The following is a 72,089-nucleotide window of genomic DNA, read 5'->3' as shown; positions in this document are numbered from 1 at the left end:
TCTAATAGAAAAAAAAAACAAAATTTTACAATCACATTCACAAATATATTTATAAAAATCTCAAGACTATAGATTCAACTTGTATTCTTATTGTCCTTGGTGTAGGTTTCTCTTTGTGTAAGTACAATGAATTAATAATAATGGCTTACACATCTCACCAGGTGCAATAGTCCTACAAGTGTTTCACAATGAGATCGTATAGGATGCATCTAGGTCTAGGTCACAGTTTCAGCTATACAATTACATTTTAATGAATGCTCGCATGGGAAATTCATTATTTATACGTCTTTATTCTGCAGCTTCCCTGGTGACTTTTCATGTCCAACATCGAATGCACAAAAATCAACAAAAATACATCATGTTTGACTGAATCCTACAAACAATGTTTAGTTTTTTTTAACTTCTAGGCCATATTACAGTAATATAGTCTGGTGTAATGTACTAGTTCTAATGTCGGTATGCACTAGAAAACAGCATGCATATTATTTGCAGTTGGATGGTATACTTCTGTACAGAATCGTATTTAAAGAAATCCTATCACCAGGTTAAAAAAATGACCGTAAAAGTAAAGAAAATCAAGGATTTTAGATGGTTACTTGCAGTATATTTTCTTTTTATAAATAGTTTTGTTTTCACTTGCAATGTGCTTTTGAATTTGCTAGAAAATTTGACTAATCCAGGAGGGGTCGATTCCCTAGCAAAGCCCCCTCCCTCCTTGCACGTCATGACCCTATTCTTCTTTTAGGAGTGTCTGATTACTTTCTATGCTGGCCCAGCTCCTCCACACTTCCCTACATAGACTTTTATGCACCTGCTAGGGCAGTAGCAAAGGGTAATACAGAAAAGTGTCCCTTGAGTGACAGCTCTGAGTCTGCGGGGGCTGCTAACATCACAACCAAGATACATTTTAAAATAAATAACTGTGCTAAAAATTGTCTTACACAGCACCAATACTAGTTCCCAAAGCAGCAATCTCTACTGTGCAATATTGTCACAAAATACTAATAAACAGAAACAGAATTGGCCTAGTAAATATTATTACACATAATAAAAAAACAACAACACCCCATGATGACGTCATTTGTGATGAAATGCGTAGGGAAAATGACGCGCTGACCTCGCAGTTTTGGTCCTGGAAGTGCGGGTGATGTGTTTTAAATGCCTGCCCGCAGGTGAAATTTTATATAGCAGCTTGCTGTGGGGGCACCCAAGCCGAGACACAGCTCCCTGTGTCCATTCAGACACGAAGTCGTGACCCGGCCCTGTCCCTTCTCTATCCTGATTGGCTGACTGACTTTCATTGACAGCAGCGGGAGCCAATGCTGTACTGCTGTCTCAGCCAATGAGGAGGGGAGTCCCAGGCAGATGAGAAACTCCTGCAACATCGCTGAATAGAGATAGGCTCAGGAAAGTATTAAGGGGGCCGAGGGGGGCTGCTGCACAAAGGTTTTTTTTATCCTAAGGTATAGAATGCCTTTACAATCCCTTTAAATCAGCCTTTCCTAACTTTTGTTTTAACAAAGAGGAACCCTTGAAATAACTTTGAGAGTCTCAGGGAACCCTTGTAAAAAACTACTATATCTACAACTTATGATACATTAGTGTGATGGTCAATGGTAAGAATGTTCCTTACACTTGTGGTCATTGGGAAGAATTACCCCCTACAGATAGCTAATAAGATCAGCGGTATCAGTGGGAACTTATCTGAGAGGCAGAAATTGCTCATTGCACAAGGAACCCCTAACAACCTCTGGAGGAACCCTGGATGAGAAACTGGTTTAAACACTCCCAATGATGCATCTACTCACCAAGAAACAATCTTGTAACTTCAATTCCAAGATAGAGAAAAAGAATCACCACTTCCAGTACGAGGTTAGAGGTGGGGTATGGTAAAATAAGTCCTGGGAAAAAAAGAAAATTGTAAACTCCACCAAACCATAATATATTTGATAGCTTATCTTGGCCACTGAAATATTTTACAGTCTGGAGTCCTCTATTATTTTAAATTTCAGAAATGGTGAGAATAAAGATTAAAAACAACAAATTGCCTTTATGTATCAAAGCTAATAAAATGGAACCCCACCTACACCGCAGGTCAACTTTATACTGTACATTATAAAGAGTTTGGACTCCCTACCTGATTTTCTTCTGTAGATACTGAGAGAGCACAGTAGTGCCCTAATGCAAGTATCAAAGAAGCTGCTCCTACAGGCTTTTGAGCTTTTTCAAGCTCTCATTTTTTCTGCCTGGAAACATGGCTCCATGTTAGCCAATGTGTCCATGCACACTCTGGCTTTTTCAGTTTACAGGCAGAAAAACCCCCAACAAACTCGCATTTTTGAGAGGAGATTTCGAGCACAAAAGACGCCTAAGTGCCAAACAACGTGTGAAAAAGCGCAAAAGAGCATGAAAAAGCTCAAACACACACACACAAAATTGAATATATGAGCTGAGGGAAGGGTTTGTGAAAAAAAGAAAAAAAAAAAAAAAAAACCTTATGCTCAAAAAAGCGCATTAAAACGTGCAAAATAAAAGCTCACATGCCTGTAAAAATGGGATTTTCGACTTACCGAAAAAAATCTATTTCTATAATGTTCATTGATGGACACAGCTCCTGATCTTCTTAACCATTAGGGTTATACTGCGCCCTACAGGAGTAGGACACTAGGCAGAGAAAAAGTCTGGCTACGCCTATGGGCAGTCCCAGGGGGTATACTCCCTCTCTCTGCTATAGGTACTCAGTTTTGTTACAAGCAGTGTCAGAAGAATTACAACTCCCGGGGGGGGGGGGGGGGGGGATTGTGCTGTGTCCGTTAATGAACATTAGAGAAATGGATTTTACAGTAAGTCAAAAATCCCGATTTCTCTTTTGTACATTGACAGACACAGCTCCTGATCTTCTTTGGGACATCCCAAAGCAGTGTTAAACATGAGGGGTGGGAACAGCGAAAAAGAAACTCCCAAGGCTAACTATAGCCAAACAGGTAAACAGGAGCTCAACCAAAACAACTGGAGCCCACCTGAAAAAAATAATAGACCCTTAAAGGTCCTCTAAACAGAAGCCTGAAAAACGTGGCGGCCAAAGGAAGCATCCACAGATGCCAACACATCCACTTTATAGAACTTTGTGAAAGTGTGCACCGATGACCAGATGGCCGTCTTGCAAACCTCTGTCACTGATGCCTGATGACGGGAGGCCCAGGAGGCACTGAGCGCCCGAGTAGAGTGGGCCTTGACCGGGAAAGGAGGAACCTGATCCCTGATGGAATAGGCCTGGATCACCATCTGTCTGATCCATCTGGAAAGGGTTGCTGAGGAAGCGGACAACCCTTTCCGAGGCCAATGCGTGATTTTCATTTGAATGAAGACATTGTGTTACCTTCCCTGTGTCTGAGGCCAAATTATTCAAAGGAAATTGACAGGCAATTATGGTGTACCTGGCAGCTACGAAGTCTTTTAGGAAGTCAGACTTACTATTTGTGCGTTTGTGCGTGAGTCTGACTTCCTGACGCACAAAAAGTGGGGCTAACACTTTTGTGAAGACCCGAGGAGCAGAGACGAGACCAAAGGGTAATGCCACAAACTGATAATGCTCCTCTCCCATGGCAAAGCGGAGGAAGCGCCGGTGACCGGCACATATTGAAATGTATGGGTAAGCAACCTTGATGTCGATAGATGCAAGAAAATCCCCCTGATGCAGGGATGCCACCACCGTGTGAATGGACTCCATCCGAAATTTCTGCACCTGCACAAAGCAGTTCAGCGCCTTGAGGTCCAGCATTGGACTAACCTTGTCTTCCTTCCTGGAAACTGAAAACAGGTTTGAGTAAAAACCCTGAAAACTTTCCGAAATTGGAACTAGAACAATCACCCAAACAGACCCTGTAAGCGGTCCGGGGACAGGTGCAAGTTGGAAGGAAAGAACGAACCTTGCCGGGGGAAAAGAGCGAAAATCGATCTTGTAACCAGACCGAATGACTTCATGGACCCACTTGTCTTGTACCAGGGAAGTCCACGGGTCGAGAAACCAGCGAAGACGTCCCCCCACCCCATATACGGGTGAGGGCGCACCTTCATGCTGAAGAAGCCTTGTCTGCGAGTCTGCAGAAGCCCTCTTTTGGTTGCCAGAAAGGTTTTGAACCATTGTCAGTCGACCCTGGGGGACAAAAAAACTTCTTATGAGCTGAGAAGGAGGGTCCACGTCTACGACGAGGGTCCTTGCTCTTATTACCTTGCGGAAGAAAGGTAAAATAGTTTTTTTTTGTTTCACCACAGTCTAGTAATATGTTAAAAAGTATTCTTCACTCTATGTATCACTAAATTTGACATGAAATACCCATGAATTAGAAGTCTAAACCCATCTAATAGTGATATATCACTTTAAAATGAATTCATAGTCTGGAATCTGTTGCCCATAGAAGTGGTGGTCAACTTTATTGATATAGGGGGCCTCAAGTGTGGACCTTAACTGGGCCATAAGGACATGCATACTCTGTGAAATTCTTAAAGTGTGTTGTAGATACTCATTAGAATATGGTCTTGCAGTAATGTGGCAGATTCATGTACATGCCTGTAAGGTGTCCGACTACATCCATACCTCTAGATATGCGTCACAAATACCTTATGGAATCACCCCCATCAATAAATGTAATGCTACAAAAAGCTTTCAGAGGCCACAGTCATGCTATAGCACAGGGGTTTCCAAACTACCACCCACAGGCTATACCTGGCCTGCTGCAAGATTATATGTCTTCTGATGTAAGGGGGGACTCTGATGTAAGGGAGCCTTTGATTGGGACTTCGATGTAAGGGGGGACTCCAATGTAAGGGAGACTGATGTGGACTCTGACATAAGGGGGGCTTTGATGGGGACTCTGATGTATAGGGGGGCTCCAATGTAAGGGAAACATATGGGGACTCTGATGCAAGGGGCGCCTAATGTAAGGGAGACTGATGGGGACCCTGATGTAGGGGGGCTTTTGATGGAGACCCTGATGTATGGAGGGGGCTCCAATGTAAGGTAAACTGATGGGGACTCTGATGTAAGGGGGCCTTTGATGGGGAATCTGATGTAAGGGGGCCTTTGATGGGGAATCTGATGTAAGGGGGACTCCAATGTAAGGGTGAATTATGGGGACCCTGATGTAAGGGGGCCTTTAATGGGGACCTTGATGTAAGAGGCTTTTGATGGGGACTCTGATGTATGGGGGGGGGGGCTCCAATGTAAGGGAGACTGATGGGGACCCTGATGTAAGGGGGCCTTTGATGGGGACTCCAATGTAAGGGAGACTGATGTGGACTCTGATGTAAGGGGTGTAAGGGGGGCTCTGATGGGCTCAAGTTTATTTGGAAATTCTTTTCTTTGTTTTCCTGAAGTTTTTTTCCTATTGTTCCAAATATTATCCTGCAGAATACAAAAAATGCCAAGTGCCACTTCTTCATTCATTTACATTTGATTCATTTATTTATAAAACAGATTTTTTTTTGTCCCTTGAATGCTCATCTAATATACAATGTGGCCCCATGATGATAGATTTGGAGCCCCCGGGTCTATAGAATACCACAAAGCAAACATTACTCTCAATGGGCACCAATGCAATAATCTGACTGACGGCTACTTACCTTTATATATAAAGATGAGGGCTTCAATCAAGAAGTAGGAGGCGCAGTACCATCCATTGAGGAAGAGGAGGACTTCCAGAGGAGTGGAGGAGCGCTAATCTTGTAAAGGAAATCTCATTACCATGCTGATTGATTACAGTAAGCTGCTCCTAAAAATATATCACCTGCTGCCTGCTGGAAATGTTACATTGTGTAGAATTCTGTAAGGAAGCCATAGTGAGCCGGGTCTGACACTCATCACAATATATCAAATCTGTTCTATTGATCCTCATATTTATATGTTCTATAAGCAGAAGACGATTACTGGACTGACTGTCTGTCCATGATTGGCATCACAATACTTATCTAAAGCTGGCCGTACAATAGAGGAAACCTGTCCAAAAATGTTCATTTGAAGAACATTCATTGGACGGGAAACTGCAAGGCGACTGTAAGAAAATGATAAGACAAGGAGCACTCACACAATACGATGATGATCATGCCATTCCTTCTGTATAGAACATCTTGTAGATCTGTACAATCACAGCACACATTACAATCTGCTGAGGTCTAATGAAAAACCTTCCCGCTCATTACAATACATGGGTGGAAATTGGCCGGTTCAGCAGAAACTGGCTGAATTTCGATCCATGTATGGGCAGGCTAATTGTACCCAAGTCGATCCATCAATTGACTTGGGTACAACTAGCCTATCAGTATTTATAGCCACTAGCAGTAATCATTGTGTTCTGCCGGCCAGGAAGGCTATCCACCCTCCTTCCCGTGAACTGGATGGACTTGTGTCTTTTTTTCAACCAAACTATGGCCTCTTTCACACGGAGTGGACCTTAATTCGATCCGCTCCGGCACTTTTTTTTTTTTTTTTTTACGGACACAGATGACACTTGTGTCATGCAGTCCATATATCATCCCATCCGTTTGCGGATGATATACGGACATAATGTATGTCTATGGATGACACCGCTGACATCGGATTTTGCATCCTTTCCGTTTTTTAAACGGAAGAAAAATAGGGTTCTGTTCCGTTCCAAAAAACAGAACAGAACTGAAAGGACACAAATCGGATGTCAGCGGATGGTCATCCACTGACATCCACAATCCCATAGACATGCATTATGTCCGTATATCACCCGCAAATGGATGGGATGATATACGGACATACGGAACGCCCGTGTGAAAGAGGCCGGAGTATAAATCATCTATGGGCTGCCTTATACCGCCTTGCGCTAGGTTTATAATTAAATTGCACATTACATGACCAGCCACATACTGACAATCTCACAACATCCACCCGGCTGCCCACCAAAAGGCTAAATAGCAGCCAGATGACACCGTTCCATGCAGGAGGTGCGATGCTTTGCATTAAAGCCGCAGCAAATAACACAACATGAGTTGACGGGTACCACCTGTCAAACTTGGCCATTAAAGTGAATGGGGGCCGGGCCACAAGTTTTTAGCTTGCAGTTGCAGTGCATCAGCCCCATTATAATCTGCCTTCAAAAAGGGAAAAAACAGGCACTCAAGAGACAACAGGGCTGCCTCCTAAACAGCTGACAGCAGCGATTTGAAAAGTGATCCACCGCAGATCAATTAACAGAGCTTTGGCTTGTGTGAATCGAGCTTACACACACTATGTCCATCGGACGGATTCCGTTTTTCTCAGCGGGGGATCGAGCCGCCGATCCCCCGCTGAGCAGGAGGATGACAGCTGTGTCTCTGCGCTGTGTGCGGAGACACAGCTGTCAGTTCCCCATGCATCTCTATGGGGAAATCGGATGGGACCGGACTGTCGGTCCGTTCTCATCCGATCCGCTGGACGGATGGAAAATAGGGTTTCCATCCGTCCAGATTTGACGGATTGAATGTCAGCGGACATGTCTCCGCTGACATCCGATGCCCCATAGGGATGCATGGGGTGACCGTTCAGATCCACCAAAAAAAATGGACAGGCGGATCTGAGCGGTCCGCCTGTGTGAAAGGGGCCTTAAGCTGGTCATGTGTTACAGCTTAAATCAGGGATCCTCAAACTACGGCCCTCCAACTGTTGCGGAACTACACATCCCATGAGGCATTGGAAAACTCTGACATTCACAGACCTAACTATGCATGATGGGAATGGTAGTTCCTGAACAACTTGGAGGGTCATAGTTTGAAGACCTCTGGTCTAAATGTACAATGTCTGTCTAATTGGGAAGTACCCATAGAACCTTATTAAAGAGGTTGTAAACCCATCATTTTTATTTATTTTTTTTCAACCTGTAAGACAAACACATAATGAGTTAGTATGCATGTAATGTCCTTATATTAAAAGTCAGCAGCTACAGTACTTGTGGCTGCTGACTTTTAATTTTTGGAAGGGGAGCCTGGAGCTCCTCTTTAATTACAGCCATGTGGATGAAACCGCGTACGACGCATAATCAGGGAGAATTGTGTGTTTGGGAAGTTCCTGTGCTGTGTAAAGTCACCCCATACACATGAATGGCTATACGCGGTATATAGCGGTACTCATATATACAGATTTGTAGTATACAAGCGTATTCCTTACCCCCTCACACATGAATGGCTGTACACGGTATACAGCGGTACTGATGTATATAGATGTGTAGTATAAGGGTGTATTCCTCACCCCATACACGATTGGCTGTACGTGGTATACAGCGGAACTGCTGTATATAGATGTGTAGTATACGGGTGTATTCCTCACCCCATATACATGACTGGCTGTACGTGCTATACAGCGGTACTGATGTATACAGATGTATAGTATACGGGCGTATTCCTCACCCCATACACATGACTGGCTGTACACGGTATACAGCAGTACTGATGTATACAGATGTATAGTATACGGGCGTATTCCTCACCCCATACACATGATTGGCTGTATGCGGTATACAGCGATACTCATGTATACAGATGTGTAGTATACGAATGTATTCCTCACCCCATACACATGATTGGCTGTACGCGGTATACAGCGGTACTCATGTATACAGATGTGTAGTATACGGGGGCATTCCTCACCCCATACACATGAATGGCTCTACGCGGTATACAGCAGCACTCATGTATACAGATGCGTAGTATACAGGCGTATTCCCCAAACACAGAAATTCTTTGCGCTCTGCGTACCGGTGCTCCTTTTCCTATGTTTTCTGCTACAACTCCTATATCATTGTATGTTCACCTTCTGTAATATCATCTCCCTACACAGCAAATCACACACCATCACACACAGGGCTAGCCTGGCAGTCTGCTGGGACTTGTAGTTCTCCAGCCACAGCCTGTAGGATGCGGTGACACCTCTCCCACACACGTCCCCCTCCGGTGTCACCAGCCTCTCCTCCATACCGGTAAGCAGAAAGGATACAACCCCTCGTCTTCTCCCTGCAGAGGAGACACAAATAACACTGGTTACATGCTGGAGATCGCCGGTACACAATGACAGCCCGCTACCTCCGGAATGATGCCTGCCACGGGAGTCTCACTTCACCGGCAGAAATATCTAATAATAAACACCGCTGTGTGTGTGCTCACCTTTAAACGCCATCTTGTTGCTCTAAGGACGCGGATTACGTCACTTCCTGGATACCGCTGACAGATCTGTAGCGATGGGCGGGAGAGGGGCGTGGTCAGTGTCAGGCTGTTGGTACCTGAGTGTGCCCTGTGTGATGCAGCTGGTTCTTGTGGTGCCCGCACACAGCTCAGTCTGATTGTTAGCTCTGTGTGTCTGGGCAGACTCAGGCTGATGTGGCAAAGTTCACCCAAAGCCTTTCATTTACAGGACTTGTATTGTTGTCACCACCATGTACACAATTTTCTCCTTAAATCCAGTTACAGATCTGTGAGAGTCTTGAGTGAAAACATTGATAAATAGACCCCTAAAAGTCCCACTCAGATCTGTCTGATGCATTGCATTAATGCATGTATAACTCCTGTCAGTTTTTTTTTTTTTGCCATCTATGTCCCATTGGGGAGATTTCCCTTCACTTCCTTTCCCATAGCTAGACAGGAAGTGGGAGGAAATCTCTCCTAAGTGAGGGAATCCCTGGTAGTCATCAGGGTCTCCAAACTATGGCCGTCCAGCTGTTCAGGAACTACAATTCCCATCATACTTAGTTATGTCTGTGAATGTCAGAGTGTTACAATGCCTGATGGGACAGGTAGTTCTGCAACAGCTGGGGGGCGTAGTTTGGAGATCACTGAGCTAATGTCTCTATTGCAGGGCTGGCCCAAGACATTGTGCTGCCTGGGTCCAAGAATAAAATTCTGCCCCCCCCCCCCCCAAAAAAAAAAAAAATCACACCCACCAAAAGGCCCCCACATCCATTATTTTATATAAATGTAAAAATTATATATACTGTTATCTTCTTCCATAACTTACCACCGGACGGATCCACCAAACACCCACTCTCTGTCCTCAGTCCTCTTGTCACTTCTGGGTCTACTGCACCCACCGCCCTAGAAGATCCAGCCTGCCCTGCGTGAGATGGAGTGCGCTGATATCTGACATCATTGTGCACACCACAATCACATGAGGAACTTTCCCCGGGGGAGACACTTCGCCTCCTCATACTCCCCAGTTAGTACTACAGGTGGCAGTATGAGATGGGGAAATGCCACCCATAATGCGCTGCAAACTGATGACACCCAAAACTGCTGGGAAAAAAAATCCTGGGAGCCAGTTTGCCGCCCCTCTCCAAGTGCTGCCTGGGTCCAATGGACTCAGCGGGACCCATGAAAGGGTCAGCTCTGCTCCATTTAAAGATTTACCCTCTACCCCTTTTCTGGTGACAACTCTTTCACTTTCAATGTTAATGGTAAACAGGACAAATAGAGAGGGTAAATCTATCTAACGGGGGCACAGACATAAATAAAAACTGACAGGTGTTCATATCCATCACCACTCTATCCAAAACCATATATGTAGAAGCAAACACCACTCATGGTTATGGGTCTTCCTCCACAAACACACGTCCGGGTACTGGCCCTGTCCGTCACAGGCTCCAAATAGCAAAGAAATTCTGTTTGGCCGCACATCCAGTATAAAATCACCATTATTTTGACACGTTCATAAAAGCAACACCAAACACAAATGGGTGAACAGCATCACCAGCTAACGCGTTTCATGCTCACTTAGTGCTAGTACAATTATTAATTGTTCCACACAGGTCTTCCTAATCACATGATTCTATGTATGCAGTGTGCCCCCATCAATGCAGAGTCATAAGTGACCAGTGTGCCCCCATCAATGCAGAGTGACCAGTGTGCCCCCCATCATTGCAGAGTGACCAGTGTGCCCTCATCAATGCAGAGTGACCAGTGTGCCCCCATCAATGCAGAGTGACCAGTGTGCCCCCATCAATGCAGAGTGACCAGTGTGCCCCCATCAATGCAGAGTGACCAGTGTGCCCCCATCACTGCAGTGATCAGTGCCCCATCAATGCAGAGTGACCAGTGCCCCAATCAATGCAGAGTGACCAGAGTGCCCCCATCAATGCAGTGACCAGTGCCTACATTGTGACCAGTGCCCCATCAATGCAGAGTGACAAGTGACCAGTGTGCCCCCATCAATGCAGAGTGACAAGTGACCAGTGTGCCCCCATCAATGCAGAGTGACAAGTGACCAGTGTGCCCCCTTTCAATGCAGAGTGACCAGTGTGCCCCCAGCAATGCAGAGTGACCAGTGTGCCCCCAGCAATGCAGTGACCAGTGTCCCCATCAATGCAAAGTGACCAGTGCGCCCCCACCAATGCAGAGTGAACAGTGACCGGCGTGCCCCCACCAATGCAGAGTGACCAGTGTGCCCCCATCAATGCAGAGTGACCAGTGTGCCCCCAACAATGCAGAGTGACCAGTGTGCCCCCATCAATGCAGAGTGACCAGTGTGCCCCCATCAATGCAGAGTGGCCAGTGTGTCCCCATCAATGCAGAGTGGCCAGTGTGTCCCCATCACTGCAGAGTGGCCAGTGTGTCCCCATCACTGCAGAGTGACCAGTGTGTCCCCATCAATGCAGTGACCAGTGTGCCCCCATCACTGCAGAGTGACCAGTGACCAGTGTTCCCCCAGCAATGCAGAGTGACCAGTGTGCCCCCATCAATGCAGAGTGACCAGTGTGCCCCCATCAATGCAGAGTGACCAGTGTGCCCCCATCAATGCAGAGTGGCCAGTGTGTCCCCATCAATGCAGAGTGGCCAGTGTGTCCCCATCACTGCAGAGTGACCAGTGTGTCCCCATCACTGCAGAGTGACCGGTGTGCCCCCATCAATGCAGTGACCGGTGTGCCCCCATCAATGCAGTGACCAGTGCCCCCATCAATGCAGAGTGACCAGTGCCCCCATCAATGCAGAGTGACCAGTGTGCCCCCATCACTGCAGAGTGACCAGTGTTCCCCCAGCAATGCAGAGTGACCAGTGTGCCCCCATCAGAAGAACCCTGCTCTGTTTAATCATGCGGCACTCGCCCTCAACCCCCCTTCCCTTCCGAAGACCGCCCAAGAAACCTATGGCAGGGCCGGCCCTGGGCGCCCCCGCCCCAGCTCACAGTGCACCCGCCCAGGATTCGGCCCTGGCGGCTGCCTACTTTGCCTGCAGTCCTAAATCTTGTAAATTTATGAGAGTCTCCACAGTGGAAGCACATGCAATCTAATGGATTTTCTTTGCTATGGAGGCCAGTTATAGGTAGGGGCAGAGGCCATTTTCTTTGTTGTTCATGTTTACTGGTGAGCGGACACACTAGATGCCTTTGCTGTTGTGCTATTGGCTGGGCGTCTATTATGCCCCCAAGTACCTTTAGGAGGGTTGGGCCACCTCCAGGCTCACCTGCCCCCTATCTATCCATTAGCTTGCAAGCAAACTGGTTAGCAAATTGAACTGGGAAATTTTTATCTGTATTTGTCTGATGTTTGTAGTCCCCTACGGCCATGCAGGCTTCCTCTACACTGTAGAGCACAGCTCAGTCATGTTAAAGGGGATGTAAAAAAAAAAAAAAAAAATCTGCAAGGCAATGCCATAATGTGCTAGTATGCTAGCACATTATGAAATACTCACCTTGGAACTAAGCCCTCCAGCGCTGTAAAGTCCCTGCTGAGAGGGCTGACATGTTCCCCGTCTGTCTTCCGGGTTCCTGAGCCCAAACTATGTGATTGGCCAGAGCCGGGGATGACGTCACTCCCGCACATGAGCCACCGTTTCCGTCATGGGCTCTGAAGGTTTGGCACTGTGAACCGGACCTTCAGACACATGCACTGATGATGTCATCGACTGCATGCACTCTGAATATCTCCTAAACTGTGCAAGTTTAGGAGATATTCACAGTACCTGCAGGTAAGCCTTATTATAGGCTTACTTGTAGGTACAAGTGGTAGAACAGGGTTTCCTACCACTTTAAGGACCTGGGACCTACAGATAAACCCAGCTGAATCAGTAGGAAGAGCGAAAAGGCAACCCACTTCACCGATCTTCACAGCCTAGGGACAACGCTGACCCAACGCCCATTCAAATCAGGAAAATAACAAATGTTACAATGCTTCCCGAACTAAGGGAAACACAATGTGAACTGAGGATTGAGGGGGGTGGGAGGGGTTTCTAATTGTCTGCATTGTGGTTCCTGTAGAGGAAGGACCAATCATCTCTCAGGTTGCTGTCTCGTAGAAAATTTTGGGGAAATATCAATTCCTCCCATGCTTTACGTTCATAAACTCCACACAGGACAAAATCATCAACTTTAAAATATATTTATTAAAATGATCAAAATGTGATCTAAAAAAAACACAAACAATTTTCAGCACCTAAAAAAATACTTTCATTATCTACAAAGTACAATTTATTTTCATTGTAAACACAATTTACATCAATATTGAAATCTTTAAAACACTGGAAGAAACATAAAGAACCCATTCACACTACTGCATTGTGGCAACACACATTAAAAGCGTTGGTGTAATGCAGTGCCATTCATTCAGAATGGGCTGCCAATGCAACTTGCCAATGGATGTGTGCTGTGAGAAGTCGTATTTACACTTTTTTGGTTCATTATGCAGCACATTCAAATGAACAGGCTGCCTTAATGCAATGCAGGTTAATATGTGGCATAACGTGTGTTAACACGAGTGAACCGCAATAGTGTGAAAGGGTCCTTAAAGGGTAACTCCACTTTTCTGGGAAAAATATAGCAAATAAAAATAAATAATATAGCTTAAAAAATTGCAACACAAGCCATAGTCTAATTTAAATATAAAATTATTTTATTTTCAATCTGCAGCTTCTGTAAAATTCAATGCAGCATGGCAACCCAGGAGCCTTCTGTACATGGTTGATGTACAGAACGTCCCCAGAAAAGTAATTTCCTTCTTGTGTGATTGGCATTTTCACAGAACTCTGCACTACAATACAAGTCTGATTTGAAGCAGCCTCTGCAACAAAAAAAACATTTTTTGCTGAGATGCGTATAAAAGGTTAATTACTTATAAAGGGATGCAGACACTGCACATTTCTTCATTATAACACTGAACATGCATCACCTGATTAATAATGAAAAAGTCACTCCCATTCAGGCTCGGTTCACATATATGCGATGCGGGAAGGCTGCGAATCCGCAGCCTTTTCCCGCATCGCACACGCACCCTCGGCAGTTCACACTGCCATATGCGATACGCTGGGGGTGTCAATGTAATCTTAACGACACCCCCAGTTTGATCGCATATCGCAGTGCGATCGTGCAGTTCGCACAGGATCGGATCGCACAAGTGTGAACCGCTGTGCGATCCGATCCTGATGCGGCTAGAAAAAAGGGTCTTGTGCGTGTTTGGAGCGGCTGCGGTGCGAATTTAGCCATACAAACTGTATGGCTAAACTCGCACCGCACAGCCGATCGCATGTAATGTCGGAGCAGTGCGCTCTGACATTACATGCGAACCCCGCACACGCACAAGTGTGAACCGGGGCTCAGATTCATTCTGCACATTGACAAAGCAGAAACAGGTGGGAATCTGCAACAACGTTTGGTAAAATCCTTACAATATACATTGATCACCTAGAGGGGACTTTTTTTTCTCAACAAAAGTGGAGTTACTCTTTAAGTTGTGATCAGTTCATAAGAATGTATACATTAAGGCATGGTTATTAAAGCCATTTTTTAAACTTCCATCAGAAAACTGGCACTCCCCCCAAGAAATGTGCTGACGTGGTTTAGCAGCTCATCTACTGGCTGTTTCAGCTTTGTGTAACTTGCAACTGATGGGCTTTTCAAAGCAATGCAGCCATGACCCCAGAAGAAAAAGCATAAAAGTTCTTATGTTGAAAGTAGGGAATCCTATTTGAAATGAATTCCTAGCAGTGAGCACTGCCCAGGAAAATTATTGGTCATGGTAAAAACCAGATTACATTGAAGGGTCAGAAGTAGAATATGCTTTCCTTAAAACAGGAAATTCCATATAAAGGATCGCCCCACATCATATTAGAAGAAACTGTTGGAGAGTATTGCCTGTACACACGATCCGAAAATCAGACAATAGACTGTCTGACTTTTTTCACCTGCTAGTCGCAAATAGAAATTGAAGAGGTTACTAAAGTTACGAAAATTCTTGTACCACAAAATAAAATTTTTAAAGGGTTTCAATGTGTTGTAATGTTTTTTTATATTTTTGTGCTTTCACCATTGGATAATATCAGATGAACTGTCATGATTGGTTATCGAAAGCTGTGTACTAACGTGCAGATTATCGCACGATTGCTTCGAAAGCGGTATTTTCCGTATGATTTTCAGATCATGTGTATGGGCCAGGAAGTTGATCTCCAGTTTAATACACAAATCAAATTATATATAAACTGTTTACCCATAAAAGGATTTGTCTGTCTATTCAGTTCTGAGATTTTTGCAAAGCTCAGCCACACACCACAGCCATACGTGCCAAGGAAGGGGACAGGATAAAAAAAAAAAAATGTATTTAAAGACGTATAAGAATAAGCGCCCATTAAGACCTGTGAAGTCGCGGTGCACAGTGCACCGCGACCTCGGCGCGACATGCACGGACTTCATATAATTGAAGTCAATGCAAGTCGCCTCCAGGTCGCCCCAAAGTAGTACAGGACCCTTTTTCTAAGTCAGAGCGACTTGTGTCACTCCTATTAGAACGGGTCCTGTACTACTCAATGGCGAGCGACCGACCGCGACTTGTCAGGCGACCAAATCGCCTGACAAGTCGCGCTAATGTGAATGGACCCTAATAGTGCTGCATTAATCTGTGTGTTTGATATCTGCCTGGAGATCACAATTTAAAAGAGAATTATGGCCAAAGATTTTTTTGCCTGTTTCTCTTGTGGGTCATAGGAGTGCAGTTACTTTTGTTCTCCTGTGACCCAGTCAGCTGACAGCATTCTACTGCCCGCTATCGGCTGACGTAGCAGAACAGCACAAGTCTCTGGAAGGATGCTGACAATAGGTGTCAGGATCCTCCCAGCTTCCTGATTGACAGATGCCTCTCAGCATTTGGCTGATAGCTGGAGACAGCTATGCCCACCCCTGACAATAAGGGGTGAAGAGGCAGAGCGGAGAACAGTGACTGACAGTCACTGCTCTCTGCTCTGATCAGACTGAGAACTGAGCGATCAGTGGTCACGTGATCGCTCAATTCTCAAACTTAGAGCTTTGAGTAGACAGCTGCAAACTTAAAGTGGACAGCTGCAAACTTAGAGTGGACAGCTGCAGCATCACACCAATGCTGCAAGCACGTGTGTGAGTATAGACATATTTATTTTTTTACAAACCCATATATCTTCTTGAAATAACTGACTTTTTCTTTGTCTCCTAGGGCCCATAGTGACAGAACTGGGAATGCCCTGTTGTAAACAACAGCAGCCCAGGAATAGAAAGAAATCTATTTTAGCTGGAGAAGAGATACTCCAATGTGGAGGGGCAAGAAAAAAGCCAGTTACAATAGTAAGAAAATCATTATACTTGTTCCTATGTGGCATAAGAAGCCAGCATGTGACTCTGCTCAGCATACTTTACCTATATATGGGGTTTTAGAAATAATACAACAGACACCCTTTACGCAGCAAAATAAAACTGTGAGAAATTGGAAGTTTTCTCTAGATTTAGTGAAAAAAGTGGGAATTAGTGTGCTTCAAAGTCAACCTGCCATCTGCATGTAACAAAGGCAGCTGTCACACAAGGGGAACATCTACGAAGACATAGTCTAAATACAATAAGCTCACAATATTACTCTAAAGCTTTGAGTACAAAGTGTAAAAAAGTCTCATGCCTTGGCAAATAATTATTGCTTAAGCTCCTTCACTGGACTTGCAGATAAAGACTAGTTACTGCATAGAAATGTTCTAAAAATTGGAATTATTTCTCCAGAGCCACTAGCCTATCAGATTCAAACTTGTATGTTATGTTTAAATCTTGCTGACAAACTTTGGTTTTAAAAGCACACTGATACTTCAGGCTTTTTGTTTTATGGACAGATGAAGAGTCATCCTAGTAGGGTGAACAAAAGCAGGACATATGTCTTACTATGGAAGAGAATCATCCATATTAGTACATAGGTATGTCTAATGCCGATGCTCATGATAACTGTATGTGGATAGGGTACAAAAGATAAGTGCACAATCAGCCATGAATAGGCACACGATACAGGGTCTGGTACCAGATAATAGGAGAAGGGTGGGAAATAAAAAAAAACTTGGAAAAAATAAAAAAAAAACATACATACTCATCTATATGGCTGCAGCATCAGTCCGATGCTGCAGCTGTCCCCACCGGCTCTAAGATTGAGAACTGAGCAATCACATGACAGCTGATCACTCAGTTCTCAGTCTTCACTAAGCAGAGAGCGGTGACTGTCAGTCACTGCTCTGTGCTCTGCCCCTCCAGTGCTCACTGGAGCTCTGGGCTGTGCAGGGGGCAGGAGCAGCTGGCTTAGGCTCCCTACAGATCCTTTCAGAGCCTGGACCGGCTCTGTGACATTGGCAAACAGTGGGCCTTAGCCTGCTGTCGGCTATATTGGGTCATAGGAGTGCAGAAAATCCCTAAACTCCTATCATCAAGAAGAGCTTTTTTGGCCATACTTCTCTTTAAACTATGTGTGTGTATAAAAATTCATAATTAGGTTCGGTCTGTCACTGGGAATTCAAGACAAACACATTTTCCACAAAATAAGGATTGTGCTGTCTTCTACGTCTGTGATGAATGAAGTACCCGTCAAGACTTCAGCTGTCAACACACAAGGCAGAAGATGGTTCTTCTCTTGGGGACTGGGTTCAACCTTGCACTCTTGCAAACTCATTGCGAAGCCAGAGAGAGTCATGATAGAAGCGAGAATCTCCCAGATTCAGAGCTGTTCTCTTGTAGAAGTAGAAATAAAACACAGCCACTGTCAGAAAAAGAGAAGAACAACAGAGTCAAGAAACCAAAGTCAAGATAAAGCTGGTAGCTTAAATAGGGCAAATGACATACTAGGGCCACATTTACCATAACCATTTTCTTTATTTGTAATTTGGGTAGCCTCCTCTAAAAACTTTTGGGTAAATCACCCAGCATTCTAAATGGTGGTTTATTATTTTAGTCCATGGACTACCAGAGGTTGATGGCATGCCCCGAGTGTTCCCTCCATTTTCCATTACTGTGCTGTTGAATCTGCTACAAATGGTGACAGTGGGTAGCAGGTAAGTTGAGCCTTTGCTGTTATGCATGTTCTCCAAGCCTGCTAGAACTCAACTAATTAATGATGGCAGGGGAGATTCTTCTTTTTGTCTTTCCGATGTCAATAGCCAAAGTGAAATTCTAATGTAAACATAGCTCATTTCTAACACCAGGGGGAACCTGGCATGGATGATCAGTGTCCAAATCACTGTGCTCCATGAGGCTGTTTCTGGATTGGATGAATGGAGGAATGGCGGGGGAGCCCTGTCAAGGTGAGTATCAGTGGGTTGGGGTGGCCCCTTTATACAGACACTGTAGAAGCGCCCTCTTAATATACTGGGATTCAAAAAGAACCTATTAGTACAGCTGAAGCTCCCATCCAGCATTGGAGGCTGCCATTACCAGACTTTAAGGAGCAGTACTAGTTCTGTGAAAGGCCATTGTTTCTGGGACTCCAGAACAGGGTGGGAGCCTCAGCTGTGGTAGATAACTGTTGTCCTGACAGGTCTCTTTTATATACCTGGTGCATGACAAAAAGAGTAGACTCTCTATTGTAAGGGTGCCATCATTCCTTCCTATTGTAACTAACAACAAATACAAAATATATCAACTCAAAATCCATGCCTAATCTTTTTTTTTTTTTATTGTTTTCTAAAAGGATTTAGGTTTGGGTGAGGGAGACTTCTGGAAAGTTAGAACTACAAGAGAATCAACACCAAATACACGAGTTACCCTGGTAGTCAGATGGGTAATGCTGCAGTTTGGTTATATAGCAGAAACGTATCCTTGCTTAATCTCCACCATTGACTTGAATGGATAAAGAGATTAAATAAGGACGTAAGAGACCTTTAGATTTTTTTTCTATTTTAAGTATACTTTTGGAAGATTAAACTGAAGGGATTAACCTCACAAAAATAACCTCTAGTAAAGAAAAAAAAAAAAAAGCTTGTAGAAAATATCTTGGTTCTAAATCTGCTGTAGAAGAATAAAACAAACAATGACGCTACTGAGACCCCAATGACAGGTGGGTGGGGGGGGGGGGCTGTTTAGGGGGAATTGAAAGGAACAAATGAATTGGCTGGATGGTTGCTGCTACCCTAGATCAGGTCCTGAATACCTAATACACACAAGAAAAGGCAAGCAAAGAGGGTGCCTCCATCTAAGTGTAAACTGTGCATAACCCTAAATTCCCACCTTTGTGTTTTTTAGTGCATTTTCCAGTTTACAGAAACGCACTATAGTTCATTTAACATGGTTTCCAATGGTACATGTTCACATCTATGCGTTTTTCAGCCAGTGCGTTTTTTTAAAAGGGTCAGGGACTTTTTTTCCCGCAGCAGATTGCTTTTTGCATGTAATAGACTTCAATGGACCAGCACCAAAAATAAAAATGTTGCGTTTTCAAGCATTTTTACATGCGTTTTGCATTTTTTGTTCTCTTTAAAAAACAGTGTATAGCTGGTTGCTAAGGAGCGGGCGGGAAGCCGGCTGCCGTGTCCTTAACAACTGATGAGTCATCAGCTGTCAGCGGGCTTTCCCACTGACAGCTGAATGTAAAAAACAAGAATTGCCCCTCAAAAAAAAACGGCGTTGGGCCCCCCCAATCCATACCAGGCCCTTTGGGTCTGATATGAATTTTGAGGGGAATCAAACGCCAAAAAAAAAAAAAAATCCATACCAGACCCTTATCTGAGCATGCAGCCGGCAGGTCAGGAAAGGGAGGGGACGAACAAGCTCTGCCCCCCCACCCCAAAGCACCTTGTCCCCATGTTAATGGGGACAGGGGCCTATTTCCCACATTTCTGGCCTGCTCCTAAGCAACCAGCTATGCACATTGTTTTAAAGAAGAAAAGGAAAAACGCGAAATGCATGAAAACTGCATGCAAAAACGCATCAAAGAGGCGGATTTATTAACACACAACATCCTGGAAAAAAATGCATCAAGTGCAGCTGCATAGATGTGTACCTAGACTTATGGTGCTCATACACTAGTAGAAAAATGGTTTGAAAATCTGTCATTTGGACAGTTCGTTCACTTTTCGCCCAGTAATTGGTTATGAAGTTTTTGAGGCAAAAAAAAAGCGAAGCACAAGTTTGGAAAATTTCTGCCAAAAGAACAATAAATAAGGTTAATGTGTTTCTCATCTGAAATGTCTGCGCTTGGGTATATATAACAAAACTAATGAACAAACGGATTCATTTATGTCCTCTGAATGAATTATCGATCAAAATTTGGTCATTTGCTCTCCCGGCCGAGTGTTCGAACGATTTTTTGCCTAGAGGCCAGTAGAAGGAGCTGAGGGTTCGAGCTCGTAGCCTTGTCTATTGTTTCCTGTGTGTCTTCCGGCCTCCGGTGACGTCACATCTGCCACGCGTTTAACGCTGGATCCTTTGGTCTGCCTCGTGGATTACAGGACACCCTACAACATCTTCTGACCTCCAGCACTCCCTGGACGCAGCGCAGTGCCTGCAGATGGATTGGAGTGACCCTTTCACACATCTGATGAGCAGGATTTACCTTTTTATCCTGCGAGTGTCCTTATTCCGGTGATTAAACCTGTTTTTTAATACTAAACTCAGGTGGCGCTTCCTGCTTTCTCTCCTTTGTTCCTACCCAACAGAGCTGGCTTATCTCTAAGGAGAGCTGCTGCCATTATTGCATTATTATGGTCCCATGGACTTATCCATATTGATAAAGGACTTAATAGCTACTGCCTGTTCCTACATATGTCCTTCAGTAGCAAATATTGTTTCTTTCAAAGAAAATGAATAAGCTATTGTGCTGACTGGAATCCACCTGTCATTTAACAGGACACATAAGAGGGCCAGGAGAGTGGTAGGGAATACCAGGTGAAGTGGATGCAGCTCCTTTCAGATTAACCACTTCCGGACCGCACACCGTGTATTTACGTTGCTACTTTGACCTTACGTGTATTTACGTTGCTACTTTGACCTTAAATATCGGGTTATAACCCCAGTATATTTTTACACAGCAGGCTGTCCGCTTTACTATAAAAGTAGTCCCAGCAGAGGGTCCCCTACGGGATCACTTTTATGGACAACAGGAGAGTTGCACACCCCCCTCCAATCACTTCCCGGTTGTTTTTCCTGCTTACCGGAGCCACCGGTAGCGGGGAAAACTATGCGATTCCCTGTGCAGATGGGTAGGAATTTGAGTGAGGGCAAAAAGGCGTCAAACGTCACTTCCGCCCAATGGCCCTAAAGTTCCAATTTTTTCTTTTAATTTGACTTTTTTGTATTAATTTTTTCTTTTGCTTTTAAGTGTAAATTTGAGATCTGAGGTTTTTTTGAACCCAGATCTCACATTAAAAAGAGGACCTGTAATGCTTATTTCTATTACAAGGGATGTTTACATAGTTTGTAATAGGAATAAATGTGATCAAAATGTTTTTTTTTTTTAAAAAGACAGTGCAAAAATAAAAAATAAAATAAATCAGTAAAAAAAAAAGAAAATAAAAGTGCCCCATCCCTCTGAGCTTGCGCACAAAAGTGAACGCATACGCAAGTCGCGCCCACATATGTAAACAGTGTTCAAACCACACGTGAGGTTTGGCCGCGATCATTAGAGCGAGAGCAATAATTCTAGCACTATACCTCCTCTGCAACTCTAAACTGGTAACTTGTAAAAAATTTTAGAGCGTCGCCTTTGGAGATTTTTAAGTACCAAAGTTTGTCGCCATTCCTCGAACGTGCACAATTTTAAAGCATGACATGTTGGGTATAAATGTAATTTTAATTCAAAAAAGTGTATCCATCGCTGGATCGTGGGACTGGTGAGTGTATGTGTTTATTAAAAGTCAACAGCTACACTAATAAACACAAAAATGAGTGGAACTCCGCTTTAGGTGGTTAAGTCTCGAGATCCTAATGCACAAACACAAGAGGGAGTCTCCATCTAGGTGAAACGATTTTATATTTTATAAAGTCTTTTATACTTTTTAATAAATAGCTACACCTAGATGGAGGCGCCCGCTTGTGCTTGTTATTTACAGGTCCTAGCACCACTGATGGAAGCGACTGGATATGTCAGTCTACGCCAGGCATGTCCAACCTGCGGCCCGGGGGCCGCATGCGGCCTGGAACCGCAGGCAATGCGGCCCACTGACCCCTGACAATTTTTTTTATTGCTGGGGAGGAAGGAAGTCGGGTAGCGGGCACGGCCACAGTGGCTTCCAACTAACGGTAGGCAGAGGCTGCCTCGGAGGGGAGGGGGGGGGGGGGGTGGTGCGAGCATGTGCAGTGTTTCTGACTCCTACCACCATGACCACTTCAAATCACTGATGTAGTCATGGTGGTTAGAGAGTTCCTTTAATATCTCTCAGAAGAAGTAAACCTCTGTATACTGATTCCATTTCATTTGATCATCCTCTAGTTGTGTTAAATTAGTGCGGGGGGCGTGGCGGCATTTTTTTACTTATATACCTTAACTATAGTATATATTTTATATGCGGCCCGAGAAAATTTCTCTACACTCAATGTGACCCAGAGAAGCCAAAAGGTTGGACACCCATGGTCTAAGCACAACTCTGCTTATGATCTCTGCATTGGTCTTGGTATCAGAGGACCTTAGACAGACAGAGCGTAGGGGAGAAGAGGCTGCAGAGGACTGGGTATGAAAAAGAACTTTTCAAAGTGCCCTAGATATAAACAAGCAGTCGCAGCTTCAGCTTTAGGACTTCCACACACCCATAATTTAGCAGGAAACATAATCCTCCAAAGGATAAAAAATAAAAGGAAGGTACCGTAGGCACTACCTAAATGAATAATAGTGCATTACATTACATTCAAATATTACAGAATGAAAAATGTTTTTTCTCTAGTTTTAGATGAAGTGGAGAGGGATTAGAACATTTGTCAGGTTTTTAATATTGTCTGTGTCCCCACTAGGGAGATTCACACTCTTTATTTATCCCGGTGAACACCATCACCAAAAGCAAAAATAAATAAATAAATTGAAGTGGTCATAACTACAGGAAAAAAAGAGGAACTCTTCCAATAGGGACATTAGTCTCTTTGCGATTGGTGACTACCAGGGATTTTCTCCTACTTCCTGTTTCTCCCAGATCTCCCTGATGGGACATAAAAAAAAGATTTTTTTCTGACAAGGGTTATAACCCTTCCCTACTCTATCCAAAATTACCAAAAAGGTTTTGCCTTCAGTTCTACTGTGCATTGTGTTAGGGTAGCCAATTCATTATAAATGGCCTGCCAATGCATCACAAGGGATCAAAAAATGCACAAGGCCCCATTTTAGCAGCGCAGCAGAGCATACCAGAGGGCATGGTACAGTATATGTATTACTATCAGTTGCCAAATGCACCAGTGTAAATGTTAATGTAATGCAGAATGAGAAGTATTGGGATGCGGAGTGTAAGGTAAGGAATGGAAAGAAGGGGAACAGTAAATACGGTAGGTGAAATGGAAAGAAACTGGGGTAGGTAAAAGGTTGGGGAATTTGGGGATGAGGGGTGTGCTAGTTTGATGCAGCAAATTAATGGGCTGTATGTGCAGTTCACAGAGAGTGTAAAGGCCCGTACACACGTACCGATTGTCGGCCGAAACTATTCGGCCGCCGAACGATCGGCCGATTTTCGGCTTGTTAGTATGATGCTTCCGACAGCCGACAGCGCACTTTCGGCCGAACAGAATCTGTCGTGCAAGCATTAAAATTTTTGTATGCCGACACTAGAACGGCCGATTGTTCGCCAGTCAGTACAGAATTCGGCCGACAGACAGCAGATTTGCAAGACTGGGCATGCTCAGAAAAGAAAAAACACAGGGAAAGTTAACCATCACATGACATCACTTCTGCAGTCGGCGGACAAAATTCGTGTGCAGTCTTTTGCACTTTTCAGCGGACAGGACAGCCCGGGGACAAAAGACGGTACGTGTGTACGGGGCTTTAGTGTTCTCTGTATTCGGTTGCGTTAGTGATTTTGACCCAGTAGTGCCAAGCATTTTTGGGAGGTCCCTTTGAATGAACTAGTAAGTACTCCATCAGTTTAAGGGATTCTCGGAAACCACATTGCTATGATTAGGGGAGTGGATGGTTTACTGTGAGAGAAAGCAAGCCCATATTGCAATCACAAACTGTAACTTTTTGCTTCTCATCAATATGCCTCTAGTCTGACCTTTTGGTAGAAATGGCTGGCTGTATTCTATCCCTGCTGGGGTGATGAGGGATCTGAAGTTTGGACCGGCTAAAACAGAAACCGGGGCATCCACAGGATGTTGGGCTAGGGAGTAATTCCCATTGGAAGACTGGAGGGGCCCAGTGCCTCCTAACTTGAATGGGTCTACCTGGTCTGGCCATGGGCTGGGAAGGCAGAGAGAAAGTGGTGTCAGTGTCCCCTGGGAGTTGGTCACACCAGGGGTGCTTAGTATCACATGGGCCTGGGAAGCCCACCGTGAGAATGAGCACATGGCCACGTCACCTAATGCTTTTTTCTGCACAGCGCCTTTTGGCCAAGTCAGGCCGCAAAGCCTAGTACCTGCACTGGCACTATTTATTTTTCTCAATTTATCACTTGCACTTTTGTCTGTGTTTCTTTTTCTTTTAAGGATGGAGGGTGTGGGTCCTCAGGACTACCTTGAAGTCGGGGGGGAAGATGTGTGACCATCAGGTTCCTTCCACCCCTGAATCGGGGGGGGTCTCTGACCATAAGGAGAGGGGTCCGCCAGGCCTTTTGGCTAGGTGGACCATGTTGAGCCTTGCACCCAAGGGGCTCAGAGTAGAGTCCTACCTTTTCGGGGGAATGGTCCTTAAGTGCACTTTCATGCGTGTGGTTTTTCACTTTTTTTGTTCACTTAGGAGTATAGTTTTTGTGCACCACCATGGGTTTAAAAAAAATAATATAAAACTGAACTTTTTCAGCAATATATAATGGTGGTGATATATAAAGCATGTGCCCAGCTGAACCCACTGATACTCACCTCTCAAATAACACCTCACCAGACCCTCTTCTGTCACTGGCATCTTTAAATACCTGGTGTCTCCAGGTATGAGGGAGCTTATGATCTCCTCCCATGATGCAGAGCTAGGGCCTAGCAGCTATTTGCGAAGTCCAAGGTTAAGCCCCATACACATGGGCCGAAAGTCTGGCAGCATCGGCTGGATCAATAGAAACCGACATTTGGCCTGTGTGTACTGCAGCCGGTCCTCCAGAGCCCTTCCGTTGAAGGGGCATGACCGAAAAAATGTCTGCCGACTGGCTTCCTTTCTCTGCTCTCAACCGAGTGTTGACCAGAGTGTTTTGGCGAGGGGCCTTCCCCCTGTCAGAACACAATAGCACAACAGGGGAGATTGCAGTACTAACATTGGATTGTTAGTACAGTGGCTCCAACCGGAGCTGATTGATTTTTTTTTTTCGTTCAGCCTGCTGGTTTAAACGAAGAAAAAACTAGCAGTGTGTACCAGGCTTTATTCTCATGATGAAGGGGTGACATGATGGCTCCCTCTAGGCTGTGACACCTACAGACACTGGGTATTCTGGTGGAGGCTGCAACAGTGGGAGAAGCAGATAGAGAGCACTGACAAGGTGAGTATCATTGGTCTGGAGCGGCCCCTTTACACAGATATGGTCACTCTGCCCTGAATGGTGTTTAACACTTCTATATAAACATTTAAATACATACAGACTCACCGACTCTCTGCAGAACAAACAATGCCTGGAGCCCATCAGACCAAATGAAGGCATTTTCTGTGTTCCACCGTAAGTTCTAAAAGGAAAAGGCACAGCAAATCAGATGTTACACATATCAGCTTCATCAAATTCCTTGGAAACAGAAAGCTTGTAATAAAGTGGATCGTACCATGAGCCATACGTGTAATGCCACGCTGAGCCCTAAATGCAGAGCGCACAGGATGACGGTGACCTGAAACCGCTGACACAGGAGGCCCAGGAGACCGGCTTGGAAAACAAAGGTGTTAAACAGCATGAGAAACAAGACGATGGCTGCGAATAGGATGCCCACATCCTGCAATCTGAAATGAGAAAGAACATGAAGATAACCATGATGGCTGCAGAACACAATTATGTTAATCATTAAAAAGACAACCATGACTTACATGAAGAGCACAAGCTGGATAACTGGGGCTGAGCGCAGCAACTCAGAGAATGAATTGACAAATAAGTCATATATCAGGAGCAGGGACTGCAGGGAAAGCACCAGGCTGTAGTTCCCAGGCTGCAGCATCCTCCAATACACTGACCTGCACAGAGAGACATTGAAATTTAACTATAGAGACAAGGGAGCAAAATGCAAACCAGAACTGGGTAACAGAAAGGAATTTGTAATGGTAATTGTGAAGGACCCCCTTACCTGCCTGGAATCAGCCACCAAGGTGGCCGATATTACTGATATTTCAGGAAAGTGCTTGTAAAGGAGTGATGCCTGCAGCTAGAGGCATCACCCCGTTACCGGCGTCCATAGCCGACAGTCGGCTGTCATTACAAGGAGCGGGAGGGGACTCGCCCCCCTCCCGCCGCCTTCCGCGGCTCGCCCGGGTCTCCCGTCCCACCAGGAGGCCCGGGCAAACAGCCTCCACGGCTGCCGAAGACTCGATCAAAGCCGCATTCGGTTCTGATTGGGTCTCCATGCAAAAACCCGGAAGTGATGTCATGACATCACTTCTGGGTACTGGTGCCAGATTTAAAATAAATGACAGCATTCAAAACAGCCAAACTTGGCATTTTGAATGCTTTTAGGTGCAGAGGAGGGGTTTGGGGTCTTTTAGACCCCCAGATCCCTCCACAAGAGTACCTGTCAACAAAAAAAAAAAAAATTAAATGTATGAACCTACATACAATGTACCACCTACATTACGCCTTTATGTCACCTGCTTTTATACATGTGTGTTGCCGCTATATGTAGAAAATTGTTCGATGTACTATTTTAAACTTTGCTCAAATAAATTATATGTTTTTATTTTACTTTCCTCTACGTTTCATACTGACTGATCAGTCCTGTCCACACAAATTCTCCAGGGACACCTGTTTTTTCTTGATTATCTGGGGAAGGGACATGAACTGATCCAGCTGTGTACCTACCTACCCATTTGCTTCCCTGCCACCAATTAGGTGAAAGAACTCAAGTGGGGGTTTTTCGCAAGAGGCAGCCCCATTGAAAGCGATGGGAGGGTGCCAGCTCTCGCAGCTATTTGCGACCACTCTCATGTAAACGCTCATGCAGCTATCACATGCAAGTGATTGGCCCTACCGCTGAGGTTCTTGCATCCAATTGATGTGTGGTGCGAATCATATGCGATGTCTAACATCGCATCAGTGTGAACGCAGCCTTAAAGGTGCGATTTAATGGCACCCTGTACAAAACCTAATTGCTGAGATTCATACATGGCGCATCCCTCCCACGAAGAAGAAACTAACCTGTGAGGGCTCATTCACAGGTATGGTGAGGACACAGCTTGTCGTACACATTTACATACCTCCCAATTTTTTGCGATGGGAACAAGGGACACCTATTAGGAGAAGTATGTAGGCATAGGACACACCCCCTGCCACACCCCCTTAAAAGAGAATTTTACAACAAAAAAATGATCAGTTAAGCCCGAAAGTGATTTTTTTTACTACTATTATTGCTTTATTCTGGATTTTGAAATGTAGAAATGCAGCAATTTAGAAATGGGATGAACGGTATAGCACTGGGAAAGACTTTTTGAAAGATAAAAACTGCATTTTATATACAACTATATAGATCAGAGCAAAATGAGGAGGAAATGAGGAGGAAAGAGGGACAGAGGGACTTTGTTCCAAATCAGGGACTGTCCCTCGGAATCAGGGACAGTTGAGAGCTATGCATTTATACATATGGGGGTCTGAAGGGTCTCATTCACACAATGCAACACAGGAGCATGCAGGAGAAATGAAAGCATCCCAGCTTGTGTGATCATCCTGCAGAACACAGAGCTGGGAGGAGTTAAGGATGTGATCTGTCACTCTATGACTGCTGGAGCACTAATAGTCCCAGCACACCACTAAACCCACAGCTCACACAGGACACTAGTCCCCATAGAGAAGCAGACACTGCCAGTACAGAGGGTAAGGTGGGATCAGCTGGGAGGAGGACAGTCCTGATCTCACATAATATACAGGGGTAGAGATGGATATACACACGATTGTAGTAAACAGCCCGCCGTCTCCAAGGCCCGATCAAGCTAAACTTCCACCGCCATCATCCTGCTGTGAGCGATGCCATGACAACAATGATCCCAAGCCATGTGATTCCGACGCACAGCGACGTTTCTCCCGAGAGCGGCCATATTGGATGTGGGCAGTGCGGGCAGCTGTGCAATAGCGCGTCGAAGGTTTTGTATTTACTCCCACTCTGCTATTTAGAGATTTGCCAGGACCTAATGACTGGAAGAGGTTAAATGAGCTTAGCACCAGCAGTTGCAGGAAGAAATCCTCCATTTGTGCATTGCTAATGACAGAGTACAGATCATGGACAGGGGGACAGTCAGTGGGTGGGGGGATGGGGAGCATCTACCTGTACAACCCTCCCTGGTCAAACGTTTTGAGAATGACACAAATATTCATTTTCTGAAAAGTCGGCTGCCTTCGTTATGATGGCAATTTGCATACACACCAGAATGTTATAAAGAGCAATCAGATGAACTGCAATGACTCACTTCACCTCCAGAAAATGTACCCCCCTTCCTGACCAGGCCATTTTTTGCGATACAGAACTGCGGTACGTTAACTGACAATTGTGCATTTACGGGACGCTGTACATAAATAAAATTGATGTCCTATTAATTGAGCTTTCTTTTGGTGGTATTGATCACCTCTGCATTTTTTATTTTTTGCGCTATAAACAAAAAAACAAACAATTTTGGGAGAAAAAAAAAACAAGTTTTTTTATTTACTTTCTGCTATAAAACACATCCAATAAAAAATGTAAAAAATCTAATTTCTTCATCTAGTTTATCTAATATGTATTCTGCTACATTTTTTTGGTAACAAAAATCCCAATAAACGTATATTCACATTGTAAAGCGCTGCGCAAACTGTTGGCGCTATATAAATCCTGTATAATAATAATAATATTGATTTATTTGCGCAAAAGTTATAACATCTACAAACCATTTGATATATATATATATATTTTTTTATTTGTATTTCCTACTAGTAATGGCAGCGATCAGTGACTTATAGCGGGACTGCGATATTGCAGAGGACAAATTGGAAACTGATACTTTTTTGGGGATCGGTGACACAAATACAGTGATCACTGTACTAATGACAGTGGCAGGCAGACCTGATCAGAAAGCCTGTGTGAAAGGGGTCTTTGGGAGATTCACCGTTTCTATTTTTCCTGCTCACAGTTTTACCCAAGATTAAAGAAAATCACAAATTTGGGTTGACCCCAGAACTGGAATAGAGGGGAAATCTTGCAATGGAGATACTAGCTCTAGGGACAACCAGGGATTCCCTTAGGGCCCTTTCACACAGGCGCTCCGTATGTCCGCAAATCATCCTATTTTTTTGCGGATGATTTATGGACATAATGTAAGTCAATGGCATTGCGGATGTCAGCGGAATACCATCCGCTGACATCCGATTTTCTTCCTTTCAGTTCTGTTCCGTTTTTTGGAACGGAACAGAACCCTATTTCTCCTCCGTTCTAAAAACGGAAAGGAAGCAAAATCAGATGTCAGCGGTGACATCCGCAATGCCCATAGACTTACATTATGTCTGTATATCATCCGCAAACGGATGGGATGATATGCGGACATACGGAGCGGATGACAAAAGTGTCATCCGCTCCATGAAAAAAAAAAAAAAAAAAGGACCGGAGCGGAGAATAAAAACTGATGAAAAAAGGTTTTGCATTTAGTTTTACTTTTTACTGTAAAGACTGGATTACACCAGATGTAGTTCAGTACGTTTTCAATCTGCATTGAAAAAAGCATGCACAGTGTTTTCCATTGGCCCTAGTTCACGTGAACCAGTGCAGTCCACAAAAGTAGAACCTGATGAATTTTTTTCTGTATGGAACATATCTGGAATGCAGCAAAATGCGTGTAAACACACCAGAATGCATATTGTCCTGAGATTTTTTAAGTGTAAAAAAAAAAAAAGGACGAAAAGAAATGCACTGGAATACATCGAAAACACACCAAAAACTTGTACATGCATATGCAAAAACACATCCGTAACACAGAAATTGTGGTGTTAACCAGCCCTTAGTGTTGCACCTTCTGTCACATATTTGAGTGTTGTCATTTTATTTTGCTATTTTGAGATAATTAGGAATAGGATTTTTTCAGAGCATTATAGCTGCCTTTTACAATTCAGTTGAGTGGAGTTAATAATGGCATGCACAGCACGCCCCACCAAAATGTATTGCAGCTGATGGATGTGGCATAGCACAGATATACCATTTACAGTATGTTTCACTGATATGCAATGTAATGTTTCTCACCCACTCCAGCAGGAACACTTTGGCTTCTCCCCAGGCTCTCTACCTACTACCCAGCCCAGCAGCCAGGACACTGGGTGCAGGACCCTGGACTTAGCATACAGGATTCTGAATAAAGGACTCAGGATTCTAAAACCTGGACCTCTCCCAGCCTCTGTCCCATGCCATTTCCTCTTCATGTGTGATTCTGGAAGGCAGCATCTGCACTTAAAGCCAAATTATACTTACCTTCTCTCCACCACTGCAGTGACCCAAAGCTCCCAGGTGGCTGCTGATGTTTCAGCCGGTTGGATTCCGGGTACCGATCTTTGGACATTTTCATTCACAGGGTGGGGATGACATCACTACTGCGCAGGCACTGAAGTTTATTCATCTTGGCACTGGCGAAATTGTACACTGAGCTATGCATACAGGCATGTATGGAACGTTAATGCAGAAGAGACATGGTATGTCTTTTCTGCATTAAAAATCATATCTGTCGGACAATTTTTTCTTCTAAATTTTCACTTTAAGAGAAGAGGAGGGCATATCCCCCCCAATAGAGAATGACAGGGGTGTCAGCTGTTAGAACTATAGGACTTGGAGTTGGAAAAAACTGTTGTGGGATTACTCTTAGGACTGAAAAAAACATTGTTCAGTCTCTGAATTTCCAGTGGCACCACTTTACCACCTTTCAATGTACCGGCACATGCCCCAGGTTGGGAGCTACTCCTCTAAGCTCAGAATCTCTTTGTTACTTATATCACACTTACACACTGGTTATAGGAAATAAGTGTTGCGGATCCATTTAAAAAATGTGGGTTAATGGGAAATCATTTCGGGGTCACTTGTAGTAAATTTGGGTTAAATTTGGGTTACTGAGAGATTTATTAGGGTCACTTGTGATAAATGTAGTTTATTGGAAGATTTCTCAGGATCACTTGTGGGGAATCTAAGATGGAAAAGGACCTGGGTGTACTGGTGGACAACAGGCTTGGCAGTGGCATGCAATGCCAACAGAATACTGGCATGTATAAAAAAGGGGATTCACTCCAGAAATAAAGAGATTATTCTCCCACTCTACAAGACTCTGGTCCGGCCACATCTGGAGTATGCTGTCCAGTTCTGGGCACCGGTCCTCAGGAAGGATGTGCTGGAACTGGAAAGAGTCCAGAGAAGGGCAACAAAAATAATTAGGGGAATGGAGGACATCAGCTATGAGGAAAGACTACAAGCACTGAACTTATTCTCTCTGGAGAAGAGACGCTTGAGGGGGGATATGATATCAATGTACAAATACTGTACTGGCGACCATAGCATAAGGAACAAACTATTCAGAGAAAGGGAATACAATAAGACACGTGGCCACTCACTAAAACTAGAGGAAAAACGGTTTAACCTTAAAATACGTAAGGGGTTCTTCACTGTCAGAGCCAGTAAGGATGTGGAATTCTCTTCCACAAGCAGTCGTATCAGCAGGGAGCATCAATAGTTTCAAAAAACTATTAGATGGGCACCTTAAAGACCACAACATACAGGGGTATACAATGTACGGTTAACAGCAAACACACACACACACATCATAGGTTGAACTGGATGGACTGATGTCATTTTTCAACCTCACAAACTATGTAAATGTATGTTATTGGGAGATTTAGCAGGTTTACTTGTAGTAAATGCGGGTTATTAGGAGAGTTCTCAGGGTTAGTTGTAGTAAATGTAGGTTACTGGGAGCTTTCTCAGGATCACTTGTAATAAATGTAGTTTATTGGAAGATTTCTCAGGATCACTTGTGGTAAATGTATGTTATTGGTAGATTTTCCAGGGTTACTTGTAGTAAATGCAGGTTATTGGGAGAGTTCTCAGGGTTAGTTGTAGTAAATGTATGTTACTGGGAGTATTCTCGGGGGTCACTTGTAGTAAATATGGGTTATTGGGAGTTTTCTCTGGATCACTTGTAATAAATGTGGTTTGGTGGGAGATTTTTTAGGGTCACTGGTAGTAAATGTATGTTATGTCAAAATGGAGAACAACACAGGAACTGGAGAGGCTGCACACCCCAATTGTACTGGAAAAAGAAAGTACCGAAGTACCAACCCCCAGGTTTTTTTTAGCAGCAATAATTACTAGGAGTAAAGTGTGAAAGACTATAGCATTTTCTTAAAAAATTACTTCTTTATTAACAAATAGCAAGATAAGAAGACATATAAAAAGCATCCCCACGAGGGGTAAAAAAAGTATATTATGAGCTTTGGTTACAAGGAATGACATATGTTACAAGGTAATAGTCGCACAAATGGTTATCACATGAAAAAAAGAAGAAAGAAGAAAAGGGAAAGAAAAGAAGAAGGGAAGAGGCGGGGAAAGGGGGGGGGGAATCGGGAGAAAGAAAAAACACATGGAAAAAGGAAAGGATAGAGGTGGGGGGGGGGGTTCTTTCATTTCTTTCCCTTTTCTTCTTTTTTTCCTTTTTTTAGCCTCCCCCTCCCCCTATTGCAGCCAAAATATGGATACATCTTGACCTTGTTTAAACAATGACATGATGTGATTTTCCAGGCAGGTGTCCATGCCCCACTCTGGGTCGGCACTATCTGTGACTCCTTGTAGCCCCGTGCATTAGCCTTGCCACCATTAGTGAGGGAACCTACATCTCCATGTCTCAAGAGGATTTCTCAGCCATTAATTTGATTTTTGGTCCCTGTTTGACATCGCCAATCTGACATCACAGATCCCCTGAGGAAGACCTTAATTTACAGGTCGAAACGGTGTCGGGGTTTCTTTCTACATGTGATGACCATTTGTGCGACTATTACCTTGTAACATATGTCATTCCTTGTAACCAAAGCTCATAATATACTTTTTTTTCCCCTTGTGGGGATGCTTTTAATATGTCTTCTTATCTTGCCATTTGTTAATAAAGAAGTAATTTTTTTAAGGAAAAGCTATAGTCTTTCACACTTTACTCCTAGTAATTATTGCTGCTAAAAAAACCCTGGGGGTTGGTACTTCTGTACTTGGTTTATTGGGAGATGTCTCAGGATCACTTGTAGTAAATGTGGGTTATTGGAAGATTTCTCAGTGTCACTTGTAGTAAATGTGGGTTAATGGGAGATTTTTCAGGGTCACTAGTAGTAAATGTGGTTTATTGGGAGATTTCTCAGTGTTACATGTAGTAGTAAATGTGGGTTGGAAAGAAAAAATACAGAGGGCGCACCAACCTGGCGCATTACCTTAAAAACTGTTTATTGTTAAAACATGTGTACATCATACTCACAAAAATAGATGGAACATAGGCACAAATTGAGATAGTAAGTCCACCAAGGAGGTCCACTGGACCTAGTACACTGGTACAGACCTTGTTGAGATGTGGAACCTCTAAGTGCCACTTACACGTTTCAGGGGCGTACCCCCTTCCTCGGAGTAAATGTGGGTTAATGGGAGATTTTTCAGGGTCACTTGCAGTAACTTTTGGTTTGTTGGAGATTACTCAGTCACCTGTATTAACTGTTGGTTAGTGGCAAATTTCTGAGGATCAGTTCTAGACCTACTGGTTTATAAAAGCAGGCTTGGATTGGCACACCATAGAACCAGAGGGTTCTCCAAAGTTTCTGTATTGTGAATAGAGCTCCTATTCTCAGCCAGTGGTCTATTCTTAACAGCCACACTCAAAGCTGAGAGATGCTGCGCCGTGAAAGCTTTTACTAGGGAAGCGACACTGCATGGATGAATGCAGGAAATGGCATCAATTCCTGGACCTCTGTGGCTCTAACATTAATCTGAACTACGCCTCTGTTGGTGACATAAACAGGGATTACCTCAAAATCTCAAACATTTTAAAAGGGAGAGTGTCTCAAGGACACTGCACAGGGGAGCAGCAGCATGAGGAATGGAGCTGGAACAGCATGTAAGTTTATTCAGGTAAGAGTCAGTAGGGATCCCTTCCAGATAAGTCTGTATGTCAGTGCGTTTACAAGACTAATAAGGACAGGCAGATCACTCATCTGCCCCAACTGAGGATGAGAGATCTGTCTTTCATAGTAAAATCTTGTTACAGTGTCAGGATGTATCATAAAAATCACAGATGTTGACTAGTTTAAAAAAAAAAAAAAAACAAATACTGTCATATATTTCCCCCCCGTGAATAAATCACAACAGCATGACATGGCAACAGTTTTATTAATTGGGAGTATGTCAGGAATGTAGCAGAAAATATTATTTTGGCTGATGTTAGAAGTGTCAACTGCACAGTTTGGTCTGAAGAGTATATTTGGTTATTAATAGAAATTACGGATATAGAAAATATGCATATTTAGAGAACAATCCCCAATTGGTCATAAGGTAATATATATGTTTCCATCTCAACAAAATTATACCAATACACCAGGTGAATTACACTTGCATAGTGTAAGTCCGCAATATTAGAGCTTGTACTGTTTAAAAGAAACAGCAAAACAAATCACTTGTGTGTTTCTTCAGATGAAACTCTATGGGTGAAACTCTATGGAGGAAACTCTATGGGTGGAAATATTTGGTACTCCATTTGGTTTGCTTTCATGCTGCTTCTAAGAAAGACCAAATACAAGTTTCAAGTCAGATGGAAATCAAAGAGTGAACTCACCTTTAAATCAACTTAGAGATTACGTACTTAGCAGGAACTCACCAATTTTCTATAACCTTGGAACCTGCTTGTATTTGCCCACATGCTTTCTTCCATTCACTCCCAGATACCACAATAATTGGTCAATGGTCTGGGAGAGGTCACCACAGCAAAAGGAAGTTATCTCTGAATAACTGGTGTCATATACAGAAATAAATCCAGATGGATGTTCCAACTCTTTCCACTCTAACATCAAGCAAAAAAACTTTGGCAAGAGTTGAACAACTACTAATTATAAAAAGATGAATGGGATACTGGATAAATCAGTAGGGAAAGCAGAAGCCACGTTAACTACTGCCTTTAACTTTAATATGCACAGTAAATCCACATTCTAAGCATTTTCCTTTAACCCCTCCCATATAGCCTTCAAAATGGCAGCAGCAGCTTTGGCTCCAGGGTCTGGTCGGTTGAGAGTGGAAGATCCGATGTAACTGGCCCTGCCTGCTCCAGCCGTCATGTGTTTTGTGTCTTCTGCAGCATCAGAAGCTCTCTGTAAAGAATGTCATTAGGTAACCATAGTACATTACCAGAGATTGCTTTTCAACATACTGTATATCTGCTTTTATAAATGTTACCTTCACTGCATTGCCAAGGATCTCCATTACATCGGATCCAGGGTCTTTTAGTGATTTGAGGACACTGTTCGCAGCACACAGAGAGTCTAGCTACAATACAAAAAATATTACGTAAAATGTTCAGAGGCAAAGGGCCAGAAATGAAAAAAAATGCTAAAAAGGTACTTACCATTGTCCTATCTCCAACCTCTGCTCCTCCATATCTAAGTGGGCACAAAGAAAAACTAATAAGTATACTGCAGCTTAGAATAGTAAACATACAAAGACGCATGCTCCCCTATGAAATACACAATGAAGCTGCCTTCCTTATAATGAAATCCTTATATAACATTAAACCCAAAAAAGGAAACGGTGCTAATAAAACCTCAATACCATACATTAAAATCAATCGGTTATTCTCCCTCCAAATATATACAGCCTTAATGGTCTAAATACCACTGCGTTTTATCATCCAACGTCTTCAGCAGCGAAACGCGTACAGCGCTGTTGCATCACTTCCGGTTCCGGCTTCTGATTGGAGCGCATTGCATTCCACAGCTCCGCATACATGCTCCTTTGAATTGTTTAAACTGTGAGTGCCCATCTATTTAGTTTAACAATAAAAGCAGTTTATACAGTATCACACTATTGGCCTCTCTTTGCATACATGGTCCCGATACGTTTGATCTGACACCGGAGTACATACCCCATCCCAGAGCGGACACCCCTGTATCCTGGGCCTTACCATAGGACCCCACTGGCCATCCCCCAGTATACCTGTATCCCAGGATCCCTGGAGGAGGACAGGACCCAGCAGAGGGATTAATCCATACTTCTATACCAGCTCTTTACCCCTGTGTGGGGTGGGTACGTCCGGTGAGTGGGCTACTTACCCTAGGGGGCACTTAGCACCTCACTCATCACCCACCACAGGGTTTATTTATCTATCGTTTTTCTTATGAAGATATCTATGGAATTATTTTTCACTTGAATGGACTATAAACGTCACCTAGTCACCTTATTGGACTATTAGCATTATTTACGTCACTCAGTCACCTTATTGGATTATTAATATTATTTATTCACTTTTATTGATTCACATTTTATACCATATCTGTGTCTATTACAGTATCACTTTATATATATATATATATGTTCTCTTTTTTACTAGTTCTTTATCTAGCACAGTCATTGGCACTTGTCACTTTATTATTCTTTGATTCCATATATATTTTTATTGTTTTAGATTACCTGTTTAACCTAATTTCCATTGTGTATGTATATATATATATATATATTGGAGATATATACGTCTATTATCTACTCACCTTATACACTTGGTCTCTTTAATTTACCATTGATTATATTAATCACTCACTGCATTTGCACTTTATATTATATTCCTGTACCTTGTGTTATATTTATATCTGTGCTCATATACATTACTCCTATTTTTCCTCACTCATTTAGTCTATCCTGTCTAGATATCATCATATTCTTTTAGTAGACAGCGCCATTCCCACACTTTTTACCTTGCTTTTATATAGCCTTGGCTATTTTCTGGGAGGCTGCAGCCTACTGACACACCCATTATATACCCTATAGCGCGGAGTCTTATACTTCCAATCTTTGTCCTTTACCTTTTCATGGCTTCAATCCCAGCATCCATTGCAGTTGCCCAGGCCTCTGCTCCATATTCGTTCTCCAATGGCCTAGTTGCAGCCATCAGGAATAGACTATACAGCTAAAGAAACAAAACTAAATATATGTAAATACACATCTACATGTATGATGAAATATATTTCACATCTCCATTATAGACAATTATTACTAATCAAATCAATAATTCATAAAACGACATTTATTTGCCATGTCATTATAAAACTTGTGGAAAATAAACAAAATATAGTGTCAGCTATTTATCACACTTTATCTTTCTGTTTCTAATTTGTCAGAGAAGTGGTGACCGGAAACTAACTTGTTTCATCCACAATGCAGCATATAGTTCCTGAACACACAATCTTCTGGGGCCGAGGGAGATTCCTTGCTCTGGTGTAAGCTCATGTGTACCGAAATCCAGTTTTGGGTGGTTTATTACATAAGCCTGCTCTTCTTACTAATATGGTCTGTCCATCTTCTGCCACTCTATATGTAAATAAGCTGCCAATCAAGGTTGGTGGGACAAAAGCAGGATAGGCCACACTTGACATCTATGGGAAAAGTTCAAATTTGCATGCAGCTTTAGCTGCCTATATCTCTGGATCTACAAGGGGTGTCTCAAGAATCAGACAGATTTAATGATGGACAGCATACACTGAATTCTTACACCTTAGGTCCACTCTCTAACGAATTTTACTCAAACAGGGCTTAATTGTAAAGTTATTTTATCTCTACAATTAAGCCCTGGCTGGGTGAAATACATTAGAGGGGTGTTAGTAATAGAAAGTCTGCATCATGGAAAGTTCCAGTGTAAAGCCTAGTACACACAATCAGAAAATCAGATGAAAAATACTGCTTTCAAATCGATCGTTTGATAATCTGATCGTTAGTACACAGCTTTTAAGAGCCGATCACGACAGTTCACCGGAAATTATCTGAAGGGACAAAAACACAAAAACCTTTTTTGTACAGGGGGGATAAAAATCAATGATTTAAGAAAAAGAAAAATCATATTTGTTTTCATTTTTACCAAATTTATTTTATTAAAATGCTTTAGAAGTAAAAATCTATCTAAAGACATTTTTCTATTTAAGATACATTAATAATTTAGTTTATTCAGCATGCAATAGAACTTAGAGGAGCTTAACTACCAGCAAGAGTCCTTATATTTAAAAAGCACCCGTCATTTCAGATACATCATGGCAGTGCCTGTTAGCCGGCATCCACTCACCTGCTGCCGCCACGTCCCTCACCTTGTTGTGTCACTGCCGCATCACCAGCCGTCCCATTAAAGCGAATGGGACTGTCAGTGAGTCAACAGCGGGTCAGAGGAGGAGCTGCTGCGGGACAGAGATGACAGTTGCTCTTTAAAAATTATAATTTAAATTGAGTTGATTTAAATCAAGCCTTTTTACTAGTGATTTAAATTATGATTTAAATTGAGATTTAAATCAAATCCACCCTGATCTCGTACAATACCAGATATTACGATTTTCTTTTAATCAGCACAATTTTCATCTGAAAATACAATACATTACATCACTTCCAAAGTTGTATTCTGTCATACAAGAATTTTCGTAAGTTGAGTAACCTCTTATTTTCGATAAAAAAAAAACTAGGACGATCATTCGTCTAAAATTTTTCTTCATGTGTACGAGGCTTTAAGTCATACGTTTTATAGATTCATAAGGCTAAAAACACAGCCCAGTAGGAAAAGCTAACATGTTTCAGCCCAAAATGGCCTTAGTCATAGCTACCATTAGAGGGGTGGAACTAAAGTGAAAAGTGTCAATCATTAAGCTTGTCAGATTCTTGTGACATCATTGGTGTGCAGCCCATTATTTGAAGAGCAGGCTCCTGAGCTTTGCAAAGCCACAGAGTGAAGGAACGAGTGAGCAGCTTAGATACAGTACGGCAAGATTTTGGGAGATAATTTGGCCAGTGAATTTCACGAAAGGTAACCTCTGCTTGTGCATTAGTCATCAGTTTGATTAGTGTATTCCTTACCTTGAAAAAGTAGTAGAGACAGCACAAAATGGTATTTGTAAATATTACTAATTCAGTTTGCTCTTACCGCGCCAGATGTGCCCCCCATCTTCTCCAACAATACATTTGACAAAGCAGCAAGAAGGCGTGATGGCTGAGAAGGAAGATTTCCGCTGTTTATCCACTCACTGATAGCTGCAAAAATTCCACATTTCAGCATTATGTGTGCCACTATATATCAAATCAATGCTTTACAGCAATACCCACCGTGCGCTGCCCGTGCATGTGTGTTTCCACAATCACCATCCCCAGAAGCACGGTCTAAATCATTCAGCTCATCTTTTAGTGCCAGTAGGGAACTGCACACATGCGTCAACACTCGCTGGTAGACCTGCACATTAATGGCTAACATACAAGTAAAATCAGTATTTTAGCAGCATTGTAAGGCACAATAATGAATATAATAGTAATAAACAGCAAAAAGAAATGGCAATGTAGAAAAAAATTTCAACACTTCAAACTTCAAGACTTTTGTAATGATCAGTCTTTTAATGGGTTTTAAATGTGGTTCTCCTCTAACTTTTAAGCTCACTACACATTACAATCTGTCTAAAAAATATTCCTGGGATCTACCAGCAGCTATGTAATCCATGGTTTAGGGAGATTCTTATATGGTTTTTGAAAAAAAACAAACGTTGATTGTAAGGTCAGACTGTATTATGTATAATGAGCTTGATGTAGTTCTGAGGGCTAAAGGTTTTTTAAGGATTTGGCATGTCATTTTTTTGGGGGGCTGGGGGGAATGGGTATCTAGTTTTGCCAGATACCCAGCTCCCACTTCTGCTCGGGCTACCTAGGCGACTCGAGCAGAAGTTCTCATCTCCCCCTCCCTCCCTGCAAACTTCTGAACACGTCACAGGTCAAAGAAGATTGCACAAACCAATCAAAATACGCTTATTGTGATTTTTTTTATCAAAAATATGTAACAGAATACAAATTGACCTAGAAGGATGAACATTTTGGGAATGTTATATAGCAGAATGTAAAAAATATTGTTTTTTTTTCAGAATTGTCACTCTTTTTCTGTTTATAGCGCAAAAAATAAAAAACCGCAGAGGTGATCAAATACCACCAAAAGAAAGCTCTATTTGTGGGAAAAAAAAGAACATCAATTTTTTTAGGGTACAGCGTCCCACGACCGCGCAATTGTCAGTTAAACTAACGCTGTGCAGAATAGCAAAAAATGGCCTGGTCAAAAGCTTTTGTTGCAGAATTGGTTAATAAAATACAAAAATGACTGGAACTCCGCTTTAATGCATTCTCTACATTAGGGTAAAACATTTTTTTAGGGGTAAATCCCCCCAAATACTTACCTGAGCCCGATCTCAGTCCAGCGCTGTGCCTGAGAGGAGTGATGTTCCTCTCAATCTCCTTCCTCACTGGACTCTGTTAGAGCCGCGGGAGCCATTTGCTACCACTGCTGTCAATCAAATTCAATGACAAGGTAGCGGGGGTTGGGGCCGAGCAGCATTACGTGTGTCAACAGAAACACAAGATGCGGCTCCGGATTGAGCCCGCACGAGTAGCGCTGGATACTACGTAAGAGGCGAATCGGGGCTACTCTGTGCAAAATCATAGCATAGAGCAGGTAAGTATGATATTTTGTTGTTTTAGAAAAATAAAATCGGAACCTTTAATATCACTTTGAACATAACAAGGAGGTCTCTAGTCAACCAAACCTCCAGGTTCCTATCAGTGGAGTGCATTCTCCACAGACCATTAGAAAATCTGGTAAAGAATTTAGTATCATCATAGCATTTTTTTTACTTATCCTCCATATGCAATTACTATTTGAAATGATGTATGCACACAAGAATACATGGGTCCAATCTAAACAGAACACACAGCTTTACGCACCACCAGGCTCAGTTCTTTCAGGCTGGGTATTTTCAGGAGCACACTGGATAGTGCGTGTCTGACCTGTTACTTGAACACATGGGACACGGGGCCACGCAGGAGCAGATGTATCTTTATCTGAGAAAACACAGTACAAAAAGGCAAATTAGACAATCAGGTGACATGGAAGAACTGTATTACTCGAACTGTATCACCCAATTAAATGCACAAAGATTCCTGTTATTACCAAACAGCCGCAAAAGCTCTGCTGTTGTCTTCATTATGGTGAGAGAGACGCCACTCATTTCAAGGGCAGTCATGAAAGATCCAGTCATTGCCCGTTCTATCCGCAGCCCCCGACTCTCTAAAAAGAAAGAATCAATGTCAAATAGAATTGTGGATGTACTTTATTGATAGGATAATCAGAAGATAGCTCAAATATTACTTTTACTAACCCAGTAGGTGTACAACTGTACTGGCTACAATCTGCAACTCCAGACAAGATAGGCCTCCCAAATTATTCACGATTATGATAATGGAATCACCTAAAAAAATACAAAAAGCTTTTAAAGGAGAAATGCACACAGATATTGTGATAATCTTTATTTTAACTTTTTAGTATGTTAAATAAATAAGATCAGCATGGGTGCCTCTCTACAACATCAGCAAACACATAACTGTCATTTCTTATCATTACATAGCATAAAGATGCCCTTATGTCTGTAAAGTAGAGGAAAGGCAGTTGTAATTCTAACTTTTTTCTTTACCGGTACACCTACACACCGGAAAGTGTAAGTGGATCTTGAATTTTACTGCAGGGTCCACTTTCACTAAAGCAAATGCAGCAATGTCTTCAACGGTCCTACATTCTTGGTTGCAGGCCTTTACTCAATTACCCTAGTATAGAATTCACTGTATAGTGATGTTAAAGCAGAACTAACCCTTTACAGCCAATGAAGCTGCCATTTTAGCCTCTGTTTGATGGTGTTGCACATATAATGAGCTATGAGACCAGCCATTCGATGGCTTGACTATTCGGATGGGAGTTAACCTAAGCAAACTAGATACTGTAACAGTTATCATTCGAGGCATGCCTTGAATGTAACTGTTTTGGGAGAAAGTTAAATTGATGGGTTTAGTTCTGCTTTAAGAAGTAAGAATCTAAAGAGTAGAAGATAACATTCTATATGTAGCTCCATGGTTGACCATAGAGTGAGAGTACAATACAAGGCCAGCTCGTTGCTCTTACCTACCTGGCTGCAAAACCACTCTTGATTTGCTGGCTTCATTGGTCATGTGATCTATCATAATCCTTACAACCTCATCACAAGACATCATCTGTTAAAGGAAGACAAAATAATGGTGAAGCAACCAATGATCTCAATTCGGAATTTTTTTTTTGTATCCATGTATTTGTCAGATTTTACCAAGTTGCTAAGACTGTTAATGTAATGACCGCCAGTCCCAGGCTGGGACTAAGGAAACCAGCCAATGTCAGGATTCATATTGATAGTCATTTAGAAGGCCTGTAAACCTTGCCTGTATGAGCCGGAGCAATTTCCAAGACCCATATGCTGTTTATAGTGCACGATTTATTAAGTGCTATGAGCAGTAATCCCTCTGAATAGGTCTGCTTTACACCCCACTCAGCCTAACAGTCTGAGCACAACCCCATAAATGCAGGGAGGTTTCTTTAGTGAACATATTAAAAGGAAAACATGGTTTGTAGATATTTATGTGAAAATGAAAATCTTAATATAAATAATTATATCTACAATTGTTACTGTTGGAAAAACTGTGTACAGTTTGTAAATAAATGAGTATGGGGCAGCCATATTTTCCAAATATAAAAGCAGGCTCTGCTTCCTACCTAATAGTATAGTATAGTATAAAACAATGACTGAATTTCAAGGCTTCACACTCTCACTACAAGCCTACGGGTCAGGTCTGACTGTCTTTAAGGCTATACCATCATTAAGGCCTCATGCACACAGTACATCAAAAATGCTGCTTTTACAGGCGTTTGACGTTTTATTTTTTTTCTGCCTTTAAGCACCCCTCTATGTTAGCCTGTGTGCCCATGCACACATAGGTGTTCACAGGTGTTTAGAGGCAGAAAAAAAAAACATCACTAGAGTGTTTGGGTGAAAAAAAAAAACCGCCAAAGGTGCATAGACGCACAATAATGGCAGATGTGTGTAGGTGCGTTTGTGCGTTAATGCATTCTAATGGCCAGGAAAAAAATTGGATATTCTAGCCAATAGAATGAATTATTACCAAACACATCAACAAATGTGCAGAAACACGCATGCAAAACTCAGCTTTAGGTGTGTTTTTTAAGCTGTTTCCCTCCCCTGGAGCAAAGGCAACCAGGTGAGGAAACAAAATAGAAAAAAAAAAAAGTACTGTATGCATAGACCCTAAGTGTATTTCAGGGCAAAAAAAAAATACCTGTTAATCCTACCAGAAATCCAATAAATGCCCAACTTCCTGAATACCCTGAGTTATCAGCCTGCCCAATTCTCTTTTGTGGAATACAGAAAGCTTTTCACTATGTTATAAGATGAAGAAAGAGGGAGATATTCTCTGGTCCCAGCAGGCTTCCTGTACTAGGATGACAACGCTGCTCCTCCATAGATACCATTCAGTGAGTGAGAATGTGTTACTGGCAGGATCATCCAGTGAAATACAAAAAAATAATGAACCCAGGGCTGTAAGCCTAAATATACCGTATTACATTTCTTTACATTTACATTTTCTACATGTCCCATGTTTTTAGGTTTAGATACACTGAAGGCAGTGAACGCTAATCCCATTCTCTGATATATCGATGACTAGCAGAGAAAGCATTTAATATTCTACAGATGAAATATGATCATAAAACTACAGAACAGCGGAGCAAGTAAAAACAAAAAACAAAAAAAAAAACGTGCAAGTCTCCTGAAATTTTTTTTCAGGCAAATGTCACAACAGTATTAGCATTCACTAAAGTTTTCTCTTAACATGCTGCACCAGTTGGTGTTAAGGTTAAAATCCAGCCAATGGGGAGATTTTCTCTCATTTCCCATTCTGGCAGATAAGACAAAGGGGTCCCAGACAGCAATAAAGAAAAAAAAAAAGTTTTACGTTTTCCTAATCACTTCACACTCACCAAAAATAAGAAATAGTTTTGTTTTGAGCTGGGCTTTATTTATTAACAATTTCTGTATAATGACACATACAAACAGGAAGGAGGACACTTATTGTACACACCGTGTATCTTTGTACCCCAGCCTCACCATGTATACCTGTACAAAAAGAAAAACTCCAGCCATGAATTCAAAAACAGACATAAATAAATATACTGTACATTTAAACAAAAATTCTATTAACAGAACTAAGGAAAATGGTCAATCACTAGGAATCAGAAACACTGCAAATAAATGCAGATTTCACTTAAGGCAAAAGTACTTTCCTGAGTTTTAACTGCCGATATGACATAACCTGCTGTGTTCAGCAGGTACAAATAATTTAAATGTACGTTAGTAGAAGTTTAAAAAAATATAAATACATCAGCTTTTCTCTACCAGTAATTTCTATTAAAAAAATTCTAAATTCTTTTTTTTTTTTTTTTTAATTCTTAGAAATAAGAAAGTGAAGGGAGTTTTTATTTCAATGAAACAGTGGACCATAACTGTTCATGCATGCTCTATCAATTCCAATGGCTGGCACCACAATAATCATGTTTATTAGCAGTGTTTCTTTAGTTCCTACCTGGTATTTCTGGTATTGTGACTAGTTTTGATATTGATATATTTGCCTTTGATAAGAGAAAGTGTTACTTGATTCTTAGCAAGGAGATTCTTGCTACATACACAAAGATGTTTGGATCAGGGATCCATCATTTTTTCCTTACCCCTTTAAAAAAAAAAAAAAGAGGTTCTGTTTTTGCATATTTGCATACCCTTTTAAAACTATATAGCCTGGAATTCATAAAGTGTCATAGACACTCTTTAGAATATTGTTGTGCCTCCACACTACAAATGTTGGTGCCTCCAACAAATTCATATACCTGTTGGACACTGGACCCTTCTCCATGCTCATTGCAGGCTTAGAACCCCCCTTTCCCAGCCAACCAATGACTCCATTCAGCTGGTTAATGACACCAGCCAGCATCCATGGCTCCTCTGTTTACCTTCAGCTGTCAGCTGGAGAATCCCCCAGCTGGCAGCTGAATTTGGCTGGGAATCAGTCACCAGCATATCTGCCCCTCGGTTTCCTTTTAGCTGGCAGCTGGGGAATCTTCCAGCTGGCAGTTAAATGGGGAGGAGTCACTGGTTGCTAGGCTTTTATGCAACAAAGGAGCGATATGCGGAAAGCTGTCACATTTATGACAGCTTCCCAGCACAGACATGCCCCACTCTGAGCAAGATACCCCCCCCCCTCTTACTTACCTTAGCTTGATCCTGATCCAGCGATGTGCACTCTTGCCGCTGTCTCCCTCCTCACTGGGCAGATTGATAGCAGCAGGAGCCATTGGCTCCCGCAGCTATCAATCAAATGCTCTGACCAGGGAGTGGGGGCGGAGGCGGCGCAAAGCCACTCGTTTTGTGTCAATGGATGCAGGCGGGGTGGCTCACAAGTGCCACTATAGACAGAATTTTTCTATGGGGGCACTCGCCGAAAATGAGGAGCCTGGATTACCAGCGGGGACCACAGAAGAAGAGGATCATGCACAACGATTGTACAGAGCAGGTAAGTATAACACGTTTATTATTTTAATTTAAAAAATAAAAATGAAGGTTTAATGTAATAGGAAGAACTACCTGAATCTGTCACCAACAGAAAAGGGTTGTAAATGCTTGTATGCCCCCATAGTCTCTTATATGCACTCTTTGTTTTCCATGTTCCACTGGCAGAGTTTACCCAATCCCCATAAATCAATCTTAGCATTGTAACCCAATTGTGTAGGACCATGGCCTAATTTTCCCAAAAGGTTTAATGAAAAGTGTTTTCTTACCTAATCCCAATTCAAACTCATCTGCTGCAAGTTCAAAAGTATGTCCTGATCCTGGCACACTGCATGGAGATAGACTGACACCCAATGTACCTAGAACAACAGAGGAGAGACTGATGAAAGGTAAATGCCAAGAAAGAAAATTTTTGTTGTTTGCCAGCTAATATCATACAATGTCTCATAGTTAATGCTAGCTCTGATATAGGTGCAACAGCACCACCTTGTGACACATATTAAATACAGCAATTTTAACATGAAGAAAAGAGAAAGGTCCTTTGTGAAAGCACAACCTGACTCATCCTATATTTTGAAAAAGAATTCCCTGTAAATAATACATACCTATGCTGTAGAAATTAAGGCACTCAAAGGGGATTTTTAGGTTACCATATGTCTAGCTCAGTTCCCAGCCATTTAGTGGGGATCATATGACTATATGCTAATATAATGCAGGAAAAAAGGATGGAGGCGGCGGGGCTGCCAAAAGGTTTTTTTCTGCTATCCGAGGCTCCGTTCAAAAGATTTATTCTCACTTCCTGTCATGCTGAAATTCTGACAACACAGGAAGTGAGGCGAACTCTCTAACAGCAACACAGAGATAAAAATATTTTCTTTAGTAATGAGGGTAATGCTAAATTTTTATTTCTGTCCGTGTCCCAAATGCAGATTTCCCCTTATTTCCTGTCTAATGAAAATGTCAGCAGGACAGCAAATGAGGATAAATCTCTCTAAAAGAGCCCCAGATATTTAAAAACTGACAGGAGTTCTAATCAATCTCCACACTAATCAATAACTAGGAGAAAAAAAAAAAAAGTTTTGTCTTGACATACTTATATATATATATATATATATATATATATAGAAAAAAAAGGGTAACTCTTAACAGTTAGCAACATATTTTAAAGCCTAAGTTTAGTGTTTTTTTTTTTTTTTCATAATAAGCATCAGGACAGCACTCGGAGGACAGTCAGATGAAGGATTTACCTCCACCATTCATCGACCCCTTTTCATTGTTGAAGCTGATAGTACAGCTTCTATGAATGGAGCAAGTATGCGAAAAGGGCAGACATAGTCAACACTTTTGAAAAGTGCCTGTTATAGGTACAGTTTATTTTTTTAAGCTCTGCAACATCAGAAGATGGAAAAAAGATGTTAAAGATGCGCTGATTAAAGGTGAATTGCTGCCCTAAATATTGGAAAATAATGTAAAAATAGTGATAAAGTGTGCTATCCTGGGAAATGCATATATGACATAGCATACTTTAAATAATAATAAAAATTTGAGTTATCCAATAGGTAAAAAACAAAAAAGAATGGGTTACTAATCCATGTAAGTAAGTGAAAAAAAACACACACATGAAATTGTTAGCTATATAGATATTCATATACAATGTGTCAAAATGTAACATTTGTTTTGCTGTTAAGAAACAGTTCAGAAAGACAAAAGTCCAATCCCTTTTGTAAAAAAGAAAAAGGCTTCACTGCCCGTGACACAAAGTGAATTGATGACAGCAAAACAGATGTTACACTTTGACACATTGTATATGGATATCTAATTAAGTAACAATTTCATGTGTGTGTTTTTTTCACTTACATACATGGATTTACTACCCATTTTTTTTTGTTTTTTAACTATTGGATAACTAAAATTTTTATTATTTAAGGTATGCTATGTCATATATGCATTTCCTAGCACCAGAAGATGACAGCTGCAGGGGGAATCAGGGGGGCAGAGGACTGACTATTTCAAGCACCACAGCAGCCACCAGCACAAGGGATATTTTTCATTCATTGTATTTACTGTCCCTGGTTCCGATTTTAAAAAAAAAAAGTATTTTCATTAAACTTAAGTTTTAATGAAATGTATACTTTCCATTTGTGTAGCTGGTCCATCCCAAAAGTTTAGAGGGAGTATGCCGTTTTACTCACCAATTCCAGTTGCAGCTTGTCGGACATATGAAGCAATTTCTTGCAAACGTTTTCCTTCTTCAGCCAGAGCTCCAGCAATCTAATTAACAACAAAACATGTTAACATAATACCTAAAATTGCTCCCACTTGTGTTTGCTAATTTGAAATTAGCTAGTGCGCCATTTACACATCTGTACAACCTCTACACCTCTCTGACTAAGCATTTATTTGTATGTCTGCTACCACTGTACACTGAACAATTTTTCTCACCATGTTGTAAAACTGTAAAACAAAAATTGGTTCAGCTTACCTTATGAATCAAGACAATTCCACACAGGCCCCGCCTTCCAGCCTTGCTTGGTGAGATGAAAGCACAGTCATCTGCGATCACTACAATCTCCACTTCAATACCTTCCCGTTGTGTACGCTCTAGAGCCAAGCCAAAGTTCAGGCGATCCCCTGTGTAATTCTTCACCAGGAGCAGCACACCGGCTTGGAGGGAGAAAGGAATGGAGAAGACACATTAGGAAACTGAAATACAACAGGTAGTGTGCAAAATAGAAAAATAAAAACACAAACAAATACAAGCTAAAAGTAAAATACCAAATCAACCCAGACACAAATCACACATTAAAGCTGATATCTAGGTTTACTTTAACTTCAAAAAGTTTGTTTGCGCCAAGCTGGCCAACACAAATGATTTCCTTCACCAACATGATGCTACTGTGTGCGCTGTAGAAACTGTATGTAGCCCCAGCAAACAGCACTGTGTTCCAGGTGTGAGACAAGACCTTCCTGTCTCACACCCGAAACAAAAAAAGCATCAGGCTGAGAGGCACTCAGCCATTCATAGACAGCTTCTACCAAACTGTATGCGCAGTATAGTCAGTATAGGTTATGTATACACTCTTAAAGTGGTTCTAAAGCCTAAAAATGTTTTACCTTAATACATTCCTTGCATTAGGATAAAAAATGTTTAGGCATCAGTATCCCACCTCACCCCAAACCCCCTCCTCTTTACTTACTTGAGCCCTCATTCGATCCAGCGCTGTGTCTGTCTGCAGCTTTTTCTGCCTTTACTTCCTGGTCTCACCAGCTTTGCTGAGGCAGTGGGAGCCACTAACTCCTGCTGCTGTCAGTCAAAACCAGTGATGAGAAAGCAGGGGGTGGGACCACGTCCCACTGTCTGTATCCATGGACGTATACAACGTGGCCCAGGAGCGAGCCCGTACGAGTGCCCCCATAGAAAGAGTCTTTATACGGGAGCACTCCCAGAGGGGAGGAGCCAGGAGCACCAGCAGGGGACCTGAGAAGTAGAGCTTCGGGGCCACTGTGCAATTCCATTGCACAGAGCAGGCAAGATCAAACCTGTTTGTTATTTTTAAAAAATAAAAAAAATGCATTTACATTCACTTTAGGGCTGCAGAGGCCATTGTAAAGGCCCAGGTACAGATTGGCTGCAAATCTTTACCAGTTAATGTGCAGCTGCAGTCTGAAACATGATTATTGCTGAACAGTAGGGTTGTAAGTAAATACAACCTATATTGAAAGTGTTTGAGACGGGGAAGAGAAAAAGATAGGTATCCTCATTTTCTAAATGAAGATAGTAAAAAAAACAGGTGGAATCCAATTTATTTGCTATGAGCAAAACTTATGCTTTTTTAGTTTTTAGAAAATTAAGTTTATTGGTATCAGTGCTGGGACAAGGTCATCCAGAGCCCAGGGCAAACATGCCAAATTGCAACCCCCCTCCTCCCAAGATGTATGAGCATTATATGTGTGAGAATAACTCCCCCCCCCCCCCCCCCAAAAAAAAAAAAAAAACTGAGCACTAATCTGCATGCTTACCCCCCAGGTATAAATCCACCCCCCCTGCTGAAGTCCCCCCTCTCAGCACAAATCTTTGCTCCAACCAACACCCCCCCCCCCCCCCCCCCAGCTCAAATCATCTCATTTCCCATATGCCCCCAGCGCAAATCCATGCCTCCCAAAAAAAAAAAAAAATTCCCTCCTGCTAGTACAGCTCCTCTACCCCTCAACTTTCCCCTCTGAGCACAAATCCCCCCCCTCCTAATCCCCCTTGAGGCACAAATTCTCCCCAATCACCCATCCTAGCACAAATTCCCTCCCCCCAACCTCCTTGTGGTGCCGCCTCCCCCCCACCTCATATTATACCACAGTGCCCACCCCTTGTCCCAGCTCTGATTGGTATTGTACCAGAGGCCTAGGCATTAAATACCCAGTTCATAGTATAAGCAGCTTGCAAGATTTAGTAAAAAATGGTCAGACTGAGCAGCTTGATGAGCTTGCATATAGACAGTGGGACAACTTAGAAAAATAAGGCAGACAAAACCAGATATTTTTACCTGCTCCAGCAAGGGCCACTGTCCTGATTGCAGCTACAATGCTTCCAACTGGTGGTGATGTGAATACAGGACCAGCAATAACTCCAGTGAGCATTCCCCGACCAACATACCCTATTAAAATGAAGAGCAAGCAATAATATTAAGAATCAACAAGAAGCCAATGATATATTTATAATTATATAGTCCTGCGAGCAAACAAGATGTGTAAAAATTAATGCTGCAGGCACTCCATTTGGGGATATATTTATGTAAAATGACCTGCATGTGCTGGTTCATGCCCAGAGCCTCCACCAGACAGAAGCGCCACGCGTCCTTTTATATGACTGAGATCCGCTCGTAGTATGACACGATGACCTTTTAGCACCTTCAGGTCAGGATTGCAACTCGTGAGACCATTCAGAACATCATCAACACAGCCAGATACAGAGTTCAGGAGTTTCTTACTGACCTAACACAAAGAAGTAGATTATACTTATTATGGCAGGATAATGGACAATGTCCAAGTTACCGATGGTAATATGATTATGGTAAAACAGGTAATGGAATTGGAAAAGAATATGCATAAGACCAGACACTAAGGGAGAGATTTAGGCCCCTTTCACACAGGCGGACCGTTGAGATCCGCCTGTTCGTTTTATTGGCGGATCTGAACGGTCCCCCTGTCGGGGTTATTGGGGGTTGATTAAAATAATAATAGGTAAAAAGAAAAATGATTTTAAAAGCCATGTATATTTCATATTATGCATATAAGAGATTCTGAACAGGATGGCGTCCATCTTGTTTTTAAGGTGAAACAAAGTTCATATATATACTTGTTAAACAAAATGTCTCGTACAAGCTTACAAGAGAGCATAGAATTTCAACAATAGGGTCCTATACTTTCAGCAGACATTTCTATTTTCTTTTGTCTTAAATAAGCTTATACATTGACACCTCTATCAGATAACAGAAGTTAAGGGGATGGTAGTGTCAGTCTGTCTATAAGTATTTAACAATAGACAATGGCTCAGTGTTTTTCAGCATACATTTAAAGATGAACCATATAAGTTTTTATAGATACATTATCATATGTGAGAAGATATTAGCCATAATTATGTCATTATATTATGTAAGGCATATACATATATATTTAGGAATGTTATATCACATTTTGGGTTTATATTCTTACAATAGTAATCTTTCTTAGAATACATTATGTTTAAGTGTAGGACAGATGTATCTCGCCACTAATTACCTCATTTCAGAGAAGTTTGTGTCGTAAATATTCCAAACCTAGACTAGATGCCTGACAGTTATGTCAGAATCCAAATAAGTAATTGCTTTTCACTAGCCGACAGGTCAATAGGTCATCAGATAACAAATTGTTTTAATTATATTAAATACAAAATCTAATGAACGGTACAATACTGCCCTCTGGAGACGAAATACCAGGTGCAGTCTTGAGATATTTTGAGATATTCCAATATAAAAATATTATATTGTGTTAAATAATATAATTATTGAAATGGCATTACTTGCCAAGATGAATAATGGAAATACAGGTGGACATTTATGTATGTACTGGTAGTCTGGACAAAGTTTTATGTTGTGTTTTATGATTAATCTTACATATAGAGGTATCATCCTTAATTTTATTATACCAAGTTTTGGGTTAATTATCAAAAGAGGTGTGTCTCTGACCTCATCAGTTTAGGTATAGAATATCCCGACCAATAGGGATAATGTTTCATCCCTCTGGGTTTTACTTATGGTAATTTTTATAGCTCTTTGTTCTTACCATATAAAAGACCAACCCAGATGAGAGAGAGGATTACACTTTACACTACTGACAACACACCTCACACTTACACCACACACGCTATTACATTTTTCAAAAGACTCATCCAGACATACTCCCTGATCCACATCATTCATCTGAAACTTGGAGGAAACTCCTCCCTCACTGGCATCCATCTTAGGACTCCGGTAACACCATCTTAAGTGTGGTAATTATGCCTTGCTGTATTATTTGATTTTATTCAACAATTGTTTATTCTTTCCTTATATGTTTTATATTGCATATTTAAGGGTAATGAGATTACAATCCCAGCCGTATAAGCCATGGTATATTTTTCTCTAAAAAGCTGATTTTTGTTTTTATACATTTTTATTAATATCAGATTCAGTGCATTATTTGCAATTTTAAGTCTTCCGTTTTGCATGGCTTATTCTCATTCCTTCTGCAGTGGAATGACTTTGGGCCCTGTGATTCGCAGACCATTGTAGTCTGTTTATATAGAACATTAATTTATGGCTTATACTATACCTGGGAAGAAATGGTAATCTTACTTTGTTTTGTTTCACTTTGTTTTACTTTCACTTTCATTATTGAGCTAAACATCACATTGCATTGATTATTTGAAGTTAGTATTTTTGTTGTAGAGTTATCTTTTTGTGTCACTTCTTGTTTGATCATATATTGTGTTTGCATGTCTTGAGAATAAATATTTTTATATATATTCCACACTGTAGACTGTACTCACTAAGATTGGTATATGCTTTTAAAAAGAAATTAATCAATTAAAAAGAATTCTCGACACTGATTTATGGCAATAGGTGAAGACTCTCCTTTTTCACAGATCTTTGCTTATTAACCATAAATAAATACACTGCTATATTCAGAGCAGTATAAATATTCTGACATAAGTACGAGCGCAAGATATTTATTATTAAATATTCTTACACCCCCATGCATTCCTATGGGGCATCGGATGTCAGCGGAGACATGTCCGCTGACATCCGACCCGATCTGTCAAATCTTGACGGATGGAAACCCTATTTTCCATCCGTCCAGCGGATCGGATCAGGTGAGAACGGACCGACGGTCCATTCCCATCCGATTTCCCCCATAGAGATGCATGGGGAATTGACAGCTGTGTCTCCGCACACAGCGCTGAGACACAGCTGTCATCTTTCTGCTCAGCGGGGAATCGGCGGATCGATCCCCCGCTGAGAAAAGCGGAGTCCGTTTGACAGACACAGTGTGTGAAAGAGCCCTAACTAAAACTGGAACACTCAGTATCCAGTGCAGCTGTGCATGGTAGCCAATCAGCTTCTAACTTCAGCTTGTTTAATTAAGCTGGCACAATAAAACCTGGAAGTCGATTGGTTTCTACGTGAACCTTTACCAGATTTTGCCACTCCAGTTTTAGTAAATCTCCCCCCAAAGCTTCTACCACTGTAAAGATGACTTGTAAAGTGCATTTTAACATAAAATAGGTAAAGCAGCCATAGCGGAACAGGCATTGTATACAAAACAGAGAAACCTAAATAATGCAGTACAGGTTACAAACCTCCATATGAGCGCAAGATATTTATTATTAAATATTCTTACATATAATGGAGGCCCCAGCGAGATAATTATTGATTTCTTACATATGCCAATCATAAATATTGATCAGGTGACATAATCAATAACTTTAAAAAAAAAAAAAAAAAATTTTTTTTTTTGGAATTTTTTTTTAAATAATTATGAATGTTGATAGTAATGCCTTAAAAATGTCTACAGCAGGTAATTTTCATGCTGCCAACTCTGGCAAGGTGTGAATCCCTAGTGGTAATGCCACAACCCCAGTAGATTTGGCACAGATCATAAATGTGTGGAAACACCTCTCTGAGTCTGAAATGGTGGAGTATCATTGCGACTGGTGAGTATCTTTGCGACTGGTGAGTATCTTTGCGACTGGTGAGTGTCCTTGCGACTGGTGAGTATCTTTGCGACTGGTGAGTATCTTTGCGACTGGTGAGTATCTTTGCGACTGGTGAGTGTCCTTGCGACTGGTGAGTATCCTTGCGACTGGTGAGTATCCCTGCGACTGGTGAGTATCTTTGCGACTGGTGAGTATCATTGCGACTGGTGAGTATCTTTGCGACTGGTGAGTATCTTTGCGACTGGTGAGTGTCCTTGCGACTGGTGAGTATCTTTGCGACTGGTGAGTATCTTTGCGACTGGTGAGTATCATTGCGACTGGTGAGTATCCTTGCGACTGGTGAGTATCCTTGCGACTGGTGAGTATCCTTGCGACTGGTGAGTACCTTGTGACGGGTGAGTATCCTTGCAACTGGTGAGTATCCTTGCAACTGGTGAATATCCTTGCACTGGTGAGTATCCTTGCGACTGGTGAAGTAACTTGCGACTGGTGAGTATCTTGCGACTGGTGAGTATCTTTGCGACTGGTGAGTGTCCTTGCGACTGGTGAGTATCCTTGCGACTGGTGAGTATCCTTGCGACTGGTGAGTATCCTTGCGACTGGTGAGTATCTTTGCGACTGGTGAGTATCTTTGCGACTGGTGAGTATCATTGCGACTGGTGAGTAGCTTTGCGACTGGAAGTATCTTTGCGACTGGTGAGTGTCCTTGCGACTGGTGAGTATCTTTGCGACTGGTGAGTATCTTTGCGACTGGTGAGTATCTTGCGACGGGTGAGTATCCTTGCGACTGGTGAGTATCCTTGCGACTGGTGAGTATCCTTGCGACTGGTGAGTATCCTTGCGACTGGTGAGTATCCTTGCACTGGTGAGTACCCTTGCGACTGGTGAAGTAGCTTGCGACTGGTGAGTATCTTTGCGACTGGTGAGTATCTTTGCGACTGGTGAGTATCCTTGCGACTGGTGAGTATCTTGCGACTGGTGAGTATCTTGCGACTGGTGAGTATCTTGCGACTGGTGAGTATCTTGCGACTGGTGAGGATCCTTGCGACTGGTGAGGATCCTTGCGACTGGTGAGTATCTAGTGACTGGTGAGGGTATTAGCGACTGGTGGGTACCCCAGGTTTTGTACCAGGGAAGTTAGAGGTAGTGTAGGTAAGGAAGAGCAGGTCGTTAATATTATCCCCATAGAGTAGTGGGTAATAATGTCCGACAGGATTGGGGATGCCACTCAGTGCACTTCTTGCGGCATGTATGCGTTCCTTGATGAAACAATCGAGGACGAATACTGCTGTGCAAGATGTGAGCGACTTGTTGCTCTGGAAGCCCACATCGTGGATCTAGAGAACACAGTGACAAGACTGCGTGGCATCTACAACCTGAAAAGGAGCTTGGACATTACCCAGCAGGCGCTGGCAGGGGTCAGCATAGAGGAGGAAGGAATAGAGGAGACGCAAGCAGCAGAGGTACGCAGCTGGGTGACTGTTAGGAATGTTAGGGGGAGGAGAGTCAGGGAGGCCAGTCCTGAGTTGGTACACCCTAACATGTTTGCTGAGTTGCAGGTTGAGGGGGATATCAACTCAGGGGTGGCAGAGCTGGAGCATGCGCCCTCCCCCAGCTGCCAGGGGAGGGACGGCTCCAGGAAGAAGGGGGGCCGTAACGCAGGAAAGGTTAGACAGGTTGTGGTAGTTGGGGACTCAATTATCAAGAGGACAGAGAGGGAAATCTGTAAAAAAGATCTCGTGAACCGAACAGTTTGTTGTTTACCGGGCGCCCGAGTTCGGCACATCGCAGATCTGGCAGACAGATTGTTGGGCGGGGCTGGGGATGACCCAGCGGTCATGGTGCATGTGGGCACTAATGACAAAGTTAAAGGTAGGTGGAGGATCCTTAAGAACGATTTCAGGGACTTAGGTAATAGATTGAGGAAAAGGACCTCCAAGGTGGTTTTCTCTGAAATACTGCCTGTACCTCGAGCCACACAGGAGAGGCAGAAGGAGCTTAGGGAAGTTAACAAGTGGCTGAGGAATTGGTGTAGGAAGGAGGGGTTTGGGTTCCTGGAGAACTGGGCTGACTTCTCAGTCGGCTACCGGCTCTTTAGTAAGGATGGGCTGCACCTTAATGGGGACGGTACAGCTCTTTTGGGGAGAAAGATGGCCACCGAGTTGGAGGGGCTTTTAAACTAGGAGACGGGGGGGAGGGCTCAGAAGTAGAATCAGTCAGGAGGGAGCAGAGGACTGAAGGCAGTTGTAGGGTCAGCAGCGACAGTAGGTCAACATCAATTGGCGGGTCTGTGCGGGAGAACAGCAGACCAAACAGAAATAAACAAAACCGCCAATCACGTTTAACTTCCGTAAAACTAAGAGGGGTATATGCTAATGCCAGGAGCCTAGCTAATAAGATGGATGAGTTGGAAATGTTAGTACATGAGGAAGACATAGACCTTGTGGGAATAGCGGAGACTTGGTTCGACCCCTCACATGACTGGCTGGCCAATATCCAAGGGTATTCGGTGTACCGGAAGGACAGGGTTGGTAAAAGAGGGGGAGGGGTATGTCTCTATGTCAAGAACAATATAAAGGTGCTAGAAAGGAGTGACATTACGGATGGGATGAGCATGGATTTAGAATCTGTGTGGGTTGAACTCGATAGGGAAGAAGATAAGGGAAAAGTAGTTGTGGGGGTTTGCTATAGGCCACCTAACCAAGGGGAGGAGGTAGAGCTGGAATTTTTAGCACTAATAGGTAAAGCGGCAAAACTAGGATCAGTCATCATATTGGGGGACTTCAATTATCCCGACATTGACTGGGAAGAGGGGACTGCACACTCGCATAAGGCCCGGCTATTCACGGAAACCTTACAGGATAACTACATGTCGCAGTTGGTGGATTCCCCTACTAGAGAGAATGCTATCCTGGATCTATTGATCACTAATGACCCAGACATAATCTCGGAGGTAGGAGTCCAGGACAACCTGGGCTCTAGCGATCACAGGATGATCACATTTAGTATAAATAACAATATAAAAAGGCAAGTGGGGAACATAAGAACCCTAAACTTCAGAAGGGCAGACTTTCCAAAATTGTACTCATTGATGGAAAGGGTAAACTGGGACCAAACCCTGGGATCACTGACCACAGAGGAAAAATGGGAATGCTTTAGAACAATATTAAGCAAAGGCATCTTGCAGTGCATTCCTATGGGGAATAAATTTAGAAGAGACAAAGCCAAACCTGGCTGGCTAAACCGTAGCGTTAAAAAACTTATTAGGGGAAAAAAATTGGCCTTCAAGAAATATAAATCAGAGGGCACAGTATCGGCCTTCCAGCAATACAAGGAGGAAAATAAGAAGTGTAAACACGAAATCAAGATGGCTAAAATCAACTTTGAGAGACAAATAGCGGAGGATAGTAAAAAAAACCCAAAGAAATTCTTTAAATATATCAACAGCAAAAAAAACTAGGGCAGAGCATATTGCACACATAATTAACGATGATGGGAGGATGGTTACAGAGGACACTGAAAAAGCAACCGTGCTGAATTCTTTTTTCTCGTCAGTCTTTACGCAGGAAAAGGAAGGGTACACTGACCATGACTGTATGGTTAGTAGTAATACACAGGACTTGCCACTATGGCTAACAGAGGGGGAAATCAGGGAAAGACTGGATAAACTTAACACAAACAAATCACCAGGCCCGGATGGCGTACATCCGAGAGTGCTCAAGGAACTCAGTATGGTTATATCTAGACCACTGTTCCTGATCTTTGCTGACAGTATTAGGACAGGAGTTGTACCAGGGGATTGGAGGAAGGCTAACGTGATTCCGATATTCAAAAAGGGCCAGAGACATATCCCGGGAAATTATAGGCCTGTCAGTCTGACAGCAATAATATGTAAACTTTTGGAGGGGATGATAAGGGACTATATCGTAGAGTATGCTAAAGACAACAACATCATCAGTAGTAACCAGCACGGGTTTACAAATGGGCGTTCTTGTCAAACCAATCTCTTAGCATTCTACGAGGAAGTGAGCTGTGAGCTAGATAGGGGGAGACCAGTGGATGTGGTGTACTTGGATTTCGCTAAGGCGTTTGATACAGTTCCCCACAAGCGCTTAATTTATAAAATAAGGTCTGCAGGTATCGACAGCAGGGTTTGCTCTTGGATACGGAATTGGCTAAAAGGCCGTGTCCAAAGGGTAGTAATAAACAGCGCATACTCAGACTGGTCTGAGGTAGTAAGCGGGGTGCCCCAGGGCTCAGTCCTGGGACCAACCTTGTTCAATTTATTCATAAACAGCATTGAGGAAGGGATCAGTAGTTCGTTATCAGTTTTTGCAGATGACACAAAATTGGCCAGGGCAATAACTGCACAGCATGAAGCAGATATCCTACAGAATGACCTGGACAAAATTACGGAGTGGGCAACGACATGGCAAATGAGGTTTAATGTGGAGAAGTGTAAGGTTTTGCACTTGGGGACCAAAAACATAAAAACACAATACACGTTAGGAGGGGAACCCTTGGGGGAATCAAAAATGGAGAAAGATTTGGGAGTCTTAGTTGATGATAGATTAGGCAACAGCATGCAATGCCAAGCGGCAGCTTCCAAAGCCAACAGAATATTAGCATGCATAAAGAAAGGGATGTATTCCAGAGATAAGACTATAATCCTTCCACTTTATAAAACTCTGGTCCGACCGCATCTGGAGTATTCTGTCCAGTTCTGGTCGCCAGTCCTCAGGAGGGATGTGTTGGAGCTGGAGAAAGTCCAGAGAAGGGCAACTAAACTGATTAGGGGGTTGGAGGACCTTACCTATGAAGAGCGGCTGCAATCGCTCGATTTATTTTCCCTGGAGAAAAGACGTCTGAGAGGGGACATGATAGCAATTTATAAATATCTTAATGGGGATCTCAGCTTAGAAGAAAAGCTGTTCATTCGAAGGAATTGCATGAGGACTCGAGGACATACAATGCGATTAGAGGAGAAGCGTTTTAACCTCAGGCAACGTGGGGGGTTCTTTACTGTTAGGGCTACAAGATTGTGGAATTGTCTACCGCAAGAGGTGGTTTCTGCGGGTAGTATGGTGACTTTCAAAAGACTCTTAGACTTACATCTCAAGGATCAGGAGATTGAGGGCTATGTTAGATGATTACAGTCACACACACCTACACAGGTTGAACTGGATGGACTATTGTCTTTATTCAACCTCGCCTACTATGTAACTATGTAACTATGTAATATGTAAATGCTGGTTAGAGTCATATATCAAAATCCTCAGAAGTCGGGCCAAATATGGGCATCTGACATGGGTAGAGGACAACCTGTATGTATGAACTCACCAATAGCTTATCTAACACCAAAAGACATCGGGAAGTGTGATCACATACTTTTAGAGTCATGGCCAATCTTACTGTATCTTTATGAGGAACTGCACCAGAAGGCTCAGCAAAAAGGAGTTTAGTAAAGTTTCAATCTCCACTCCAAATAAATGAGAGTATGAGATTAGGAACCTCCTTGAGCAGGTGAAAGTAACCTCTATTGGGACACATCAGTTAAGAGAATGTAGCTTGAAACTGCAGAATGAAGTAGAACTGTGGCAGAAGTCTTATCAAGTAAGCTATAATGAAAGTAATCATGTGAAAGAGAAATGTAAATGATTAATGCAATATTTAGGAAGTTTTGAGCAAGGGAAAATGTTTTTCTAGCGGAAGTTGCCGAGTAATCAGCAGTGGAAAATTAAAAAAAAAAATAAATAATAATAAAAATGTAACAGTTCAAATTCATGACAGGAACTCATCAGTAAATACGTAAGAGAGTTCCATAAGTGTCATGGTGTCCATGCAATAAGGGTAATGTTAATTAGTCCTGCATTTTAAATATGATGTAATTATTCATAGACCCAGATATGATTCCCAGTCTGATGGTTATGACCCAGACAAAGGGGGGATAGTCAGGCAAAGAGTCCACATCCTACCCCAGCCATATTCCTAAAATAGGAGGGCAGAAATTGGGCAGCCATGCATAAATAAGTATGAGTCATATCAGGTCACTGCAAAAAGACTAGCACCCCTAAAAAGACACCATACACCTCCAGAATTTAAAAAGTTTTAAAAAGAGTACTGTGCTGATTTTGTCATGAAAAGGTCCTTAAACATTATTGATTACCCTGAGGCCTATGAAAACAACTGTCTGTGTTGTGCCTGCAGGATGTCATTTAAAAGTCAGCCCATACAAAACCTTAATGCTGCTAGAGCTGTTATCTAAAATTTAAAATGTACACAACACCAAAGCCCCATTGAAATTTTTTTTTCTGCTGTACTCAAAAGTGCTTAACATCCTTCAATGAAGGAGCTGAGTACAACCATCAGGAATTTAAATCCCTGTGCTTTGATGCATTGCCCATGTACATAATAATAATATGTTTGGCAAAGGAGCAAGTTATGCCACCTAGGCCCCAAGGGGAACACCGGATACCTTAAGGAGGACACCGGACATCCCATTAACAAGGGGGGGGGGGGACACCCACAAATAAATAGGGATTTGCCCCATCTTAGGGATCCCCAAAATCCTTGGGAAAATCAAGTGACATTAAGGCCCAGACCTCACGCCAGAACCGCGTAACTGGTTCTGATGGGGATCTGTCCCATATGTCTGAACCCGAGAGATATAGGCACCGCAGGAGGCGGAGCCAATAATTCAACTCTGTAAAGTTTTCAGCAGAGTAGAAGCCAAGTTGGATCGGCTGATCACTTGGTTCACTTTGGGCACTGCAGCCCAGAATTAAAACAATTCCTCTTTAGGAACAAATCCTGTGGCCAGCCAAAGGCCACAAAATCCTTAAATGCCCAAATGGCAGGAATCAGAAGGGATACACTGAGTAGAGGCATAGGATACAGAGGTGCTAACACCATTTTATTCCAGGTCACAGCATTGAGGATCCTGAAATCCCTGCCAGGGGGGGGATCTTGGTTGTAGATACTAACTACCCTCCTATTTTTCAGTGGTCACTTCATCCCTCTGACTCAAACAGGTCGCTTAAAGCGGACACATTTCAAAACAATCGCCTATGATGGTGATACCAAGGAGGATCAAACCCTAATGACGTAATGCAGTCAAGAAGTTAAAGGTTGTATACGGTAACCAAGAAGGAATCCTCAATGCCAGGTAGTTTGTTGTCTACAATAAATTGCATTGATGCCCCAAAGGGGGAGATATTATATTTTTTCCCTAAGTAGTAGGTAAACTTTAAACAAAGTATTGTATTACTATACAATTGTCCAATGTGTAGTATCCATGGCGATGGATACATCTCCATGTTAATAAGCCCCAGAAGTCAGTCGCCCTAGGAAAGGTCGCATATATAGTCTCACATTCCCTGGTGTCATAAAAGGACTGATCACACGGTGGATTAAAGGAGAACTCTGAGAAAGCTTAGGGTACCAACATCGCATTGAAATGTCAATTGATAAGAATGTATATTCATACTGTATGTTTCATCCAATAGGAGGAGATTAACCTCCCATGCCAGGTCGTTGATTGGTACAGACGGTGATGTTTGCCAAAGACACAGCAATCGGATGGGTCATCTCTCCCTAGAGCACAGCTCAGGACGGAACCCCTCATTGCATCAGGTCCCTCTTCAGGAATCAAGCTGCGAGACGCCCCAGATTCTTGTTGACGGAAAGGAAGATTTGTTTCAACAGATCTTTGTGCATTTGATCTGAGGAAATCCATTGAGAGAAATCACACTACCTCCTGTTTTCAGTTGAAGGAGATGTGAGAATGGTGCATTGCACATATGAGCAAACCTCAGTCTGGGTGTATGACACTCTAGACCATGCTGAAACCATTCATTATCCAACCAATATCCAAGGTTGAACGTCCAAACAGATTTCTCAGATTCCTGATTGCCAACGTTGTTTTACTGCGCTTTGAATGGTAGTTGCTAATGCCATTGCAGCAGTTAATTTCTGTCTCCATCAAGACTTTACAAGCTGATGTTGCAGATTTTCAGGAACATTTGTGTTTCTTTACCAGGAGATCAGAATTCAAAGAGACTAATAAGGAACAGTTTGTGACATAGCTAACACTAGCAAAGTCGCTACGAACTGACATTTTGAACTTTTTTTTTTCTCAATTTTTTTTTTATCGCTTTACTTAAAAGTTATGAACAATTCCCAATATGAACTATTCTCTTACAAAAAGAGAACAAGACATTTTTTTTTTTTTTTTACTACTCCTTAAAAAGCTTTCTTTCCAGATAGGCCTAAGTTGCTCACTTGTCTACTGGGAAGAAAGGGGGGATATGTCGGGGTTATTGGGGGTTGATTAAAATAATAATAGGTAAAAAGAAAAATGATTTTAAAAGCCATGTATATTTCATATTATGCATATAAGAGATTCTGAACAGGATGGCGTCCATCTTGTTTTTAAGGTGAAACAAAGTTCATATATATACTTGTTAAACAAAATGTCTCGTACAAGCTTACAAGAGAGCATAGAATTTCAACAATAGGGTCCTATACTTTCAGCAGACATTTCTATTTTCTTTTGTCTTAAATAAGCTTATACATTGACACCTCTATCAGATAACAGAAGTTAAGGGGATGGTAGTGTCAGTCTGTCTATAAGTATTTAACAATAGACAATGGCTCAGTGTTTTTCAGCATACATTTAAAGATGAACCATATAAGTTTTTATAGATACATTATCATATGTGAGAAGATATTAGCCATAATTATGTCATTATATTATGTAAGGCATATACATATATATTTAGGAATGTTATATCACATTTTGGGTTTATATTCTTACAATAGTAATCTTTCTTAGAATACATTATGTTTAAGTGTAGGACAGATGTATCTCGCCACTAATTACCTCATTTCAGAGAAGTTTGTGTCGTAAATATTCCAAACCTAGACTAGATGCCTGACAGTTATGTCAGAATCCAAATAAGTAATTGCTTTTCACTAGCCGACAGGTCAATAGGTCATCAGATAACAAATTGTTTTAATTATATTAAATACAAAATCTAATGAACGGTACAATACTGCCCTCTGGAGACGAAATACCAGGTGCAGTCTTGAGATATTTTGAGATATTCCAATATAAAAATATTATATTGTGTTAAATAATATAATTATTGAAATGGCATTACTTGCCAAGATGAATAATGGAAATACAGGTGGACATTTATGTATGTACTGGTAGTCTGGACAAAGTTTTATGTTGTGTTTTATGATTAATCTTACATATAGAGGTATCATCCTTAATTTTATTATACCAAGTTTTGGGTTAATTATCAAAAGAGGTGTGTCTCTGACCTCATCAGTTTAGGTATAGAATATCCCGACCAATAGGGATAATGTTTCATCCCTCTGGGTTTTACTTATGGTAATTTTTATAGCTCTTTGTTCTTACCATATAAAAGACCAACCCAGATGAGAGAGAGGATTACACTTTACACTACTGACAACACACCTCACACTTACACCACACACGCTATTACATTTTTCAAAAGACTCATCCAGACATACTCCCTGATCCACATCATTCATCTGAAACTTGGAGGAAACTCCTCCCTCACTGGCATCCATCTTAGGACTCCGGTAACACCATCTTAAGTGTGGTAATTATGCCTTGCTGTATTATTTGATTTTATTCAACAATTGTTTATTCTTTCCTTATATGTTTTATATTGCATATTTAAGGGTAATGAGATTACAATCCCAGCCGTATAAGCCATGGTATATTTTTCTCTAAAAAGCTGATTTTTGTTTTTATACATTTTTATTAATATCAGATTCAGTGCATTATTTGCAATTTTAAGTCTTCCGTTTTGCATGGCTTATTCTCATTCCTTCTGCAGTGGAATGACTTTGGGCCCTGTGATTCGCAGACCATTGTAGTCTGTTTATATAGAACATTAATTTATGGCTTATACTATACCTGGGAAGAAATGGTAATCTTACTTTGTTTTGTTTCACTTTGTTTTACTTTCACTTTCATTATTGAGCTAAACATCACATTGCATTGATTATTTGAAGTTAGTATTTTTGTTGTAGAGTTATCTTTTTGTGTCACTTCTTGTTTGATCATATATTGTGTTTGCATGTCTTGAGAATAAATATTTTTATATATATTCCACACTGTAGACTGTACTCACTAAGATTGGTATATGCTTTTAAAAAGAAATTAATCAATTAAAAAGAATTCTCGACACTGATTTATGGCAATAGGTGAAGACTCTCCTTTTTCACAGATCTTTGCTTATTAACCATAAATAAATACACTGCTATATTCAGAGCAGTATAAATATTCTGACATAAGTACGAGCGCAAGATATTTATTATTAAATATTCTTACACCCCCATGCATTCCTATGGGGCATCGGATGTCAGCGGAGACATGTCCGCTGACATCCGACCCGATCTGTCAAATCTTGACGGATGGAAACCCTATTTTCCATCCGTCCAGCGGATCGGATCAGGTGAGAACGGACCGACGGTCCATTCCCATCCGATTTCCCCCATAGAGATGCATGGGGAATTGACAGCTGTGTCTCCGCACACAGCGCTGAGACACAGCTGTCATCTTTCTGCTCAGCGGGGAATCGGCGGATCGATCCCCCGCTGAGAAAAGCGGAGTCCGTTTGACAGACACAGTGTGTGAAAGAGCCCTAACTAAAACTGGAACACTCAGTATCCAGTGCAGCTGTGCATGGTAGCCAATCAGCTTCTAACTTCAGCTTGTTTAATTAAGCTGGCACAATAAAACCTGGAAGTCGATTGGTTTCTACGTGAACCTTTACCAGATTTTGCCACTCCAGTTTTAGTAAATCTCCCCCCAAAGCTTCTACCACTGTAAAGATGACTTGTAAAGTGCATTTTAACATAAAATAGGTAAAGCAGCCATAGCGGAACAGGCATTGTATACAAAACAGAGAAACCTAAATAATGCAGTACAGGTTACAAACCTCCATATTTCTAGGGTCCGTTAGGTAGGTCTGGTATAATCTGTAATAACAGATACAAAAGAGACCATATAACATAATTAATATCACATAATATAATTTACAGTATAACATCACATATTAGGGATAGACCGATTATCGGCAAGGCAGATATATCGGGGGCCGATATGCACTTTCCCCGATATATTGGTATCGGCCCCGGAAGTGGCCAATATTTTTGTGACGTCATTCTGCCTTCTTAGGCCACCTCCCTCGCCTTGGACAGCCTTGTCTGGAGTTGGGACTAGTCTCGCGGGAGTGTATCACAGCCATACATCCACCCACAGCAGCCCGGGGCCAGCCAGCCACCCACATCCACAGGCCCTGTACCAGCCAGCCAGCCACAGGCACTGTACCAGCGGAGCCAGCCACAGGCACTGTACCAGCGGAGCCAGCCAGCCACCCACAGGCCCTGTACCAGTGAGCCAGCCAGCCACCCACAGGCCCTGTACCAGCGAGCCAGCCAGCCACCCACAGGCCCTGTACCAGCGAGCCAGCCAGCCACCCACAGGCCCTGTACCAGCGTGCCAGCCAGCCACCCACAGGCCCTGTACCAGCGAGCCAGCCAGCCACCCACAGGCCCTGTACCAGCCAGCCAGCCACCCACAGGCCCTGTACCAGCCAGCCACCCACAGGCCCTGTACTAGCCAGCCAGCCACCCACAGGCCCTGTACCAGCCAGCCAGCCACCCACAGGTCCTGTACCAGCCACCCACAGACCCTGTGCCATCCAGCCACCCACCAACCACAGGGTGCCAGACAGCCAGCCAGCCACCCACCACAGGGTGCCAGACAGCCACCCACAGGCACTGTACTAGCCAGCCACCCACAGCCCCTGTGCCAGCCACCCACCACAGGGTGCCAGCCAGCCACCCACCACAGGGTGCCAGCCAGCCACCCACCACAGGTTGCCAGCCACCACAGGGTGCCAGCCAGCCACCCACCACAGGGTACCAGCAAGCCAGCCATTAAGCATTAAATAAAAATTAACATGTTCAGTATCAGATTTGTGTCAAAAATTGTCTTTATTTTTCAAAACTTTAAATGTACAAAATATCGGCCGATACCGATATGTTGTGACCAAAATATCGGTATCGGCCCTGAAAAAAACATATCATAAATACACACACACAGTATACATTAGATCTCTTAGATTGTAAGTTCCAACGAGCAGGGCCCTCTGATTCCAAATTGTATTAACTGTAATGTCGTCCTGAATTTTGTAAAGCACTGCGCAAACTGTTGGCGCTATATCAATCCTGTATAAGAATATAACAATATACACAGTATACATTAACGACCTTAAAGAAGGGGGTAAAGCCCAAAAGCTTGTCCTGAAAATGTGGGTGTTAGCGCCCCACATTTGTGGCCGTACACAATTGTTCTGTATACATTAACTGAACTCTCAAAGCACAAGAAGCAAATTACCATGATACTTATGCGGGGCAGAGAGCAGAATGCACAGTGACATGGGACTAGCAGTTCAGGTTGCACAGTTACAGGGGACTGAGATCATAATGCACAGTGACAGAAAGCAGAATACACGGTAACAGGAAAATTAGTGACACATGAGAATGCATGGTGACAGGGGGCAGAGGGTAGAATACCCAGTGACACAGGACTGACAGATCATAATGCTCAGTGACAGGGGGCTGACAAATCATAATGCCCAATCACAGGGAGGGCAGAATACATGGTAACATGGAAATGAAAGATCAGAATGTACAGTAACAGGGGACTAGCAGTTCAGGTTGCACAGTGACAGGGGGCTGACAGGTCAGAATGCCCAGTGACAGGGAGGGCAAAATACACAATAACATGGAAATTAAAGATCATAATGCACAGTAACATGAAAATTACACATCTGAATGCACAGTGACAGGGGGCTGACGGATCAGAATGCACAGTGACAGGGAGGGCTGAATACACAGTAACATGGAAATGAAAAATCAGAATGCACAGTACCAGGGAACTAGCAGTTCAGGTTGCACAATGACAGGGGACAGATATTATAATGCACAGTGTCAGAGAGCAGAATATACAGTAAGATGGATATGACACATCAGAATGCCCAGTGACAGGGGGCAGAGAGCAGAATACACAGTGACATGGAAATAAAAGATCAGAATGCACAGTGACAGGGAACTAGCAGTTCAGGTTGCACAATGACAGGGGGCTGAGAGCAGAATGCACAGTGACATGGAAATGACACATCAGAATGCACAGTGACAGGGGGCAGAGAGCAGAATACATAGTGGCACAGGAGGACTGACAGATCCAAATGCACAGTGACATGGGAATAGCAGTTCAGGTTTCACAGTGACAGGGGACTGAGATCATAATGCACAGTGACAGAGAGCAGAATACACAGTAACATGGAAATGACTGATCTGAATGCACAGTGACAAGGGACTGAGAGCCTAATACACAGTGACAGGGGACTGGCAGATCACAATGTACAGTGACAGGGGACTGGCAGATCACAATGTACAGTGACAGGGGACTGGCAGATCACAATGTACAGTGACAAGGGACTGAGAGCCTAATACACAGTGACAGGGGACTGGCAGATCACAATGTACAGTGACAGGGGACTGAGAGCCTAATACACAGTGACAGGGGACTGAGAGCCTAATACACAGTGACAGGGGACTGAGAGCCTAATACACAGTGACAAGGGACTGAGAGCCTAATACACAGTGACAAGGGACTGAGAGCCTAATACACAGTGACAAGGGACTGAGAGCCTAATACACAGTGACAAGGGACTGAGAGCCTAATACACAGTGACAAGGGACTGAGAGCCTAATACACAGTGACAGGGGACTGGCAGATCAGAATGTACAGTGACAGGGGACTGGCAGATCAGAATATACAGTGACAGGGGACTGGCAGATCACAATGTACAGTGACAGGGGACTGGCAGATCACAATGTACAGTGACAGAGGACTGGCAGATCACAATGTACAGTGACAGAGGACTGGCAGATCACAATGTACAGTGACAGGGGACTGGCAGATCACAATGTACAGTGACAGGGGGCTGGCAGATCAGAATATACAGTGACAGGGGACTGGCAGATCAGAATGTACAGTGACAGGGGACTGGCAGATCACAATGTACAGTGACAGGGGACTGGCAGATCACAATGTACAGTGACAGAGGACTGGCAGATCACAATGTACAGTGACAGAGGACTGGCAGATCACAATGTACAGTGACAGGGGACTGGCAGATCACAATGTACAGTGACAGGGGACTGGCAGATCACAATGTACAGTGACAGAGGACTGGCAGATCACAATGTACAGTGACAGGGGACTGGCAGATCACAATGTACAGTGACAGGGGACTGGCAGATCACAATGTACAGTGACAGGGGACTGGCAGATCAGAATATACAGTGACAGGGGACTGGCAGATCAGAATGTACAGTGACAGAGGACTGGCAGATGACAATGTACAGTGACAGGGGACTGGCAGATCAGAATGTACAGTGACAGGGGACTGGCAGATCAGAATGTACAGTGACAGGGGACTGGCAGATCACAATGTACAGTGACAGGGGACTGGCAGATCACAATGTACAGTGACAGGGGACTGGCAGATCAGAATATACAGTGACAGGGGACTGGCAGATCACAATGTACAGTGACAGGGGACTGGCAGATCACAATGTACAGTGACAGGGGACTGGCAGATCACAATGTACAGTGACAGGGGACTGGCAGATCACAATGTACAGTGACAGGGGACTGGCAGATCAGAATGTACAGTGACAGGGGACTGGCAGATCAGAATATACAGTGACAGGGGACTGGCAGATCAGAATGTACAGTGACAGGGGACTGGCAGATCACAATGTACAGTGACAGGGGGCTGGCAGATCACAATGTACAGTGACAGGGGACTGGCAGATCAGAATATACAGTGACAGGGGACTGGCAGATCAGAATATACAGTGACAGGGGACTGGCAGATCACAATGTACAGTGACAGGGGACTGGCAGATCACAATGTACAGTGACAGGGGACTGGCAGATCACAATGTACAGTGACAGAGGACTGGCAGATCACAATGTAGAGTGACAGAGGACTGGCAGATCACAATGTACAGTGACAGGGGACTGGCAGATCACAATGTACAGTGACGGGGGACTGGCAGATCACAATGTACAGTGACAGAGGACTGGCAGATCACAATGTACAGTGACAGGGGACTGGCAGATCACAATGTACAGTGACAGGGGACTGGCAGATCACAATGTACAGTGACAGGGGACTGGCAGATCACAATGTACAGTGACAGGGGGCTGGCAGATCAGAATATACAGTGACAGGGGACTGGCAGATCAGAATGTACAGTGACAGGGGACTGGCAGATCACAATGTACAGTGACAGGGGACTGGCAGATCAGAATGTACAGTGACAGGGGACTGGCAGATCACAATGTACAGTGACAGGGGGCTGGCAGATCAGAATATACAGTGACAGGGGACTGGCAGATCAGAATGTACAGTGACAGGGGACTGGCAGATCACAATGTACAGTGACAGGGGACTGGCAGATCAGAATGTACAGTGACAGGGGACTGGCAGATCACAATGTACAGTGACAGGGGACTGGCAGATCAGAATGTACAGTGACAGGGGACTGGCAGATCAGAATATACAGTGACAGGGGACTGGCAGATCAGAATGTACAGTGACAGAGGACTGGCAGATCACAATGTACAGTGACAGAGGACTGGCAGATGACAATGTACAGTGACAGGGGACTGGCAGATCACAATGTACAGCGACAGGGGACTGAGGGCAGAATACTCAGTAACAGAGGACTGACAGTTTAGTTTGGCAGTGAGAGGAGACTGGCAGCACACAGGCTGCACAATGACTTTAGGAAGACAAAGTAATCCATGCATGCAGGAGGTATAAGATAGACTGACATAAACTGTGACAGCATTGAATAGGCTGCAGAGAGACATAAGGTGTAATCACAAAATGTATTCAGCACAAGATGCCTTGTGACAAGGGGTGCCTCAGTAGAAGATGCACAGCGCCAAGAAGCCCATAAACAGAATATACAGCAATACAAAGATTTAAACCCTGGCTACACAGTGGCAGAAGTCTATGAGGGCTGAAGCACAAAAGCTATAAATACACAAATGCAAAGGAGACAAAACTTACTGAACAGAGTTAAAAAAGATCACATTCAAAAATGGGAAACTTCTGTGAATCAGCAATTGCTGAGGAACTTTATACCTGGGTCAGAGTATGAAAATTTAACCACGTGACAGTAAGACTGGCCAAGAGTTGCGTAACTGTCTACAGTGCATTCTGGGTTGCTTACAAAGACCTTCAGAAAAAGGCATATTTGAATGCTAAATAAAAGCTAATAAAAGAAAAAAAGCGATCAATTGTCAGTTTGATTATGCAGCCGTACAATCTCATACATAGCTATATCTAGGGGTGTTTTCATATGTCCTACAAAACGTGTAACTCATTGGAAGCTGGGTGCAGGAAAAAATTGCTTTTGTCTGCAGTTTGTTTCTGTTTGTCACCTTTGATACTTGGATTTATTAATCTTTAATTAGTCATTGATAGCATATTTGATCCACACATAACTACCAACGTTTTCTATTTTTGTTATTTATTTATTTTTTAAATGTTTTCTATTTAAAGTGAAATACAAAAATGAGTGTGAACCTGTCTCCAGGCTATGCATACTAAAGCAGTAAGAGCATTTGAAACCCAGCCCTTATTCACCTCTGTAGCCATAGGCATTGTGGAGAAATTAAAGAGGAGCTTCAGTCAGGCGAAAATTAAAATTCAGCAGCTACAAAAACTGTAGCTGCTGACTTTTATAAAACACACACTCACCTGTCCAAGGATCCAGCATTGTCTTCATCCGGAGCGGTTTCTTCACCAGTCTTCAGTCCCTGGCACTGGCGTGTTAACTGTGGGCATCTGGTTGTGACTATTTGCAGCGTTATATCTGGCTGCCCACTGCGCAAGCGCAAGTTTCACTTTGTGACTAGTCCTGCAGCCTTCTGGGTCTTGATGGTTGCAGGCAGGCAGGTTGGGGGGTACTTCTGCTTAGATTGCCTAGGCCATCTGAGTAATGGTGGGAGCGCGTACCTGTAAAAGCAAAGTACATACCTCCCCTTTTGGGTGAAATTCCGCATTAATCTTTAAAGTTCACAACAGAACCACAGAAATGTTAGCTTTTTTCTACGTGAGCCAATCTTGGCAGTCTGTCAGCCTTCTATTGTGAACAAACAGTAGTTGTTTCTATGCCAGCCTGATACATTCTGCTGGAGAGCTTGGGCTGTGAATAACAGACTTGCTGGCTGGATTACCAGATGAAAATAGAGGAAATAAAGCATAAAAATGAAACTAATGCAGCCACCACATTACTGTTTTAACCACTTGCCGACCACCCGTCGCATATATACTGCGGTAGGCTGGCTCGGCTGCGTGAATCGCCATTCCTGTACGGCAATCCGCGGGAGCGTTCCTGGGGGCGAGCGCGCACTGCCACTGGCGTGCTTTTGCCCCCACTAGGCAGCAGGGATTTCGATCTACGGGACCAGCGGCACCAATTGCCACCGGCCATCCGTGATCGCTCCCTGCTGAGAGAGAAGTTAACACAGCTG

The 72,089-nt window shown here is 42.7% G+C and overlaps 3 protein-coding genes across 3 annotated transcripts in view; all 3 read right to left on the bottom strand.

The window, feature by feature from the left end:
* The window catches only part of TMEM216 (transmembrane protein 216), a gene marked incomplete at its 5' end in the record, with an annotated part of 22,322 nt that extends 9,519 nt beyond the window's left edge, over positions 1-12,803 (bottom strand). Inside the window, 4 exons of the mRNA XM_082270972.1 lie at positions 1,809-1,901; positions 5,623-5,716; positions 5,936-6,050; positions 12,673-12,803. Coding sequence (XP_082127098.1) covers positions 1,809-1,901; positions 5,623-5,716; positions 5,936-6,050; positions 12,673-12,803 — 433 coding nt within the window. The remainder of the gene's footprint in view (positions 1-1,808; positions 1,902-5,622; positions 5,717-5,935; positions 6,051-12,672) is intronic.
* A 4,883-nt stretch (positions 12,804-17,686) lies between these two features.
* Positions 17,687-28,569, bottom strand: TMEM138 (transmembrane protein 138). Its single transcript, XM_082269569.1, has 5 exons — positions 28,421-28,569; positions 26,358-26,501; positions 26,102-26,273; positions 25,933-26,008; positions 17,687-17,999 (listed from the first exon to the last, which is right to left on the bottom strand). Exons 2-5 carry the CDS (start codon positions 26,483-26,485, stop codon positions 17,887-17,889), a joined length of 489 nt encoding a protein of 162 aa, XP_082125695.1. The 5' UTR covers positions 26,486-26,501; positions 28,421-28,569; the 3' UTR covers positions 17,687-17,886.
* A 6,325-nt stretch (positions 28,570-34,894) lies between these two features.
* On the bottom strand, positions 34,895-65,433 carry TKFC (triokinase and FMN cyclase). The gene is made up of 17 exons (XM_082271092.1): positions 65,398-65,433; positions 50,988-51,177; positions 50,730-50,840; positions 48,674-48,855; positions 48,384-48,462; positions 46,461-46,550; positions 44,714-44,748; positions 42,715-42,799; positions 41,917-42,006; positions 41,709-41,825; positions 41,483-41,599; positions 39,833-39,970; positions 39,654-39,760; positions 37,561-37,664; positions 36,111-36,144; positions 35,942-36,031; positions 34,895-35,856 (listed from the first exon to the last, which is right to left on the bottom strand). Exons 1-17 carry the CDS (start codon positions 65,401-65,403, stop codon positions 35,698-35,700), a joined length of 1,734 nt encoding a protein of 577 aa, XP_082127218.1. The 5' UTR covers positions 65,404-65,433; the 3' UTR covers positions 34,895-35,697.
* Positions 65,434-72,089: the final 6,656 nt, after the last annotated feature.

Source organism: Pelophylax lessonae (genome assembly GCF_965119305.1).
Source record: "Pelophylax lessonae genome assembly, chromosome: 10".
NCBI classification, from domain to species: Eukaryota; Metazoa; Chordata; class Amphibia; order Anura; family Ranidae; genus Pelophylax; species Pelophylax lessonae.
The sequence above is the reverse complement of the archived record's forward strand: the minus strand, read 5'-3'. Positions and strand labels throughout refer to the sequence as shown.

Excerpts from the sequence above, each read along its gene's own strand:
- TMEM138 (XM_082269569.1), bottom strand. The coding sequence starts at position 26,485 with ATGCTGCAGCCTGGGAACTACAGCCTGGTGCTTTCCCTGCAGTCCCTG. Across the intron at positions 26,009-26,101 it reads CATTACACGTATGGCTCATG|AACTTACGGTGGAACACAGA; the intron begins GTACGATCCACT and ends TTTTCCTTTTAG. Across the intron at positions 18,000-25,932 it reads GTTTGTTCTGCAGAGAGTCG|TGGCTGTGTTTTATTTCTAC; the intron begins GTGAGTCTGTAT and ends TTTTTCTGACAG.
- TKFC (XM_082271092.1), bottom strand. Across the intron at positions 41,600-41,708 it reads AGAGCTTTTGCGGCTGTTTG|ATAAAGATACATCTGCTCCT; the intron begins GTAATAACAGGA and ends GTGTTTTCTCAG. Across the intron at positions 36,032-36,110 it reads AGGTTGGAGATAGGACAATG|CTAGACTCTCTGTGTGCTGC; the intron begins GTAAGTACCTTT and ends TTTGTATTGTAG.